The sequence below is a fragment of the Bidens hawaiensis genome, unplaced genomic scaffold (genome assembly GCF_021521415.1).
Source record: "Bidens hawaiensis isolate Kalapana, Puna unplaced genomic scaffold, B.hawaiensis_p1.1 tig00067384_1, whole genome shotgun sequence".
Lineage (NCBI taxonomy): Eukaryota > Viridiplantae > Streptophyta > Magnoliopsida > Asterales > Asteraceae > Bidens > Bidens hawaiensis.
The window spans coordinates 1-69,808 of record NW_027501947.1 but is presented as its reverse complement, the minus strand read 5'-3'; the positions used below and the strand labels follow the sequence as shown (position 1 = coordinate 69,808).

The window sequence follows — 69,808 nt, the reverse complement described above, 5'->3', positions numbered from 1 at the left end:
CTTCCGCCAACCAGAGGGCGAGAGCTTGAGGGGGTGTCAAAGTTAATCCTTGACTGCCAAATACCTTGCCGCCTCTTTTTGTTTAGCCGGCGGCTCTCACATTGTTCTCCCTTGTCCTCTGTGTGTAGAGGTTTGTATTCTGGGGGAGATCTCTTCCCAGCTGTTTCTCCGTTTCGGCAAAGCGCTTGGCTGCCGTCATTATGGCATCCCATGTGGATGGCATGCCGTCTTTACCCGTCAAAGTGCGGATAAGTTCTGGGTACTCAGCGCCCTGAATGAAAGCGGCGGCGAACGAGGTCTTCGCTGACGTTGCCCAGACTCAGCTTCTTGGAGTTGAAGCGGGTGATGAAGTCCAGTAAGGATTCATCCTCTTCTCTCACACAGTTGAGGATCGTCCACTGCTCCTCAGTGTGCTTCCTCTGTTGACTAAACTGTTGACTGAACTTGTTCTGGAAGTCTGCCCAGTCATAAATGTGGTGGACCGGTAAACGGTCAAACCATGCTCTGGCTGCTCCTACCAGAGTCATCTGGAACATGTAGCACCACGTGGGCTCCGTCCAGTTACTGACGGTTGCCCCCGCAATGAACCTGTTCAGATGGTCATCTGGGTCGGATAGACCATCGTATGTGCCAATGTTGGACATTTGTTTGGCACTCCTCGGGGCGATTGCTTCTGCAATGTCCCTAGCAAATTTTGACCTTCCTGCGTTTGTGGCAGTAGGTCTAAAGGCCTTGGAGAAGTCACGCGAGCTTTTCTCCGTGACTGGTTGGAATGCTTCCCCAAAATTCCTTTTTGGCTGGGGGTCCGTTTCCTTACGCTTCCCTTTCGCCCTATGGCGAGGGTTCGCGTCGGTGTCGGAGTCTTCCCTCTCGTCGTCTGAGTACTCGCATTCACTACTCATGTTGAGGTGCTGGCGAGTACTACCAAATTCCTCAGCTTGTTGGACTGAACGCAAGCGTTCTTCCAACTCAGCCTGAAATTCTCTTTGACGTGCCTCGGCCCATGCCTTCACTTGATCAAGTGTTTGGCGAGGGGCTCGAGTTCGTTTTTCCAGCTGGGCATCAGTGAATCCCAGTGGAATATTTACTCCACTTGCCCCTACATGAGTGACTGGGGTAGTGTTCGTAAAATGTACTTCACTTCCCCCAGCTTGGGTGGCTGGGGTAGTGTTTGTAAACATTGTGTTGCCGGTGTTTACCCCAGTGGCTGGGGTTGTGGTTACCGGAGTTTCTCTAGTCATCTTGGAAGTTTTGAAAAACTGGAGAAAGATGTAGTTCTAGCTTTTATGCACGGATGGCGCCAATGAAGAAACACTAAGTGACCCCGGGCAGATTATAAGTAATCTGGGGGCTAAGTAATGTTTCCCACGAAGGTTAGGTCCAGCAGAGTAAGTTGTACTTCAGGGAACCTGCAAAACAGACACCGTAAGCTCGTCACTGAGAAGGGGGGGGTTCCTCCTTGTGACCACCCTCCGGCGTGAGAATCAGTCTATATTGCTCTTTGAATATAAAAGTATATGAATACTATTAGAGCAGTTATCAAGTAAGTTATACGAGATAGTAGATGATGAAATGATAATACCATTTGCTGTCTTTTATAGCCGAAGGTGGGTATCCAAGGGGTTTAGCCGGCCCAACACGCTACCAACTGTAACCTATGCACGTGCCTTGCCTGTGAGTGGTGGACAGGTAGCGTCTGACATAGAGCAGGCGTGCCGTGCACTCTTCGTCTTCTACCAACTGCAGGCTAGGCACGTGCTCTGGCAGGAGTTGGTGAGCAGGCGGCGGCTATTGGTCACAGTGCAGTGGCGTGCTGTCTGCCACGCTGCTGTCAGTGAGCTGTCGCATTCTTGGTCAGATCTTTTGTCTTTACCTCGCCAGGTATCACGCAAAAGATCCTCCATCATACGGACTGGCCCATTTTGGCGGGAGTTTTCCCCCTCCCGCCTTTGCTCATTCTTTCAGGTGACACTGAATATTTGTAAGTGTTAAGCCTTATGCGTGTAGCTATGCTGTGCGGGTAGCCTTCCCTGATGGCTTGTATCCGCAACTGCGGGAACAGGCGGGTTACTTTACCATTGGGAGGCTTTTCCCTGCGTATGCAGCTTGCATACTGCGCGTAGGCTTCTCTGAGCATGGTGGGTCCTGCGGGAGTAGATGGTCTTTGCGCAGACATCCCTGTTCAAGGTGAGTCATGCGGGACCAACTGAGCCCTGCTGGGACCTACCTCTTCAGCAGGTGTTAATTGCGTACCGAATTCACACCCACATGGCGGACATACCCACTTCAGGTTATTAATATTTTCTCTGTCTTTTCTGTTTGGGTAGTTGGGTATTCTTTTTATCTGTTCTTGATTGAATGTTTACTTGTTTATGGATCAGATCTGTCTTGATTGCATGTATGAGTTTATGATCTAATTTCTTGGTTCAAAACTTAAAACTAAAAACACATTCTGTTTATTTGTTTTCAAATTTATTAAGATGAAAGTTTGTTACAGATAGATGATTGTTAATGGTTGTTTTTTGTTGTGATTTTAGTTAACAGCTTGTGTAATTCTTGTTATGATTTCGACTTTTTTTTTTTTTTTTTTTGTAACTTTTTCTAGAAAATAATATGTTTTAACTAAGTAGATCGGTAGATCCGGTTATTGATGTTTTAGTTGTAGTGTAGTAATTGTCAAGCCTAGCTAGATATGGCGATATGACAGGCTAACCGGGTTGTGAAACAGGTCAAAGTTGACTCGGGTCAAAACTAGTTATTTTTGGTATTTTGTAGTTTGTACTGGTTGGGGTGGATTGGGATGACCCGCGTCAGTTTTTGTCTAAAAAATTGTTTTTTTTTTCTTAAGTATTAAGTGTGCCAAGTAGAATGAAATGATAATGGCCTATTTCAATAAAAATGAACTTTGGTCTAGTTTTGACCCGTTGACCCGTTAGAAGTAAAATAACGAACCCAATCGACCCGTCTAAGTAAATGGGTCCAGATTTCCATTTCTTATAACATAGCCTTAATGTTTGCTTTTAGAATCAAGACTGGCCCTTTTAAGCAACTAATCAAGATGTGGCGATATGACGGGCTAAACAGATTGGGATGACCCGTGTCAGTTTTTGTCTAAAAATTAGGTTTTTTATAAATATTTAGTGTCAAATAGAATGATAATAACTATAACACTTTATAAAAATACACTTTGGTCTAGTTTTGATCTATTTGACTAGTCAACCTATTTGACCCGTTAGAAATATAAATGATGAAGCTAATTTATCCAGTCATAAGTAAACGGGTCAAAATTGGCATCTCTTTTAACATAACCTTATTGGGTCAAAATGAGTTTTTTTTTTGGGTACTATTTGGAGCGGGTTGGATGACACACATCAGTTTTTGTCAAAAATTTATTTTTTCATAGCTATTTATCATGCCAAATAAAATGACAATAAATCTATAACACTTTAATAAAAATACACTTTGGTCTAGTTTCAACCCATTTGATCCGTTAGAAATAAAATGATGACCCCATTTGACACAGCGGGTCAAAACTTTCTGCTTGTTTGTACTAATCGGGACAAACTTTCGTGCACTCAGATGGTTCAAAACACTTACCTGTGTATACAAACGGAAGCTCAGAAACCAACGGTTCACTCGTTGTATGTTTTGGGGAAATGCTAATCGATTTCGTACCTTCAGTTTCCGGGGTGTCACTTGCAGAAGCACCCGCCTTCCAAAAAGCCCCCGGTGGGGCCCCTGCTAATGTTGCTGTTGGTATTTCAAGATTAGGTGGTTCATCTGCTTTCATAGGCAAGGTATAATTACTCAAAAAAAAATAATTAAAAATTTAAAAATATTACCTTTGATTTAATATTAATATTTTTTTAGGTGGGTGATGATGAATTTGGACATATGTTAGCTGACATTTTAAAGGAAAACAAAGTCAACAACTCGGGCATGCGGTTTGACCAAAAAGCAAGAACGGCTCTTGCTTTCGTTACTCTTAGATCGGATGGTGAACGAGAATTTATGTTTTTTCGTCATCCGAGTGCTGATATGCTTCTTCACGAATCAGAACTCGATGTCAATCTTATTAAACAGGTGAACTTTTATATTTTAGTTTGATATTTAATATTTAAGATTTATACGTAAATACACAAAATTGTCATTTTTGTGAACATATTATTTGACTCCTAAATCATCTGATTTTTTTATAAATTTAATTATTTTTTAACAGGCAAGTATATTCCACTATGGTTCTATTAGTTTAATAGAAGAACCGTGCAAGTCAACACATTTAGCTGCAATGGAGATCGCAAAGAAATCGGGTAGCATTCTCTCTTACGATGTGAATTTAAGATTACCATTATGGCCCTCAGAAGATGCAGCTAGAGATGGTATAATGAGCATTTGGGATCAAGCTGATGTCATCAAGGTACCAAGGACATAAAAGTAAATTACATATTACATGCTTATCAGTCATCACCTTTTTAACTAATGTTGAAGCCATATGTTTATATAAACAGGTTAGCGAGGATGAAATTACGTTTTTGACCCGAGGTGACGATCCGTATGATGATAATGTGGTGTTGAATAAGCTTTTTCATCCCAATCTTAAGCTTTTGCTTGTAAGTGAAGGGCCCGATGGGTGTAGATATTACACACAGGTAACGATTCTTGTTTTTTTAAAAGGTTTTATTTGTATTTTGCGAGATTCGGTTTATACTAAACCGGTTTGGGTCAAACCGGTGAACCCTTTTAATTAAACGGGTTGTGTTTGTGTCAACCCGACGGGTTGATCCGTTTGACGCATTAATCATATTTTTATTAATGTGTTTGATGTCATAAGTTAAATTGGTTGGGTAACATTTTAAACGAGTTCGGGTCAGTTCAGGGTTGACCAGCGAACCTGTTTAAATAAACGGGGCATGTTCATGTCAACCCAACGGGTTCTTGGGTTGGCCCCTTTAACCCATTTATTTTATTTTTTAAATGTTTTTTGTGTCATAAGTTAAATCAAGATAAGATTTTATAATAAAAAAATAATTGGTTTATATACATTTGTAACTTTTGTTGCAAAATTGTAATATAAAGTATTAACAGGTGAAAAACACGATTTTTGGGTCGTGTCGGGTTGGACCCACCAACCTGTAAACACAACACCACCTCTAGTTATGATGGACTCGTTTAAATGGATAATATTATGTTTTGTGCAGAAATTCAAGGGAAGAGTATCGGGCGTTAAAGTAAAGCCCGTTGACACGACGGGTGCTGGTGATGCGTTTGTTGGTGGAATATTAAGCGTTTTAGCTTCGGATACAAATCTTTATAAGGTACAATATTAACTGTTTTTCGCATCCTTCTTGTTGGTTAAATGGGGCCGACAATAATGTATTTTATTATTGTAAATGTAGGATGAAACAAAACTAAGAGAAGCGCTTCTTTTTGCCAACGCGTGTGGGGCCATAACCGTGACAAAAAAGGGAGCGATTCCAGCAATGCCTACACGCGATGAAGTCTACAAAATCTTGAAATGTGACGGTTGAGGAATTAGTCAGTGTGATGTTAATAAAGCGAGCGGTAAAGAAAGGTTTTATTTGAATCAAACCGTGCAATGTACAAGTGGTATCTGCGTCGGTGGCGGTTTTAGTTGTACGTTGAAGGGGGTTTTGTTTTGGTGATTTGTATGACGTTTTTTAGACTTGTGTCGAATTTGTACTATTTTCCGATATATCAACACTGTTGGTAACGAAAAAAGATGTTTTTTTTTATGCTTTGTTTTGCTATTTGTAGGCAAGTTTTGTATGCTTGCAATAAGTTTTAAGAAATGTTAATTGGTGTTCTTGCAAATTGATGATAATATAACTTTGTGTTTATATGATTGGATTAAATCATTGTGGCTTTCATGAATGATTTTGAATGGGAGGATATTTATCATGTTATATTATTATTTGAATTGAAAAATTGGCGCTGGAAACAGAGGATCACAGGATTGGGCCCTTAATATTCATTTATTTAGTTGGACACTTGGACCATTTAGATATTATTTATTTATTTTGCGGTTTTCAGATTTGGGTTGGGTCGGGTCGGGTTAGGTGAGTTTGATACTTGGATCAGGATTAAAAATAAGTGAGTTGGAGACTCAGAAGAGAGAACTTTATAAATTTTGTAGTAAATTACACTGATTTGTCGTCTGTCGAAATTTCACTTTTCATCTTTAGGTGTAATAAGTTATGTATATCGTCTCTATTATTAAGTCATCATGTATTTGATCATTGGGTTGACCCTTGATTTTAAAATTAAAGAAAATGTTAAAATCTTCGATATTATTTTCCACTCAAATTGATGACAAAATCGGTGACCGTCTCACCCAGATTTACCGACGATGATGATTTCAGACGACCACTAACACACCCTTTTCTCAATCAAATGAGGACCACCACCACCACTTATTGTCTTATCGCTTTGATCATTTCTTAACTGATGATGAAATAGGTGACCACTCCACCCAAACCACGATAATCAAGTCGATCCCCTTTGCCTAAAAATATTGGCTTCGTGGAATTGGAGGAGAGATCGGTTTATCCAGTCCGCCTAAAATTTGCACTTAAGAAACTTTGCTTGTTTCTCACCAATTACAAACAAACATCTAATTTTACTCATAGCAAAGGTATTGGTATGGTCCCGGGAGAGTGGGATTAGAGCAAACCTTTTTTATATCTCGACGATTAGAGAGGCTGCTCCTAGATAGACTACCACTCAAAAAACCTTGTTGGCGTATGCATGCATGGACATTATAGTAATCCAAGTAATATAAAACGTGGCCAGAAGCATTAAAGCAACAACGAATCGCTAAAAGAGCACGAAGACAAGAAAATATATCACCAGCTCCTAGAAAAAAAATATATTATCTTAAAAAATCTATATGTCAAGACAACGCTAAGGCTAAGACAAACAAAGAAAAAATTCGGGTCCCAAGTATCAAACCTAAGACAATCGAAACACTCATTTAAAAGGCCATAAACTTATTCTCATATGTCCGTGGTCGTCTTATTTGCTCACTTATCTTCACAATCCGCTCATCATGAGATTATTAAAAAAAATTGCCACACTCATTAATTAGCATGTCTTAATGAATGTGATTATAATCACATGTCTTGTCTATATGACGCTTACGTAACAACACTTTTCACTCACGCTCTAGATTATAAACCTCACATGATGAAATTATGTATACATGTATTTCATTACCCACATGGGTTGTTAAAGTGTGCTTTCATCATGGGGTCACTGTCACTCTCTGAATTAGATTCTTGAGTTTTTGAATTCTTGCTGTGGTAGTGAATCAGCATATGGAATCACGCTCCTTGATGGTCATTTTTCAGGTGACATTTGGACAATATTATTATTATTATTGTTATTATTATTATTATTATTATTTGAAGGAACCCTTATATATTATATCTAAAAGTAAGTCATGAAAATTAGTAAATCCAAAACTATAAAATGAAAATTAAAACACAAAGATTTAATTTTAAACTTGTGTAAAAAAGAGAAACTGTTAAATAATATTGTTTGAAAGGTTATACCTATACCTCTATGTGTGAGTGGGTGTGTTGTTTTATTTTGGGAAAATTTAAAAGTTGAAAAAGGGCCATACTGTTTAAATTTGAAAAATAATGATCATAGCAAGTTATTTGTAATGCTATATCCACTTTCATGATCAATAGACATTAATAGGCTTCTGTTTTTGTTGAATGTATTATGTAAGGTAAAAAGGGAAGATGTCTTAAATCTAATGTGTTTAGGCTACCTCTCCGGGTTGTGGATGGGTGGTTGTGGTCGTGTTCGGTTTTGGCCGTTAGTTTAAAAGTTTCTAGTTTGAAAAAAAAATGGAAGCACCACCTCTGAAATTTAAAGTTATGTTTGACAATGAGCCTAAACTACTTGTATTGTTGATACAAATTGAATTATTCAAAATCGATATTACGTTGAGAATAACATGCATCATATAAAGACGTTTATGTGTCGATTTAGTGAAATAGATAACTTTAATACGTTTTCTTTACCATATATAACGGTTTTTTTTGATTTCATTTCCTCTTAGCTTTTTTTTTTTCTTTTTCTAAATACATATAATATGAACAAAAAAAATTGTGTAAAAAAGTTATTGAAATTCTAAGGAAATATATATAATATTAAAAGTAAGTTATAAAATTACTAAATCCAATACTATAAAAATAAAAATGAAACAAAATCATGTCATTTTTTTTCTTTCTCTATGTGTGGTGGTGCTGTATTACTTTGGGAAAATTTAGAAGTTGAAAGAGAGTCATACTATTTCAATTTGAAAAATAATAATGATGCAAGTTATTTGTAATGCTAGTAGACATCCACTTTCATCTGTAGACATTAATAGGCTTCCATTTTTGTTGAATCATGAAAGGTAAATGGAGAAGATGGCACTTATTTAAATAGGAAACACCATCACCTTTCAAGCTTTTAATTACTTTGGTGTGTTATAAATTTGAAAATACAAATCTTAGAACTATATTCATGAAAAGTAGCCTAAACTACCTTTTTTTTGTATGGTTGTGGAGACGACATGATGCGTGACATGATCAGATGTGCACCTAAATTACTTATATTGTTGAAATAAATTAACTTGTTTAATTATTCACAATCAATGTTGTATAGTGAACCACAAGTATCACCTAACCACATTTATGCAGCGCTTATTCTTAATTTCATATTGTTGTATAATTCATATTCTTTTAACTCAATATAAGTAGTTTAGGCAGATGTGCCTTGAGCATAAAGCCATAAACTACTTATATTATTGTATAATTGTTATTCTTATAACTCAAATTCACTGTTTTTCTTAATTTCATTTCCTCCTAAACTTTCTTAAATGCATATATATGCATGTAGTAGCACATGTGAATCTACACAAAATACTAATGCTATCATTTTTGTTTTAAATTTAAACATATTATATTCCACATATATCAATTAACATACACATATATTTATACAAGAAAAGATTTAACAAAAAAACTAATAATAATAACTAAATAACTATGATAATCATGTGCTAGTAGTACCCAATGTTTTTCACTTTGTCACATGATGAAAGGTGACTTTCCATACGTGCCATTTTGTGCCAAATAATTAGCATTTGATCACGTGAACACCTTAACATGTCACACCACCCGTCACAATCTCAAGCACCAAATTCTCCATGATCTCATTCTCCATCTCTTTCACTATATCCTCCGCCTCGGTCGCATACGCAGTCGCCAACAACTTACGCATACTCCTCCCCATATCTCCCTCGATCAACTATTGTAAGATTGAACCGCCTTTAGCGGCAGAGGTGGAGAAGGTGGTGGTGATGGTCAGTGGCGGACCCAGGATTTTTTGTCAATGGGGTCCCAATTTTTTCGGTTTACAAAATTTTTCGGGTCGGTCGTTATTCGGGTCGGGTCGAGGCGAGGAACATAATAAAACATGGAACTATGGTGTCATTGGAAACGAGTAAGTAGAAAGAATCTAAATTAGAAACTAGATGAAACATACACTTTTAATTCATACCCGAAAAACATGAACGTAATCTATATATATGGTCTTACATAATTGACCAAAACATGAAAAAATAACTCTAACACAAATAAATGATTAATTATAATATACATACACAAGGTAAATAATAAAATAATATGCAAAATCCATGTTAACATTATATATGTTGCATGGTGATAATGACTATATGAGAGAAACTAACAAAAAGCACAAATACCCTAACTGAATAACTAAGACTAGGATATTAAAAAAACAACAAAAAAAGGAGTATGGTGGGGCTTGAACCTACAACCTCTCACAAGTAAAACAAGGGACTTTCCATTGTACCAGTTCAATCCTAATGGTATGGGTTCCAAGTATTAATTTTTATGGGGTCCTTACAAAATTTAATATACCGTCTCTAAGTAATTTTTAAAAAACATCGGTGTCCCGGGACCCCGATCAGACCTATGTGGGTCCGCCCCTGGTGATGGTGGATGTTGTGGGCTTGTGAGTGACATCTTTGTACGATGAGTTTAGTTTACTAGGTAAGGACACCTACAAAAAAAATAATCAAATATTCCCACAAACTTCCAATAGTAACTAGAGGGCATATAACAAAAATGTCCATTTATGTAACTTGTTAAATTTTATTATATTCTCTCTAAAATTTGTTAACCGGGTCACTTTTTAATAATTACTCGACTAGTTTTTTTAACTAAGCATCTGTCACTTGTTTAAAAAATTTGGTTAGAAGCAAAAAATATCTCGTAGTCTCGTAGAAGACATAAAAATCTTGTCAGAAGCCAAAGTATGTAAATCTTGTCAGAAGCCAAATTAAATCTCTTCGGAAGTCAAAATAAATCTCGTCAGAAGTCATAATAAGCTCATCGGCTCCAAAGATACTAAAAAAAAATAGCGACCGTTGATTTTTTTGACACGCAACAAAATTTGATAGTTTAAGAATCACGTTGAGTAATTATTAAAAGGTGACAAGTAAATGAATTTTTGAACATTTAAAAATTTGGTCAAATAGATATTTTTGACACATTTTAGTCCTTATCCCAAACCCTAAAGTATTAGGAATATAATGAATGACATTAGAACTAACAGAACTAATGTACAACCAAATTAAAGTACCTTCAACTGAGATGATCTTGCGGTTGAACTAGATGACGTCATCTCTCTTTTGTAACAACCAACCTTTGTTGTGTTCTTCACATTCAAAACATGCTTTGGCAATGCCGTTGACTTCTTCTTTGTTGTGTTCTTTAACCTCAAATCATATCTAATTTCACTTGCAATTCTCTTAATCTTTTCATCTTTCACCGGTTTTGATAGTTTTACAGTTGGATCTTTCTTAGGTTTAAGCAAAACAAGATCGGAATCTCTTCTTCGATCAATACTTTTCGCCATGGACAATGTGTTTGTAATGTCCGTACCTAATCTTCGGCTGATTCTTTCCCTTACTTGGTTTGTAATCTCCTTTGCAGATTGAGTTTTCAAATGGTCAACTTGCCTGTTGACCATAATATCCGAATGACGTTGTCCCACATTATTATTATTGTTACTGTTACTGTTGTTGTAGTTCTCTTTATTGATTTGGAGAGAAAGCCTATGGTGGTGGTGGTGATCAATGTTGTCTATTGACCGCCGACTGACAGTTGACATTCTGGGAGTCGTGGGTAATGAACGAGTGCGGTGGTGGGAGGTCGCGGGAGTGGAGGATGACGATGCTCTTGGGGAGGAATATTCCGGGGGAACATCGAGTCCTATTAATCTAGCGACGAGATTAGGTGTTTTAGTACCTGGAGAGTTGCTACACTCTGATAATTCGTCGGTGAAAGTCATTTGTTTTGTCTTGATTTGGATTTTACCCATCTACATTAAGATTTTCTTGTCAAAATTATCGTAAAACTAAAACCCTCAACCACTTAAAAATAAACATTATACACCTTTATAAAACTTTATAAAAATTTAACTTTTTTGTTCTAGAAAGAATAACTTTTGAAAACAATCACATGCCAACTAATCTTACTATCATATTTATGATTTTATAGCTTTATTTATTTATTTATTTATCATGAGACTTAAATCCGCAACCACTTAAACATCACTACATACACATTCGTTTAAATTTAACTTGTTTGTTCTAAATGTGTGTTCTTTTTTAAAATGATCACATCACACACCAACTAATTAATATTACCATATCTATGATTTTACGCCTTTATCTATAATGAAGCTTAAATCCGCCACCACTTAAAAAAACATTATATACACATTTGTCTAAATATTTAACCTTTTTGTTCTACAATATTAACTTTATGAAAACGATCACACACCAACCAATCTTTTACTATAACTTGATAGTAGATCTAATATACAAAAATTTTGGAATCAACTTACCGGTAACTTTAAGTTTGTTTCTTTAACTTTTGATGACACCGAAGCTACGTCCACGGTGGATTCCGGCATGAAAGATGGATGATGAAACCGAAACTGGTGGTGTTGAACATCAAACATGTTGAAGATAACACTCATGCAACCAGAAGTGTTTTTATCTTTAATCTTTTTTCTGTTCATCGGTTTAGTAGCCGGTGCTGGCGGTGATATCTGACCACCGCCACTACCGTCTACGCCGCCGGAAGCCTTGGACAACCACTCTCCTCTTCCCATATGGATAATAATAATAATATAAGTATTAATTATGATTACACGGAAACTCACACATTGGGAATTGAGAAGATGATGAAATGTATATGCTTTTTTGCAGCTTTAATATTAATTTATCTCTTTGTTGGGATATGTAGAGAGAGAGAGAGAGATGTGGTGGTTGTTTTGGATCCGGCCACCGTAATACGAGGTGGTGGGGTCTGATTTAAATTAGTAAGTTAAATATATGGGGATCCAAACCATATATACCCGTTTTGTTTTACCCACATAATATATCTTTATTTAAAAAGTAATGATCACAACACAAACGAGCAACAATACATAATATATCTTTATTTAAAAAGTAATGATCACATTTAAATAGAACACAAACGAACAACAAGATATGTTTTTAATATCTTGAATAGGACTAGGTTTGTTATGAATATTTGTGATATATAATTTGTCAACTATACTCGTGTAGATTATCAACGACTTAAGTCTTTCAATCAGATGTGATTTACGACCTATATAAGACTAGCTAAAAGAAAACACTAACTAGTTTCTAGATCATTTTATTCAGATCTTTTCTGTAGATAGCTCACATACTTTACTAATTATTTTACCGTGTTGTATATTATGAGAGTTAGGTATTAAGCACTAGATTTATAACGGATGTCAATATAACCTAGAGATAAATAGATCGAAGCTAACTAGTATCACTTCGTTGAAAGACATATCAAATCCACACAACTCAATAGAACAAACACTAATATCATGTAATCATACACATCCACAAGATTATCATAACAAACCACTGAAATCACTATGGCGTTTAGCCCAACATACAAAATAAAAAGCGAAAAAAAAAAAGAAACAGTTCATTTGTCATTTGGATGTGCACGGGACCTTATAAGTATGAAACTTGGTCTACTTCTTCGGTTCAGCTCGATCTTTTTATTCTTGATGTCCCCGGTTTCACTCAAAGTAAAACATTACTTATCTATTTATCTTATTTACAACAACACATAGCAAAATATGAGATTAATTACTTTAAAAAACGTGTGTTGATTCCAACACATCATCCACCAAACACAATTTTTTTTTGTGTCTGGTAAAGATAGGAAGCTTTCGGGGCGCTACTATATAGAGTCACCGATCATGCAAATGAGGGTGTCATGTCCATACTCGCTTTCACTAATCATAAAACTTAATTTGAACTTGAAAACAATTAAATAAACAAAAGGAAGAAAAAAACAAAGAAGAAGTATATATGTATGTCATGTAATCATCCATTGGTTTGGTTTTCACTTTTTGACATAAGTCGACAACACATATGATAAAAAAGTTGTACGTCTTGTAGAGCGTCCACACCATGTATGCTGCAATCTAAGAGCATGAGCAACGGGGATGGCAAAAACGGTGGTTTTGAGCCATGTCCCCTTCTCTCCTCTCTATCTTCTCTTTTTTGATCTATTTACAAACGAAGCATCGGAAATGCTCTAAAAGCTCTTTTAAGACCAGTCAATGGTTAAATAAATTCAAAAGTTACTTTCGTGATTATTAAAGTTAATTTATTTATTTATTTTTTTTATTTTTTTGTGATTTCCATTCCATGATATTATTATTACATGGCCTAGTTTAAAGTGAACAGGTTGGGTCATAGGCTGCTTTGTAAGATGAATTGCGTCTGGTTATACTCTTTTGTCCTGTTGGTTCAGTAGTCCAAGTTTATAAGGAGCCTATCACATGGACTATTCCTACCTACCAATAATGCTTTCTTTCTTTAGTCTCTCCCCCTTATCATCAAATTCCAATCCATGGTCACTTCCAAATAGATAAAAATCAACTAGAGAACTTCTATCAACTTTAGTTTTGTAACTTCACAAAATAGACCCGTATTCAAATTAGTTTAATGGTTAAAACTGATTTTGTGTCATAGTCCCCGACGATGCAGTAAATCTCGGTTATCGGTCCTCATGTGAAATATCGGTCAAAATATCGGTCAGAATATTGGTACCTATAATATCGGCGATATTGACCGATATTTGGCCGATATTTCACCGATATTACCGATATCAATGTTTTAAGTCTTAATTTTAAACATTTAGTGTTTAATATTGGTTTTTGGAGTCATAATCAGTTCTTACTTGTTACAATTGTTAGTGTTTGCAAGTTACAAACGAATAATTTGTTAATAGTAGAAGAGCATACTGAATTATTAGTGTTAAAGTGATATAAATTTTGCATGATATTAAAATTACCGATATCTCACCGCGATAACCGATATCTCAAATATCGATCCTCGACCGATATCCGATATTTTTCCGCATTAACTGCTTAGGTATCGATGTACTAAAATATTTGGCAGCGAAACATTTATCGACCATGATTAGGAAAATTTTATCATAGTATAAAACACAACGATTTTTGTTTTATAAACTAAGACAAAATCTACATTAATGTGCACAAAGGTTTTATAGGGATAAACCTTAATTTTTAAACATGTTTCTTTATTCTGGTGATAAGTTACTTATTTAAGCCGGAAGGCACCTGTGCATCATTCATTTGTCTTTAGCAAGTCACCTGAAATATGTTTAAAAAATATTTGATCAGTAGGAAATACTAGTGAGTACATTTATTTGTAAATGACATAATTTTACCGCTATAACATTAACATGTTTTTACACTTGCATGCTTAAAGATTACCAAAATGTGCTTGCCACTCGACCGTATATGTGGCTGTAGTCATATTACATATTGGCTAACACTTATCCAATAAGTAACGTGTAATAGCCCATTAAGCAAACATTGTATACAAAACCTCACAATACTGGTAGTAACCATCATGCATCGCGATGGGTCATCTAAGTGCCCGTCGCTTAGTGCGATAAACACCAAATTTTTCAGATAACTATAACTCTTCGCGATACGAGGCCTATCTTCACCCGTCACGTAGCACGATGGGAATAAAATTTTGTTTTTCGCCAAAAATATTAAGGCGGCTCTCAAGCGGCTCGCGGCAATGCGGACGTGCACCATCAAAGTACCACATTGTGCCCATCGCATTTCGCCCGTTCGCACCCTCGTTAAAACCATTAAGTATGAGATCTCTTTTTTATAAAGAGCTTACAAGTTTTTTTCTTTTGACGATGTGAGACAAGTTATCTTATCTTATTTATACCCATATAGGACAACTCAACGTTTTTATTTCACGATAAATTATTGTTTACGTCCCTGTGGTTTCAGGGTGGAGGCACAATGGGTCCCCATAAGAAAATTTGAACTGGTTGAGTTCTTGTGATTTCAAAAATGAACTATTTGATTCCCTGATGTTATTTAACTATGTTAGCTTCAAGGGTAGATCCGACATTTCACTTTTATATATATACATTGTCACTCTGAGTCCTTGAACTTTCATAATTGGTCACCTTGAGTCCCTTTTACCTTTTAACAAAAATAAATAAACTTGACCAATTTTTTTAACAAAAACAAACAAACCGAACCACCTTTTCATAAAAAATTAACGAACTGAACTACTTTTTAATAAAAATAAATGGACCAAACTAATTTTTTAAGCAAACTAAACGAACCGAATGACTTTTTTTTAACAAGTAGTTCATTTCGTTTAACAAAAATAAACGAATCAAACTCTTTTTTTTAACAAAAATAAACGACCCGAACTTGTTTTTTATCAAAAATAAACTAATCAAACTATCTTTCTAACAAATATAAAAGAACCAAACTTTTTTTTTAACAAAAATATACAAACCAAACTTATTTTTTAACAAAAATAAACGTACCGAACTACTTTTTTTTCTACTATACTAAACGAACCGAGCAACTTTTTTTAACAAGTAGTTTAGTTCATTTCATTTAAAAAAAAAATAAACGAATCCAACTATATTTTAACAAAACAAAAAAAATGAATCACACTTATTTTTGAACAAAAAATAAACTAAGCGAACTACTTTTTTGACGATAATAAGCTAACATAACTACTTTTTGACAAAAATAAACTAACTGAACTACTTTTTTAACAAAAAAGAAAACACCGAAATGCTTTTTTTAATACAAATAAACAATACGAACTACTTTTTTTACTAAACTAAACGAACTTAACAATTCGCTTTAACAAAAACAAACGTAGAAGTACTATAAAAAAATAAACGAACCAGTTCAGTTCATTTATTTTCGCTAAAAAGGTGGCTCTATCGTTTATTTTTGTTAAAAAAATACTCTAGGTCTTTTATTTTATTAAAATGTAGTTCGATTCGTTTATTTAAAAAAAATAGTTTGGTTCGTATTTCTGTTAAAAAAGTATGGTTAGTCTATTTTTGTTAAAAAAAATTAGTTTAGTTCGTTTATTTTTGTTAAAAAAATGTGTGTTTTTATTTTTGTTAAAAAAAAGTTCGTTTCATTAATTTTTGGTTGATTGTGGCTTGGTTAGTTGATTATGGCTTGATTGGTTATTGTTTGGAGGTTAATTATGTAATTTGGAGGTAATTTTTAAAGAGGAACTAAAACGAGCAATCACTTAACCACAAGGACTCATATAGATCATAAAAAGGGTAAACTAGTAATTCCACATTTGGCGGGGACTCAAATGGTTCATTTTTGAAACCATAGGGATCCAACCAGTTCAAATTTTCTTTTAGGGACTCATTGTGCCTCCACCTTAAAACCACATGGACACAAACAATAATTTTCTCACGAGACTTATCTCTTTATTTCACCCATGTGGGACGAACCCACCTTCTTATTTATTTAACGTGGGATATTCTCATTTTCTTATTTCGTATTTTCCATCTTATATTTTGGAATTATTTTTGGTTCTTTATCTCAAAAGTTGTCAAATTTAAACCGAAATTTTTAAGATGTTACATTTTGTGACGCTTTGTAATTAGTTGAAAGTTAGTAAAGGTTAAAAAAATAAAAAATTCACCTCCGGTCTTTTTCTTTTTGGGTACGTATGTGCCAATTTATCAAATTTTAAACTCAAATAACATTTATGTGCTTCAATATTTCAATATACCATAAAACTGAGTATTTTTTTTCTCTTTAATATATATTGAAATTCATCATTATCATTATATATATATATATATATATATTATATATATATATATAAATTGTTTTTTTTTTCAAATCGGACATACTATGCGAACATTGTAACCGACGTATACCATTTTACATGTTTGGTTATCTCATTTAAACAATGTTTCTATATGGCTACAAATTTTACTTATGATTTTATCGAGCGAGATTCCATCGATAGCATTTAAATATCCTGTCTTCATATGGATTGTTCATTACTGAATTAGTCGGAAAAGACTAGTTTAATTTGAACAATATTATATAAGTTGTTGGTGATCTGTCAGCATGGTTTTCAGTCAATGATCCCTCAGTAGTTTTCGTCACTTATCTGTCGCAAGTGAGATTACCCTACGAGTGTCTTTAATTGACATATTTATGTCGACGCCTTTCAACAACAAATGTTATCGGTGATACTCATTTGTTTTGTAACAATATACCCTTGGTAATGAAACTGATAGGTAGGAGGGTCCTGATTATATTTAGTGCTAGATGTACTAATATTCTGCTCTTGTTTCCTTGTTGTTTGGTCAAAACATTTAACATTTTTTATGGATGGGATGGAATAAATTTGTTAGGTCAACATTTAACTTTGTAATCTTACTATGCATGCGTTGCTATTATAGGAAAATCACTATATGACTTAAATAGCTAAATGTTTTTCACCAAAATAGTCACATTTCACTTTTGAGTTATAATCGTCATTAAGCTTGGTTTAGCTGACATCTTTTAAGAATAATTTCACGCATTACTTTAGGGTAACGTCCTATCGAGACTTGTCTTTTAAGAAGAAGATCATGATCAAAATCCTGACATCGGTGTAGAATAATTTCACGCATTACTTTAGATGTAGAATGTAAATAGGTTTGAGTCGTCGGTAAAAAATATAGTTTGGTTTAGTTCTCCATATATATCATCCCAATATATATCATATTTTACTGTATTTTTTTTCTTCTTCATTTTTTCTTTTTAGAAAAAATGCATCTATATATATATGTACGTGCATGCATGTTGAATTGTTATTAATCCAATCTTTAGTAATTTAAATAGCATTTGTCAATTTATAAAAGGCAACCTTCTCTATAGTGTTAACATCTTCCGTAAATTAGGTATTAAATATCCAAAGAACTTGAAAACATAATTCTACTAATCATGTGTTCCTCATACTACTTTCAAAAATGAGAAATGTGGTTCATACCCTCAAGTCCTCAACTAAAAGAATAAGTCCGATCGACCTAGTTAGGTTTCGTGGACCGGCGTATTAACTTTTTTTTGGACATGTTATCTTAATTGGGAACGCTATGATGTTTGGCCTTTATTTAGTTGCAGCTGAGGACTGCTTATAGGGTCCCTATGTGTACTAGCTTTATACAATATATGGCTATGAAGAGGGAAATTTCGGCATCTATTCATTGCTGGATTTGGATCATCTATGGTTTGAACTCTAAGCAATCATTACATTTGTTTTTTTTTTAACAACAAGTACTCCTACCTCTCAATCGGGACTCGAAACACATGACCACCCCATGGAGGTAACCCCTTAGGGAAAACCTCCCTGACTCATTACACCATTGTTACCTTTTGATTATAAGATAACAATTGCAAGTCACGATTAACCTCACTGAAGCATGGACGAGTTCGTCCCGGGGGGGGGGGGGGTCAATTTTTAAGTCGAAAACGGGCAAATTTACACTAAGTATACAAATTTTAGGACGGAAACGAGTAAATTTACACCACTGCGTAAAAAAAGGGGGGGGGGGGGTGTTCCAGGCCCTCACTAAGCTTCGTCCTTGGTTACACTGATAATTGTTCTCACTTCTGAAACTTATAATATAAACATTCCTTCACCCAATCTTAAAAGAATGGAGCTTCCTACCAGACTGTGTAAGAAGTTAAGACTAGACGATATAATATTTCAAGTGAATGTTAACTAAGTCAAATTATACTAGTGCCTTAATTCTGATGTCATGTCTAGATTTCTAGATTAGTTTCACTTAGTTTATTATTTTCCAGCCCAGTATAACCAGTTTACATTTCTTCTATTTTGAAACCAGCCCAATTACCCCTTGTGAAAGACGGCCGACCCAAAAGGCCTAAACAACTCATGATAAGCACTGTATTTACCAGTGTGTAGTAGTGACTAATCATCAAATAAAAAAAAACTGGCCTAATTAATTGCATACCATGTATAAGAAATTAGCATCTATGTGCACATCGTTTGGTATCAATATTTTTTATTCTAAAAATGTATCACAAGCTTCACATTATTACAGTTCTATTATATGTAATATGCTGAGTTCTCAATCAATAATTTAGAACAGTAATGCAGTTTCCGTCAGGTCATTGATCAAACATAGAAAAACTTATGAACTATAAATCTCGAGCATTCTGTGAGAGGCGCAGACCGATAAACAAGTTTGTATCCACCTCCGTAATGTTTTCGCTGCGTGCGACCACCCTTGTAAACTGTAGGGATGAAATACCAACAAGCGGATATAATTACTAAAAACTATCATTTTTTTTCTTACTTTGTACTGAAAAATATATATTAGATATAATATATTTGTATCCCTATATATATTGTTGATTAATAATTAAAATTTTTCCTAATAATATTACACAATATGTCACACCTTTTTCATTAGTTCTAAATTGATATCCACTAAACCATTATGAAATTGATGGTAATTCTTAACCGTATTCACAATTCGGTGAATATTGAAGAATATAGGCAGATCTACAATGGAAGCATGTGTATTCTAGGATGCCAATCAATTTTCTTGACGAAGTATAAAATTAGTGCATTTCTTTTCTTCTCTGCTTTATGTATTTGGATACCTCGGAGCAGATATTAGGATGCTCCCAAGTCAAAAAAAATATAATAAAATTTGTATACCCGTGAATATTTCTTCTAGATTAAATAAATGAAGAACCTAAGTTGAAAAGTTGGTTTAGTTCCCAATTTTAATATGATTAATATGGCAATGTCTTGATCACCAAGTTATAGTTAGATCTACAACTATAGTGCTTTGCTAGAGGCTTTGGAAGTGTGATTATGTAAAAAATTATTGTAACGAGTTTTTGAGTTAGTTTTTTCTTGAAATAATAAAGTGTGTATCGATCTTGTCCCTTGAGAAATCCTGGTTGGTTGTCGACGATATTCCTCCCTCGTTTATGTGACAACATAACTAATATATTCTCCCTAATATATTTATCGCTATAAAAGGCAACGAAAATATCTTTGGTTATTACAGAAAAGAAGTACCTTTTGGCCTAAACTTGTTTTCTCTTGCCATAATCTGGCATTTTCTTCCAAGTGGCATCTTTCCTGAACATGAAAATGGTGTAAAAGGAAAAATATATTGATTTCTAGAGAGCTAGCACAATGCAAACCTTTGCTTTTAAGTTTTCAATTTGTTTTTAAATAAAGTAGCCTGAAATCAACAAACAAACTACGTTAATGGAACCGAAACTTATTGATGGATTGTTAACTAACATATTATACTTTATACACACCTTTTTTGCCCGAACGAATCTCAATGCATGTTCCAGCTTACTACCTAACTCGCGTATTTCGTCCAATGAACATGATACCAAGTCTTGTCCTAGAAAATTCCTATTCATGACAAGCGGTTTTAATATGATCAAAAGTTCTATAAAAAACCGATAAATTTGGTGGCAAAGAAAGTAATATAAAGTCAGGAACCGTTTTGAAGCTTCAAGTTAATCTATTTCCTGTTGAATTCTGGCTGCATCTTGGTGCTTCAGTTGCTGCAAAGTATATATAATTAGTTGTGGCTATGTAACTAGAATGTGTTTAGAATCTTAACCTGAGTGTATACTTCAGTTTCCGGATTGCAGTCATCATCAATTTTAACATATTCACGGTACTTCTGTATTATCTTCTGCATGCTGCAATCTCATAATGCGAATATGAATGTTACTTTGGTACAAGTTATCTAACTCTTGAATCAACTCCTCATTTTTGCATTTGCCCTGCTGGCGGTGCACGCATATAATGTATATATGTGTGAACTCTCGGGTGGGCAAAAGTAAAATTGCACTAATTTTGACGTTATTTTACTAATCTCGTGAAAATAACGTTAAAAGTGGGGGAAGGTTATTCAGGCATCATGTGGTGGCGTTGATAGCCGAAAGACAAGGGCACATGCACCAATCAGCCGGTGTCCCGATGATTGAGTGCTATGTGCCTTATGTCCAAGGGCACTCACGAGATTAGTAAAATGTTCTGTGAAACCAGAACAACAAATGCAAAAATGATTTGCGAAGATCAGGCACACGCACTGGTCCTGAATTTTGAAACTAGAATAAAGTTCAAATGCATGCAGAAGAAAATTTTGAATGGCGAGAATACATAATTAATAATGAAACAAGAAGTTGGTGAATGGTGATACTCTCATCAAGATTTCTCATATGCTCGATTTGCTATACATACTTCATTTCAAGCTACACGTTTCTCCAAACGTTTAGCTTGAGGTATCAAGGATCATAATCAATACAATCACACGAATCATGACTAGTCAAAGATGGAAATATTCTCTCCATAAGTTATGTCTTCCATATAATTATAATTAAATGTATTCCTAGAATTAGCTTCCAATTCTTGTATATATATATGTGTAATATTGTAATAGACAAAGTGCGTTTGATTATATTATTGTGGTTGTTTATCATCTTTCCCAGATCAGTCTATTCTTGTTATGAGGGGCATGCTAAATGAGTTTATTACATATATATTTATCGCGAACATTATTGTGTTATCTATATCATCTTTTTCATTGTTATATCTCTCGTTACAGAAGGATCTGATTTTTAGTTACTCAATACAGATAACATATAACTCAACAATATTGTTTCGAATCTTTATATTCTGTCCCCGGCCCAAACACCCTAGTTAATTTATTTAAGCCCATTTTTATTATAAAAAAATTGCCCAACCCAAATCATTTCCAATAAGCGCATTTAAAAATTTTAATTGTTTAAATCTAACAAAAGATCCTCACTTAATGCCCAAATTTTTCGCTCTTCCGGCTCTAAACATTTTAATGATTTTTGGAGACGGCCCTGAGATGAAGAGAGGACGGCCAACCCCGAATCACATATATAAACAAGTTTAATACAAAGTTGACATTGCTAGTGTATGTTGATATTAAACCCGATGAGTAAGACACCTTATACTTACTATTAATAGTAAATAAATTTAAAGATTCCGTTTGAAAGCACGTGGATTTAATTCTTGAGGTCAAGTAAGTCATCGAGATCTTTATTGAGTGCAAAAGGGAATAAAATAAAGTTTATACTGCCAGAGTTAATGAGTACCATTGAGAACAATTCACCAAAAGTTGATACATATCAATATTACTAATGGATCAAGAATGGATGCATGGTACGTACAAGAAGTAGATATTATGATCGACGAATTAACGAGTGAACATCGACTTGAGTAAATAAAAAATTTGGTCTCGTCTGTGGGAACTATTTTCCATGGACTATGCCTTGGCAATCCATCAGTAATACTAAATGTGTAAGATTTTAGATAAGATTCCTGCCGAAGCTTATCAGGTGTTTGTCGGTTGGATAATATGTGGGTTCAATGAAGATAGATTTTCGCTCCATGAGACCACATTGCGACAGGATATTACGTCGCTACTGTGCAATAATTTATCTTACATATAGCCACAGAAGATTACTATAAGTCTTAACTAATTATTGACCTCTTTCAAACCTATATATGATAACAAAAGGTGGTTCAACTCGATACCTGTAAGTACAATTGGTCTCTTTTTCAATCACATGAATTATATGAACCTCTTTGTTTCGTGATAATATGTTTTTTTCTTACTTGTGGTGTCTCATAATTAAATATCAGCAAAGGTATTCTTGGAATCCTCATCTCTCTAAGTGGCAACCTAGTGTGTTGGCCTGACTTCTACATATGCAAAACCTATGTAATACATATTTGTCCTGTTTGTGGTTGATTAAAGATGGAGATGTTGGACTCGGAGTTAAATGTGTTAAATTTGGGTTTGCAAATATGTCTAAGAACATGTGCATGCCTTTTTTTCTTTTTTCATTTCTTTTTTACCAAAATGGGTTGTGAAAAAAGTATTTATTAAAATAGATGTTTGATGGAAAACTATCATTTCTAACATCTAATTTTATTGGATAAGATTAATTGTTATTAAAATAATAAAAAAAAGTCAATGTATTACATTTATAAAACTTGATGGCTATATTTTTTGAAGTAATTTTCATTTATGGTGCACTTATTTTTATTAACATTAAAGGTTCGTAGCAACGTGCGGGTCTTATGTACTCTATATTTTTTTCCTTAAACTTAATATAGTTTTTGATAAATATTATTACATTTTCATATGCATTAAATTATTTGGATAAGTTTTAATGAAAATAGCATTAAAAATGTATTTGGGAATGTAATTTATAACCTAATGTAACTTTTTATAGACTAAAACAATTCACTAACACATGAAATTAAAAGACCAATTATTAATTCGATCATCATGTGTGGGTCTTCAACCCCAATTTCATTTCTATGATCCAATGTGACTTTTTATAACATAGAATGACAATGAGACTCATTAAGTGTAACAATAATCATAAGGGACTTGTTTTGTGACCTTATGTGACTTTGTGTATCCTAAAACAATTCACTAACAAATGACAAGGCTCATTAATTATTTATCATCACAAATGGGTCTTTAACATATGATTTAGTATGATCTAATGCGACTTTGTGTAACCTAAAGCAAATCACTAACAAATGCAAGGGCCGTTAGCGCATTTATCATCATACACGGGTCTTTAGTACTAATATAACTTGTTAATAATTGCTTAATGTGACTATGTAATCTAAATGAACTCACTAATAAATTATAAGACCCATAAAGCTAAGTAGTATATCGATCATCATACACGAGTCTTAAACAACAATCTGACTTGTTGACCTAATGTGACTTTAAGTAACCTAAAGCAACCTATTAACACAAGAAAAGGCCTATTAATAAAGCCCCATTAGTGTATTGATTATACACGGGTCTTTAACACTAAATGACTTGTTAGGACATAATATATCTTTTATCTCGGAGAATGTTTTGCATCTTATTGCAATGTTCCATGTTCTAGTGTCCAAGAAAAATGAATAGTGAATGAAAATAAAGAATAGCAATCCTAGTGATCGGAATATATATATATATATATATATATATATATATATATTGAACGACCAACTAAGTAACGCCGGGTACTTCGTACGCGACACCCATTGGCTAAAGGTAGCCCAAGCCGGCCACTAGTCCGGACGGACGAAGCCCCTAGCGGTCCACCTATTGAGGGATTCACCGGATAAAACCCGACCCCCACGCCCGCCAAATGCATGACACGACAGCGAGGAGCCGGTAAAACCGGGTGAGATCAGGACTCGAACCATGGCAAGCCATGGTCATCTCTCATATCTCCCATATAAATTGGTGATAGTGAGGTTTGAACCCCTTACCTCTCACTAGTAAAGTGAGTGCTATACCATTGAGCCGCAATGATTGGAATATATACCGAACATAAACAAAACTAATTAAAGAGAGGCAAATCTTATCAACTTAGACAGATAGGAGATAAGGCATGATAGAAAATAGTCAAATACTAATGATGTTATCTAGAAACCCTAAAGGGTAATTTGTTTTGCTTTTAGCCAACTAAGTTTGAGATAAAATATATATAATCAAAAGGGTTTTAGGATGAAGATATTATAAGGAAGAAGCTCACTAACAACTAATTATATCTAAAGTTAAAATCATTCAATATATTCCTCCCAAAAAGTATTGGTCAATGTGTTGAGTACAAAAGAAGGTGGTACGGAAGCATGGAGACTCCACTATCAAATCACAACTTTGAATATCATCCAGAAAACTTAACCACAATTCTGTAGCTTCGTTTAATGGTGCTTGATACAGGCATACCTGCTATATATTACACTATTTTTTACACAGTAGTAGTAGTACTTGTTCTAATTTTTATTTTATTTCTGACTAATCCGATAAGTTGAAGATCTATCATACAAACAATAACTTTAAAAGCCTACAGATTTACCTCAATTGTACCCACACGGGTGTGCTAGTTATTATATATACATGTGCATTAGTTACTATATATATGTGGTGTACTTCCAGATTTTTAGGTAATTTTGCGTTGATTTAGTGATTATTATTCTCATATTAGTATATGTTCGTTAGTGTTCCTTTATGTTTTGTGCCCGTTAATGCCATTAGTGTTCATTTGCATTCGTTTACCAAAATTAATGAACGGAACACGAACAAGCTCAGCTCCTTAATGAACAAACACGGACACAAAATCTGGTTCGGTAAAGTATTTATGAACCGTACACTTAACGGACGAGCACGGACAAGGTCTCGTCCGGTTCAGTTTGGTTAGCTAATATTCATACAATCAATTACATTAAAAATCTATAGATAACATTTTATTTCCCCCGAGAACGTTTTATAAAACTTTTTTGACTCCTGAAGTTGTAGTATTTACCTCAATTGTACATACATAGGTGTAATAGTTATTATATATACATGCCGTTCAAAAAAAAATATATATATATATGCACATGTGTGTGTATCATATATGTATATTATATGTGCATATGATTATATTATATGTAGGTGTGTACATATAGAGATCATGAGAGTTATAAGAGCGTACTTGGAGCTTGCAAATTGATAAAGTTTTCCTTTTTCAGAGAAAATAATCAAAGCAACATCAGCATCACAAAGAACTGAAAGCTCTTCAGCCTTCTTCAAAAGCCCATTTCTTCTCTTACTGATAGTCACTTGCCTGCTTGAAGAGTTCTCTATTCTTTTCAGCTCCACTTTACCTCTCACCATTTCCTGCTAAACATATACATATATACACACACACACACACTCACAAAGTAAAAGATGTTAACAAATCTATAAAAGAATTGTGGAAATTTACCAAGTTTGATCAAGAAAGAATTAAGTACCACAAATCCCCTAGAATGTAAATCTAGTGAAGTATTCAAGAACTAGTGAAATCCTAAAGAGGTAGTTAGAGATGAGATAGAAGAAGCATGACTAGGAAGAAATTTATAGTGGAGAATTGAAAGAGGGGTGTGTGATCTTTTTAGGTTCCGTGATGTGAAATTTCTTTACATTTAAACCACAAATTTGGTTGGGTTTCCTTATTAGTCTATTAATTGTGTACTACCTCCTCTATATGTCAAGAAAAGAAGTAAAGGCACACAAAAAGTTATTGCCAAAGGGAATTAAAAACGTGTTGGTTATAATAAAATATCCCAAAATAATATGTACCATCTAAATTTAAATTTAGATATTTTTCCGAAGAAGAGCATTGTATATAGAGAAGTCATGTTTTGAGAATGTCAGAATGATATATAAAATTTAACTACAAAATAAAGCCTTTATCTTAGAATAAACTACGATTTTAATCTATATGATTTGGGGAAAGAAAAAAAAGAAACTATTAGGTCTTTAAACGGACAGAACGATTATAAATAATGCATATTCGTGTTTGTTCGTTTAAGTTTAACAGAACAAATGTTTGATTAAGAACAAATAAATTAACATTGTTTTTTCTTCGTGTTTGCTAATTAAGAAAATGAAATGTCCGTATTCGTTGTTTGTTCGTTAATAGTATAAATAAATGGTTTATGAATGTCAACACAAACAATCATAAATGAACAAACATATATAACTGATTATAGATGAATGAATCTATGCAACCATAATTGAGCGAGGACAAATTAAAAGTAAACGTGAACATCAATTAGTTAGCGTGAAAAACCTTAAACAACTAGACTAAATTTAAATGAGCTAAAAAGTTTAAATGAAAATATAAACAAACAAACAAGTATAAATTAACGAACACAAATCAACGAAAAAAAAAAAGAGACGTAAATGAACGAAAATTCATAAACATAATTGAACGAACAAGACACATGTTTATTGTCATTATATTATTAATAAACGAACTTCATGTAAAAAAATCACGATTGGTTCTTTGAATGTTAAATTTGTTAAAATGCCTAGTTATGGTTTCATTATCGTTTCAATTAACTCTGCTCTTATAACACCATTGATCTGTGTTGCTAACTTTTTTATGAATGGACTAAAAATCACGTGATAATGTGATACAAGAACAAGAAAAGTATTTGTAAACTTCTACTGAAACCAATATACATCATGGAATAACTTCAAACAAAAGCTGAAATCATAAACAACTGCTTAATTATAGAGTAATTGAATATCCCCTTTAATAAAAACCGACGACCAAATCATTAAATCGGTTTTTAGGTTTGGTGAAGGCCTTTTGGGCCTAATTAGTTTAGGATGGAAAGCTCGTTTGGCTTTCATAAGTTGTAGACCTTAATTATCATAATTAGGTATCTATAAATATCCATATATTGTAATTGTCATCGTTGTACCACTGTGCAATAAAGAAAGAAACCCTAGTTGCAACCCGTGGACGTAGGTCGCTTTGACCGGAACACATAAATCTCGTGTTCTTGTTTACTCTTTCTTTCGTGTGTGATTGTCTATTCCGTTGCGTACTTGCTCTGATCTATACCTAACATTCTAGTGGCCAGGATGGAGATAGATAATGGTAATAGTATAGGGAAGTGGCTAATCAATTGTCGCTACAAGCCTGACGAGCTAAATATGTGTTGCCACGCGTTTGAACACACCATTAGGGAAAGGTGGATTGCTGGGATGGCTAATCGGGGGAGGTATTAGTGGTTGTCGATTGATGAGAGATAGAATATAGATTAAGAGAATGAGGAGAATATATAGTATTAGAGCTTATGTTGGTGATGACGATTATGTCGTGGTAGTGGTAATAAGGTGCGTGAGGGTGGGTGGGGGGAGGGGGAGGGGAGGGGGGGGGGGGTTGGATTTGGTAACAATTTAATATCTTCTGAAACGTCTACAAATTAGATCTTTCTTAATCCCTTATAGATTTTTAATATAGTCAAAGTGTTGATTGTGCAGTCCAATTAAAAACATCGGCATATATATATATATATATATATATTTAGACACAATTACATAATTAGTCTCAACATTTTTCTAATGTAACAAGATTGGATACTAAGTTTTAAAAGTCACAGGTATAAGCACTAAGGTTTTAATTTTATAGCAATGTTATGTACTAATTTTGACTTCCGTTAAAATTCAACAAAAATGATAGGCATGTGTAAAAAAGTTGAGGGCATTATTGTCATTACCCGCTCTCACTCAAATATGGTTGTATATAATATTCATACTATAATATCTTATTAACATAATATTTCAAAACATAAATGAAAGGACGTCACAAGAATTAAAACAATATAAGTTTTAGCTTTAAAAGCTAAAAAATTGCGTCAAGCATACATTTGCTTTTCTATTAAAAACCCCTTTTAAATAAAATATATTTTGGTTTTTCATTTTGCAATGAAAATATCTTACGTAAATAGTAATTTAGATATATTTAATTTAGCTTTTTATTTTAGAAATAAGAAAAAAAAAATTTAAAGATTTACTCTAAACAAGTAAGTTATGCCCGCACATTACGCTAGTTCAGTTTTAATTAAAATTTATATGAAAACCCAGAAAAAAATAAGTATATTCCGATTTTTATAAAACACTATATCTAAATAGAATATGCTAGTTTGATCAAAAACCATTAAAAAAATGTGGCATTGGTTCAGTAATACTGGTACCAACATTGTTCGATCAGTATCGGTTCGGCTTGATTTGTTGTCGGGGGAAATCAGTATGGTTTACGAGACAAAAAGAAGACGTTATTCTGAACACAACTCGATGGGTACGGCATCAGTACTCGGTATTGTTTACGATAAAAAAATGTTTAGTTTAAATGATTTTATCAAATAAGCATTGTCTGATGTAAGTATAAACCCTTAAAATATGTGTTTTTAATTAATCAAAAACTATAAAACGAATATTGGTATTTTTCCCGATAATAACAATGATGGCACAGTGTAGTTCGGTCAGTGCAGGTATGTCCGTCACGATACAAGTACGTTACCGTCAGTCGATATATCATAAGATAATAGAAAGTATCATATTTTGAAGACAAATGGATAAAAACCATACTTATTTTACAATAATACGTTTGCATTTAAGTTGCACGAAATGGAGAGTGGGTTCATCTTAATTGGCCTTACGTATTAGTTGGCTTCAAAGTTGAGAGGGTTCCAACTTCCAAGATGGTGCCCTCACCCTTATATTACAAATAATAGTTTTATTTTAGCGTGCTAACCTAATCAAGCTCGATACAATAAAATCGCTCTCATTCGTTAGATGAACTTTCGTTTAGACTTGGAACTCTCTTTTAGCGAGTCTCAAATAGTTCACGAACGAATTAGTTAGATGGTCTTTCACTAGCACTTGAACACATTTATCAACAACATAACTCGAGCAATTAATCATAAGACCATCCTGAAAAGTTCACAAACAGTTCACTCGTTATAAAACCGAAACACGTTTAACCCATCCCAAATCCATTTTCATAGATATCAAAACTTTACTAAAGTTATGCCAGGGAATTAAAAACGTGTTGGGTATAATAAAATATTCCAAAATAATATGTACCATCTAAACTTAAATTTAGATATTTCTCCAAAGAAGAGCATTGTATATAGAAAAGTTATGTTTTGAGAAAATAAGTCACTTTCAAGTTTAGAGAATTATATATAAAATTCAATTACAAAATAAAGCCTTTATCTTAGAATAAACTACGATTTTAATATATATGATTTTTGGGGAAAGTAAAGAAAGGAAACTATTAGTTTAAAATTTCTAATTTGGCTTTTTTTTCAGTGTGGATAGGTCTTTAAACGAACATAAATAAGGTATGTTTGCGTTTGTTCGTTTAAGTTTAACAGAACAAATGTTTGAATAAGAACAAATAAATGAACATTGTTTTTTTGTTCGTGTTTTCTAATTAAGAAAATGAAAATGTTTGTATTCGTTGTTTGTTCGCTAATAGTATAAATCAATGGTTTATAAATGTCAACACAAACAATCATAAATGAACAAGCATCAACCATAATTGAGCGAGGACAAACTGAAAGTAAACATGAACATCAATCAATTAGCGTAAAAAACTTCATGTAAAAAAAAGAATCACAATTGGCTCTTTGAATGTTCAATTCGTTAAAATGCGTAGTTGTGGTTTCATTATTGTTTCAATTAACTCTACCCTTATAACACCATTGATCTTTGTTGTTAATAGGCTAACATGCACATTTGATAATGTGATAAGAGAGAGAAGAAAAGTATTTCTTAATTTCTACTTAAACCAATATACATCATGGAACTTCAAACAAAAGCTAAAATCATAAACGACTACTTAATTATAAAGTAATCGAATATCCCCTTTAAAGACCGACGACCATATCATTAAAACCGGTCCCTTTCTTGCCGGAGTTCTGTGTTAGGGTTTGGTGAAGGCCTTTTGGGCCTAATTAGTTTAGGATGGAAAGCCCGTTTGACTTTCTTGTTCCTTAAATTGTAAACCCTAATTACCCTAATTAGGTATCTATAAATATCCATCTATTATAATTGTAATCTTTGTACCACTAATCAATAAATAACCCTAGTTGTAGCCCATGGACGTAGGTCTCTCTGACCAAATCTCATGTTCTTGTTTACTCTTTCATTCTTGTGTGTGTGATTTTCTATTCTGTTGCGTGCTTGCTCTGATCGATACATAACAAGTTAAAGATGGTAATAGGTATGGAAGTGGCTAATCAATCGTCGCTACAATCCTAACAAGTTAAAGATATGTTGTCACGCGTCTAAAGACACCATTGGGGAAAGTTTGATTGTTGGGAATGACTAATCGGGGGTGAGTTATGGATCGATGATCGATAGAATATAGATTAAGAAAGCGGGAGAATATTGAGTAATAGAGCTTATATTGGCAACGGCGATTATGACGCGGTGGTTGTAATTAGGCGTGTGTTGTGGCGGGGGGAGGGGTTGGGGATTTGGTAACCAATTAACATCTTCTGAAACCAATTAAAAACACTGGCATATATATTCATTAGACACATTAACATAGTCCCTAATGTTTTTCTAATTTAACCAGATTGTGTACTAAGATTTTAAAAGTTACAAGTATGAGTACTAAGGTTTTAAGTTTGTAGCAATGTTTGTATATAATATTATAGGCAAAAAAACTAAAGCATTATTGTCATTACACGTTCTCACTCAAATATGGTTGTATATAATATTTATAATATACAATTTATTTTGACAAAATATTTCAAAACATAAATGAAAGAACGTCAGGAGAGTTGAAACAATGAAGTTTTAGCTTTTAAAGTTAAAAAATTGCACCAAACATAGTTGTTTTTCTATTAAAAACCCTTTTTAAATAAAATATATTTGGGTTTTGTCATTTTGCAATGAAAATGACTTACGTAAATAGTAATTTAGATATATTCAATTTCGCTTTTATTTATAAATAAGAAAAAAATAATTTAAACATTTACTCTAAACGAGTAAGTTATGCTGTACATTATGCTGGTTCGGTTTTAAATAAAAACTTATATCGAAACTCAGACAAAAACAAGTATATTTTGAATTTTATAAAACACTATATCTAAAAAACAGAATATGTTTCTTTGTTCAAAAACCATTAAAACAATGTGGCCAGGGTTCGGTAATGTCGGTATCAACATTGTTCGATCAGTATCGATTCTGCTCGATTCGTTGTCGGAAGCAATCAGTATACTTTACGAGACAAAAAGAAGACATTATTCTGAACACAACTTAGTGGGTACGCTACCAGTACTCGGTATTGTTTACGATAAAAAAGGTGTTTATTTTCAACGATTTTATCAAGTAAGCATTGTCTGATGTAAGTATGAACCTATAAAAAATGTGTTTTTAATTAATCAAAAACTATAAAACGAATATTGGTATTTTTTTTTCCGATAATAACAACGATAGTACAGTGTTGTTCGGTCGGTATCAGGTATGTTCGTCACGGTACAAGTACATTACCGTCAAGCGATTAATTTAGAAGACAAACGGATAAAAACCAATAATACGTTTACATTTAAGTTCACGAAATAGGGAGTAGGTTCATCTTAATTGGCTTTATGCATCAGTTGGCTTCACAGTTGAGAGGGTTCCAAGATGGTGCCCTCACCCTTATATTTACAAATAATAGTTTTATTTTAGTGTGTTAACCTAGTCAAGCTCGATACATTAAAATCGCTCTCTTTTAGCGGGTCTTGAATAGTTTACGAACGAATTAGTTAAATGTTCTTTAACTAGCACTTGAACTCACTTATCAACAACATAATTCGAGCAATTAATCATAAGACCATCCCGAAAAAGTTCACAAACAATTCACTCGTTACAAAACCGAAACACATTTAACCCATCCCAAATCCATTTTCATAAATACCAAAACTTCACAAAACCGAAACAACATCAAATTATGTGATCCTAACACCACTAAACTAAAACTATTAAAACCTAACAACTATGGTTTTGAAGATTGATTTTCATCTTCAGCTGAAGAACCACCACCAAAGCTCGAAACCGGTCTCACCGCAACATTAAACACCGGCGTTACTCCCGCGGGTATGGCCCACAGCTGCGGCTGGTGACCCGAGATGACGTAAGCACCCGCGGCAGGTGGACCACCCATGGTCCACACAGGGACCATCCCTTGTGGTACTATTGGAGCCACAGGGGCAAAATTGGAAAACACTCCATCATTATTATTAACATTAACATTAACATTAACGCCGTTAAATTCACTCTTCATTTTCTTCCGTCCACCTTCACCGTTACTCGTAACGTCATCGTTAATCTCACCGTTACCGTTAAATTCACTTTTTAATTTTCTGCTACCATTACTAGTGGTCGTCGGGACCGTTAACGTTCCGTTAACGGTAACGGCAATAGCCGGAACCGTTCCTGAACCGGTGGCTTCAACAATCGCCGGTTCAGCATGCTCTAACAGCCACTGAACCGTTTCACCGTCGGATTTGTGACCTAATTCTCGTGTCAACTGGAACACTCTGGCGGCACACGCCGCCGGTAAGCGAATCCTCCGGCCACGGCCTTCGACTTTGGTGTGACGGTCTTTGTTCGACCTGCGTGGAAGTGAAACGACGGCGTTTGATAAGTATTCAGGTGGCTCTTGCTTGATGATTGTGTAGGTTGATGGATCGTCACCGAGTAATGGATCTGGTAAGGATAATATGTTAGCGGTGGTGGTGTTTGATTCTTCTTGTTGTTCGTTGGATTGATTATTATTATTGATTGATGTCATGGTGGAATTGAAATTGAAATTGAAATTGAAATTGAAAATTGGGGGTGAATTGAATAGGAAGAAACCCTAGATCAAAGGTGGGCCTCACTTATCCGTTCAATACCGCTATTTATCAACGGCTTGCTTGGATTGTTCTTCCGAGTATCTTCTACACACACGTGGAGGATTATTATTATTATTATTATTATTATTATAAAATAAAAAAGTACCTTTTTCAGTGGGAAAGAGTTAATTCAATTCATGTAATTAATTTTTTGGATATTGGTTTTAACTTTTAATCGCTCTTAACTATGACTCATTGATAGATAGCACTTTTAATTTACGAATCGTTCCCCAATACTCTCAATTTTTAACATATTTTCTTCTGGCACTTCTGGAGTAACGAGACGCTAACTTCTTTAGTGTTTGGGGTAGAAAATGTCATTTTTCAAAGTTCAAGGGATTAAATCAAATTTTATTTATTATATATTCCATCATATCACCCCTCTTCCCTGCCAACAACCACCAGCCACCACTGGTAGCCGTCAATCACCCCATTCTTTGGTGTTTGAAACCGAGTCGGTTGAAAACCATATAGGAAACACTCCGAATCGATCCCACCAACCGACCTTCCCGGGCCAAAATTCATCGGCGCCTCAAATTCCGCCGGAAAAACCTCTTCATCGTTAAAATAGTTTTCCCTCCAATAATATGGCTGCCAGAGAAACCCAACTCTTCATCATCGCCACCATTCTCCTCGCCGCCGCCACCACCATATTCCTCCCAGTCATAATCACCACCGTCTCCTACCCACCACACCACCACCACCGTATCCCACCCAATAACAACCACCACCCACTCGACTTCCCATCCAACGCCTCCCAATTCCTCCAATCCAATGGCTTCAACTTCATCACCAACCTCATCCACGTCTCGCCGGACATCTTCTTCTCAACCTTCGAATCCATCATCTTTGCCATCCTGGATTCCACCATGTCCAATCTCTCAAACCCTTAGTGGCCGGTGGTTGGTGGTTGTCGGCAGGGAAGATGGAAGAGAGGTAGTTGTTGGGTGGAGATGGATGATAAAATATATAATAAATAAAATTTGATTTAATCAATTGAACTTTGAAAAATGACATTTTTTACCCCAAACACTAACGAAGTTAGGCATCGGCGACAACATTCGCTTTACCGGGGTGGTAGCGAATCTCGCAATCGTAATAACTAAGTAATTCGGCCCATCGTCGTTGTCTCATGTTGAGATCTTTTTGGTCAAAAATGTGTTGAAGGCTTTTATGATCGGTAAAAACCACACATTTTGTTCCATAAAGGTAATGTCTCCAGATTTTGAGAGCGAAAACGACGGCACCAAGTTCGAGATCGTGAGTCGTATAGTTCTTCTCGTTGACCTTAAGTTGCCTTGATGCGTATGCGATTACCTGACCTCGTTGCATGAGAACACAACCAAGGCCTTGATGGGAGGCATCGCAAAATACAACAAAATCGTCGTTTCCATCGGGAAGGGTTAGAACGGGAGCATTGCAAAGCATGTCCTTGAGAGTACAAAAGGCTTCCTCTTGCTTCGAACCCCAACCGAAGGGTTGTCCCTTATGGGTGAGAGAGGTAAGAGGCAAAGAGATTTTGGAAAAATTCCGAATGAAACGACGATAATATCCGGCCAAACCGAGGAAGGATCGAATTTCCGTGGGAGTCGTTGGAGTTTTCCAATCCTTAACAGCCTCAATTTTAGCGGGATCAACATGAATACCTTTGTCGTTTATGATATGTCCCAAAAATTGAACTTCCTCGAGCCAAAATTCACATTTGGAGAATTTGGCATAGAGTTGTTCGTTTCTAAGGAGCTCGAGAATGGAACGCAAATGATGTTCATGTTCGGCTTTGGATTTAGAAAAGATAAGGATGTCATCAATAAAGACAATAACGAATTTATCAAGGAATGGTTTGCAAACGCGGTTCATGAGGTCCATAAATACCGCAGGTGCATTTGTTAACCCGAAGGGCATAACCAAAAATTCGAAATGTCCATATCGAGTACGGAAAGCGGTTTTTGGAATGTCTTCTTCGCGAACACGCAATTGATGATAACCCGATCGAATATCAATTTTGGAGAACAAGTTGCGCCTTGAAGTTGGTCGAATAAGTCGTCGATACGTGGCAATGGATAACGATTTTTAATAGTAAGCTTGTTAAGTTCACGATAATCAATGCACATACGAAACGAACCATCCTTCTTTTTCACGAAGAGAACGAGAGCGCCCCAAGGAGAAGAGCTTGGACGAATGAAGCCTTTATCGGAAAGTTCTTCGAGTTGGTTTGACAGTTCTTGCATTTCCGACGGGGCTAGACGATAAGGAGCCTTGGCCACGAGCATCGCGCCGGGCACAAGATCGATTTGGAATTCAATCGGACGAACGGGAGGAAGACCGGTAACATCATCGGGAAAGACATCAAGGAAATCACGAACAATAGGAATATCTTGAATCTTCCCTTCCTTTTTGTCTTTTGTCACCGAGAGAGCTAGAAACTGAACATACTTTTGGCGTAAGTACTTTTGCGATTGAGCACACGACATGATATTTAGCCTTCGGGGAGTTGCGTTTCCAAAGACCTTAAGAATTTTACCGTTGACGAGCGGGATGCGAATGAATTTATCAAAACAAACGACTTCGGCACGGTGCAAAGATAACCAATCCATGCCTACTATGACATCGAAGCTACCCATTTGCATCGGGATGAGATCAATGGAGAATTTATGCTTAGAAAGAATAAGAGAACAACCGCAGATGACGGAATTGATGGTAATAGAATTTCCATTGGCGACTTCAACAGAGAACGGTCGGGAAAGTTTAGTTCGAGGCATCGCAAGTTTCGACTCAAATTTCAAAGAAATAAAACTTCTATCGGCACCGGTATCAAATAAAATAGAAGCCAAATGATAGTTCACCAAAAACATACCGTTCACAGCATCGTTTGCCACTTGAGCTTGATTTGCATTCATCATAAAAGCTCGCCCTTGATTACCATGGTTGACTTGAGGTGCTTGTTGTGGAGGTGGAGGTGATGCTTGGATTGCTTGGATGGGTTGGATGAGTGGTGCATTGAGTTGGGGAATTTGGGGTTGGTAGGTTTGAACTTGGTAAGCCTGGGTTTGGTAGTAAGGTACGGTCACGGTTTGGTTAGCAAAGGTGAGGCGAGGGCAATTGTTGCGGAAATGGTTTGGATTTCCACAATTGTAACAAGCTCGGGGTGGTTGGGGTTGGTTTGGTGGGTAGGGTGCATATCGGTTTTGGGAATTTTGGAGAAAAGTTCTTGGTTGGTTTGGTTGGTTAGGTTGGTTGGGTTGGGTTTGTAGTGGGGATCGACATGTGGTGTTGAGATGGCCAAGTCGGTTACAAATGGTACATTGGCGACAAAGCGAGTTTGTTGGGTGGTGAAGTTGGCAAGTGTTACATAGCGGGGAGTTCCCAACATAAGGTTTTCGGTTTTCAGGGAGGGTTTGGGTTTGTTGTTGTGGTTGAGGTTGGGTGACAACATAATTTCGGTAGTTGGTTTTGGGTTTCTTTTTGTTGTTGTTGTTGTTGTTGTTGTTGTGTCGGGAAGAGTTTGAGTCATTTTTAAAGAGTTTTAAGGACCAAAAAGAATGTTTTCAAGACCCAACAAGTGTAAAACAATATTGTAACATAAAATCCATCATTTTGATTATATCATAAGCTTTGGTTTACAAAATGGGTCGGTTTACATGATAAACGAATACAAACGAGACCCGAAATTGACGAATGTCACAGTTATTTCTTACACTCACAAACATATCCACAAAATATTAAAAAAATATACGGTGTGAACATTGTAATTCTGAATTTAACTTTCTAATATAACATTATTTCTCTTCTACTCACAACTATTCATAGTCATACCATTTAATTAACAAAACTTACTCGCATAACTATTGGGAACATGTTGAGAATGTTATTTTAGAGGTAGATGCAGTGAGGGGATCAACACAATGATTCACGAATTTAGATAGTTATGTATGATGGTAATGTCGGACCTAATATGACGAGTAGTGTGGTGTCGACTGTTGAGTAAAGCTATGGCTAGACCTTAGGAGTATTAAGGGTGCAAAGACTTTGTAATCCTATTGGTTATCATCCTAGCTTAATTAATTTTGCTAATAAGAATTTCGTGTGGTGAAAATTTTGCGCTGGGAGGTAATGGGATACCAATAGTCTCATGTAGTACATCGTTGTAGAAATTTTAAGGTTATCAGTCAGGTAACAGTAGTGTGGTCAAGTTTTGATTTGTTGAGTTCAAATTGTCACACCCCCATTTCGGGCCTAGGGGTATGATCCATAGTTGGTACCATATTTGTAAATAAATCAGAGTTACGGGTTTTAGCGGAAGACTTTATGAAAAATAAAGGATCGATAATATAAAATATTTACATTTCAAAATACGAGACAAAAGTCTCGTTTAATATTTACTTGTTTATATGTTTTACAAAACTATCATATTTTAATATTTACACAAAATTATCCGAGCCATCGGATTCTTGAGCTTCTTCGTCTTGCAAGCTCTAACCTTGGTTACCTGCAAAATGTTATTAAAATACGTCAGCAACGAATGCTGGTGAATATGCTGACGCTAAAATATTTTCTTTACTTAATTAACCCTCAAGACCACGTAAGTCTCGGCCCGTCTTGGCTTAGGAATAATCAAGTTAAAACAATCATCATAAACTCGAGTCTCTGCACTAGGTCACCACAGCAAAACACCGCAGCGTTTATGACATAACTTAGGTACCATAAATATACACATGGTCATTCCCCACTCGGACGTAACTTAGGTCCGGCCCATCGTGGATGGAGGTCGTGACCAAGCGTGGTGCGATGTGCCCACCGCATTCCACATATGTAAGGATCCAGACAAACGTATACCATAGCCTGAGGGCTGGCTTATACACTTATTTATAATGTTTTTAGAGACACGTAGCCTCATGTAAAGTTTTACACATAACACGTTTGTTTGTTTGAAAACAAGTTCGTAAAAGTGGGGCGTATTCACCTTTCAATGGGATCGGCTTCCAACACCGTCCGTATGTCTTTCCTTCGCTATCTCGCACCTATAGTACGAGTATAACATTCATTAGTCGGATACACGATTCGGCTTTAAGACCTCTAGTCTTAATTATCTCGATGAACCTTTAGTTCATAATCCCTTTTTACTTTAAAACCTTTAGTTGAAAAGTAATATTAATAAACCATTAGTTTATTTATAAAAATCCGACATTTCTTATTCATTAAGAAACGTATTTCTTTCTTTATTATTTAAGTATACTCATTACACGTAAATAATATATTTTATAACAAAGAATATTTATACATATATACTCATATATAAATATTTTATTTCTTTTCTTTCTTTTCTTTGTTATATCTTTCTTTATTTATCGAGAATAACTTTGACTTGGGTATTAAGCCGTTATAATATTTTATTATTAGTTTGGTCGGGCATTATGCCTACCTTGCTCAGCTTAGAAATACCCTTAACACTCGGGCAGCACTTCGATTCTACTTGATCTTTTTCACCTTCTCTTGATCAATACTTCTCTTCGGCAAGCAAATCGAGACATCAACACATCTTGGCACGTACTTCGAGGTATTCGTCGGGACGTCTGGGCAGCACCTCCTCTTTATATGGAACGTCGTCGGGAAGTGGCACGTTTATCGAGGTGTATGGCACGGAAAACGAGGTAGCGGAATACGGTTTTCAAGTCGGATCGAGGGCACGCTTTACGAGGTGTAGAGAGAGAGTAGTGAGAGAGTAAATGTGTGAAAATTGGTGTGAGATTATGAAGATCCGGAGGCTGCTATTTGTTGGGCTGAAATCGGACCCCATCGCGGTACGCGATGGGTCCCCTGGCTGGCCCGTCGCGTACCGCGACGTAGGCCTGCGCAGTCATCCCCTAGACCTGCCATGTGTCAACACGTGGTAGGCGCCGAGCCACGTGGCGACATGTGGCGGACGTGTTGCCACGTGGCGACACGTGGGGGCAGGTGTTGCCACCGTGTGCCACGTGGCACATATGTCACGCGTGTCAGACCACCCTATCGCGATACGCGATGGGTGTCTCCTCTGGCCCATCGCGTACCGCGATAGGTCAGGAAATCGGAATTTACACTTTTAGTCCTTGTAGGTTAAAAATTGGCAGAATTGGTCCATTGACTTTGGAAATTGACATTTTTGGCCCGAAATTTACGTGATGTTACATCCTCCCCACCTTGAAATAAATCTCGTCCTCGAGATTATTTACAAGAACAAGTGGGGGTATTTCTTTCTCATCTCAGACTCGAGTTCCCGATTATACTCAGGCCCTCTTCGGGAATCCCATCTTACTTTCACGATTTTTTACGTTCGTTTTTTAAGTTTCTTTAATTTTGAATCTTCGATTTGAATGGGACGTTCTACGAATTTTAAATTCTCATTGATTTCTACGTCTTTTAAGGGCATTGAAAGAGATTCATCGGCTAGACATTTTCGTAGGTTTGAAACATGGAATACGTCATGTATTCCTTGCATTTCCTCGGGTAATCGCAAACGGTATGCGACGGTACCGATTCGTTCGAGTACCTCGAAGGGTCCAACGAATCGAGGACTTAGTTTGCCTTTCTTGCCGAAACGGACTACGCCCTTCCATAGCGAGACTTTTAAAAGAACTTTGTCACCGACGCTAAACTCTAACGGCTTACGACGGACATCGGCGTAACTCTTTTGGCGATCACGTGCCGTCTTCAGTCGTTTGCGGATTTGCAAAACTTTGTCGGTGGTTTCTTGGACTATTTCGGGTCACAATTGATTATCTCCGGTTTCAGACCAGCACACGGGCGTTCTACATTTTCGATCATATAACTCCTCAAATGGTGCGGCTTGAAAGCTCGAGTGATAACTATTGTTATATGAGAATTCCATTAGGGATAAGTGGTCATCCCAACTTCCACCTAAGTCTATCACATAAGCGCGGAGCATATCTTCCAACATTTGAATTGTCCTTTCGCTTTGCCCATCGGTTTGTGGATGATAGGCGTTGCTAAGGTTTAGCTTTGTGCCAAGTGCTTGTTGGAAGCTTTTCCAAAAGTGAGACGTAAAACGACTGTCTCGATCGGAAATTATAAATAGCGGTACTCCATGCAAAGCAACGATGTTGTTCACATAGATACGTGCTAATCTATCCATTGAGTACGACTCATTGATAGGAATAAAGTGTGCGGACTTTGTTAAACGGTCCACAATTACCCAAATAGCGTTATGTTGACGAGTCGTTTTTGGGAGTTTGGTTATGAAATCCATGATTATTAACTCCCACTTCCACACGGGAAGTTCGGGTTGCTGAAGCAATCCCGAAGGCTTTTGATGTTCAGCCTTGACTTTCAGACATGTTAGACATTTCGCAACATGCGAAGCGATGTCCTTCTTCATTCCGTTCCACCAGTAGTTTGACTTAAGATTTTGATACATTTTGTCACTACCGGGGTGCATCATGTACTTGGTTTTATGTGCTTCATTCATGATTTTCTCACGCAAGTCCCCAATGATTGGTACCCAAATCCGGTTTCCCATTCTAAGGATACCATCATTACCTTTGATATGCAAGTCAATGGTGTCGTTACGTTTTTCATCGGAGATTTGGTTTTCATTAATGGCTTGAATTTGAGCGGATTTGATTTGATTATTAAGATCGATTTGAAGTTCTAGCCTTAACGCTCGGACTCTTTTTGGCTTTTCGTGCTCTTTACGACTTAAGGCATCAGCCACAACGTTGGCTTTACCTTCGTGATAAACGATTTCACAGTCGTAATAATTAAGAGTTTCCATCCAGCGTCGTTGGCGCATTTTAAGCTCTTTTTGCTCAAAGATATGTTTCAAGCTTTTATGATTAGTGTACACGATAAATCTTACTCCATAGAGATAGTGCCTCCAAATCTTAAGTGCAAAGATTATGACGCCTAACTCTAGATCGTGAGTTGTGTAGTTCTTCCCGTGCACCTTGAGTTGACGAGAGGCGTAAGCGATAACTTTCTTTCGTTGCATTAGTACACATCCCAAGCCGGAATGAGATGCATCACTAAAGACAACGAAATCTTCGGTACCTTCTGGCAAGGCCAGTATAGGTGCTTGGGTAAGCTTTTGTTTAAGTATATCGAATGCCTCTTGTTGCTTTGCTCCCCATTCATACTTGACGTTTTTGCGAGTTAAAGAAGTTAAGGGAACAACGATTCGAGAGAAGTTTTCAATAAACCTTTGATAATAGCCGACAAATCTCAAGAAACTTCGAATCTCGGTTGGCGACTTTGGGATCTCCCACTTAGAGATGGCTTCAATCTAAGCGGGGTCCACTTGAATTCCATTGATATTAATAACATGACCAAGAAATTGCACTTCGTGCAACCAGAATTCGCATTTTGAGAACTTGGCGTACAACTTCTCGGTTCGAAGAATTTCAAGTAAAGTTCGTAAATGAACTTCGTGATCGTCCTTGGACTTAGAATAAATGAGTATGTCATCGATGAAAACGATCACAAATTTATCTAAGTAAGGCTTACAGATTCGGTTCATCATGTCCATAAATGCAGCTGGCGCATTAGTAAGTCCGAATGGCATAACGGTGAACTCATAATGGCCATACCTTGTTCAAAAGGCTGTTTTCGGAATATCTTCGAATTGAACTTTAAGTTGGTGATAGCCGGAACGAAGATCGATTTTTGAAAAGAAGCTAGCACCTTGAAGTTGATCGAAAAGGTCATCAATTCGGGGAAGTGGATATCGATTTTTGATTGTAACTTTGTTGAGAGCTCGGTAGTCGATGCACATACGCATGGACCCATCTTTCTTCTTGACGAATAGTATCGGCGCTCCCCACGGTGATGAACTTGCTCGTATAAATCCTTTCTCCAAAAGTTCGTCCCATTGTTTCTTCAATTCCTTCATCTCAGTTGGCGCGAGGCGATACGGAGCCTTGGGCGATCGGAGCAGTACCAGGAATGAGATCGATTCTAAACTCTACTTCACGATCGAGAGGAATGCCGGGGAGTTCGTCGGGAAATACATCGGCATATTCGGAAACAATGGGAACGTCTTTAAGTTCTTTGGGCTTTGATTCTTCGGTGACGTAGGCCATGAATGCTAAGCATCCTTGATTTAAACATTTGTTAGCCCTTATCATGGAGATTAGGGTAACTCGGCCAGCATCCTTATCCCCTTCAATTCGAATAGTTCGTTTATCCGGGGCTTGAAGTTCAACAGTCTTGCTATTGCAAAGGATACGAGCATGGTTGTCGGATAACCAATCCATACCCAATACAACATCAAAACCGGCAAGAATCATGGGTAATAATTGAATAGGCAAAACATAACCGGCTAATAAGATTTTTCCATTTTCTAAAGCTTCGGTAATTTTAACAGTTTCGCCATTAGCGGTTTTGACGCTTAGAGTTTTATTAAGTTTGATTAAAGGTTCGTTTAATAGACTACAAAACTTATAATCTATAAAACTTAAGTTGGCACCTGAATCAAACAAGACTCTAGCATATGCGTTGTTAACAAGGAACGTACCGGTGATAGTTTCCGGCATGTCGGCCACTTTCTTCGTATCAAGGACGAAGACTCTTGCATTGACCTTCTTGGGCTCATTCTTTTGACCGCTACCTCATGCACCACCAGTCGCGGGATTATTCTTGGGACACTCGAAGCTAAGATGCCCCATCTCCTTACAATTATAGCAGGTCATCTTCTTCTTCCAACAGTCGGCCGTAGCGTGGCCGGGTCGGTTACATGATTCACAGACTCGTGAAGCAAGGTTGCATCTACCTCTATGATATTTCTTGCCAATTTTGCATTGAAGGATGTCGAGGTTGGAGCTAGAACTTCTTTGATCTTTACCCTTGAAACGGGTATCTCCACCCTTTCTTGAGTCATGTGTCGGTACAACCTTTCTATCTTCCTCCTTGTTGCGGATCATTCCGCCCATCAAGTACCCAGCCAACTCCATCGCGGAGTCAGCGGTTTGTGGCAAGTGCGATCTCACCATATCACGAATTTCACGAGGTCGTCCCCATATATAACGTGTAACTTTGCTGGACTCGGGGGTAACCAGCTACTAATCGGCAATACTCGTGAAATTTCGTGTTATACTCACGAAGGTTTGTTCCGACAACCTTGTGAGCTAAGAACTTAGTTTGAATTTGATCTGTCTCATGCATCGGACAGAACTTGGACATCAATAACTCCTTGAACTCATTCCACGTCAAACCATACATTACCTCCCTTCCTCGACTCATGATCAATGTGTTCCACCACTCCAGTGCTTCACCTTTGAACATCAAGGCCGAATATTGTATCTTCTCCTCTTCCGTACATTTGCTCGTGATAACAATCGTCTCCATCTCTTCAAACCACCTTACGGCATTGATGGCTCCCTTGTCACCGTGAAATTCTTTCGGTCCGTAGTACTTAAAGTCTTTAAATGAACATCCTCCTATCTTGAGTTTCTTAAGTTCTTTACGAACCCCTATATCAGCGTTTGATTCATGTTCGCTCTCTTTCTCTCGTGAAGGTCGAGTACGAGGTTTAATTTCGTGAAGGATTAGATTGAGTATTTATTGTTTGTCTAGTTCGTGATCTATTTTCAGATTCTTCTTGAACAGCTTTTCTGATCATTTGTTGGATTTGGTTCATATACTTGTCGGGAATCGGTTCCTCTCGTTCTTTTTCAGGACCTTTCCCTTTTACTTCGCGTCTTTCGGCTTCCTTTCGGGAAACCTCTCGATTATCACTTTGTCGAGACATATTTTATTCTTTTTCTTTTATATGAAATTTAACACATTTCTTTTCTTATTATTCAAGTTTTATTTATCTCACATTCATATACATATCATAAATGATATGTATATTATTTTATAACTTACTTATATATCGTTTCAACGATATATAAGGTCCTATCCTTATTACATATGTTACATACTTCACACATATCATACAAACTATTTTATACACATAACTTCATCTTTTAAACACATCATCTTCACCATCCACTTAGTCCTTTATAAACTTCTTCACAACTTTGTGAGCTTGTTACATTTGCGAAGAAGTTTGTCTCCCATTTTTTTCTTCTTCTTTCCTTCAGCATCTATCTTTTTCCTCAATTCATCTGTTTCTTGCAAGGCTCGATCCAAATGCTCCTCCTGGGACTGTGGTATGTCCGTAGGATACCCGTATCTTGGAGGTGGGTCGTGGTAACCCATCATCACAATGTCGTAGTGGTTTTTCGGGTTCGGATACGGAGACGTCGTCACATCGAAGGGATAGTTGAAAAATGCATCGGCAGCTTCATTCTGTTCATGAATTTCATTGGCTTGTTCTTCAATAGATGGAATCTCGCCTTTATATGGTGGGAAACTTGACGATGCCTGTCCCTTGAGTTCATGGAGAAACTTTATATATGGATCTACGGAGCCATAGCTTGGAGTTGAGTATTGTTCCTCTTCTGGTGTAATCACTTCATTTGGATTGTCATGATACTCCTCTTCAGGATCAGTTTCCTCTTCCGGTTCTTCTTCCGATTCTTCTTCTGGTTCCTCTTCTATTTCCTCTTGGGTCATTGTTGGAATATGGATCTTCTCATGTGGCATTATTACCCTCATCTTGGGCTTGCGAGAGGGTTCTTCATTGTTGTGTTGTGAGCTAGCGGAATCCATGGTTGAATTGTCGGTATGCCACCTTCGCTAATCGGAGTGGCATTGCATCCAGTCGGATGAAGAAGATTTTGGTTCCTCCTTTATTGGTAAGTTTGAGAGGAAAGCATACGAAGGATGCGGATTTGGTGGTACATATCTGGTCGGGAATTGTTGTGGTATTTCCGAAGGTTGATAAGTTGGAATCTCCGATGGGTAATATGTCGGAACTTCCGATGGTTGGTACATAGGTAGACTTGACGGATGATAGCTTGAATGCCTTGGTGGTTGATGTACTTCGTGTGGAGTGTTGTCAAGGTGGTAGATTGGACTTGGATTGGGATTTTGATTGTGTTCCTCGTTGGAGTTGAAAAATGACTCGAAGTAGTCTTTACTCATGATGCCTTGTGGAAATTTGTAATACTTCCTTGCTCTTCTTGCTTCCTTGTCATAATATTTCATTAACTTCTCATAAGACATCTTTGATAGGTGGTTTAGATTGAGGAGATGGAAAGAAAGGGTTACCAACCAATCTTATCCCTATTCACATTAACAAGTAAATATTTCCTACGCTTGAATCGAAGCTTGGGTATTGTTTTATGACACCCAATTCGCTAAGATCGATGGCTCTGATACCAACCTGTCACACCCCCATTTCGGGCCTAGGGGTTTTAGCGGAAGACTTTATGAAAAACAAAAGATCGATAATATAAAATATTTACATTTCAAAATACGAGACAAAAGTCTCGTTTAATATTTACTTGTGTATATGTTTTACAAAACTATCATATTTTAATATTTACACAAAATTATCCGAGCCATCGAATTCTTGAGCTTCTTTGTCTTGCAAGCTCTAAGCTTGGTTACATGCAAAATGTTATTAAAATACGTCAGCAACGAATGCTGGTGAATACGCTGACGCTAAAATATTTTCTTTACTTAATTACCCCTCAAAACCACGTAAGTCTCGGCCCATCTTGGCTTAGGAATAATCAAGTTAAAACAATCATCATAAACTCGAGTCTCTGCACTAGGTCACCTCAGCGAAACACCGCAGCGTTTATGATATAACATAGGTACCATAAATATACACATGGCCATTCCCCACTCGGACGTAACTTAGGTCCGGCCCATCGTGGATGGAGGTCGTGACCAAGCGTGGTGCGATGTGCCCACCGCATTCCACATATGTAAAGATTCAGACAAACGTATACCATAGTGATATACATGTATTTATACATCTCAAATCCCGTGTAAAGTTATGTTTCCTTAATGTTTTAAGTTCGTTTAAGTTTGAGTTTTGTTTATCTTTTATTAATTTAGGTTTTGAGTCAAGTTTTATATATTTATCGTGTTTTAACTCTTTTGGTGTCTTGCATGTTTTACTTAATTCTTTCTATCTTTTCATGCGAAGTTTAAGTACGTTTTGCTCGTTAATGATTACATGATTGTTCCACTTAGCGTTTCGATTTGTTTTCATGTTGATGTGATGTAAAACACACATGTTTTCCTAATAGTTTTATGTTATTTTGTGCTTAAACGTTAAAGATTATTTTGTTATTCTTGCATTAAATTACATGTTTGTGTATGTGATAGGTCCCATGTTGAAGAGAGCGAGAAAACGAGTCAAATGGAAAAAGAATCAGCTAAAACGGAGCTCGGATGAAGCCGGTACGCAAAAACGAAGACAAATGAGCTGAAAGTCGAAAAACGTCAGAAAATGTCATGTTCGAGCTACGCGACCAGGTCATACCATTCAAGAAGCATGTGGTAGATTCCAACATGTCCCAAGGCTGCCAAGAATGTTCAAGAATCAGCTACCATGTCTATTTTGTCTTCTAGTGGGCCTAGTGGGCTTGTTTTAACATATTTTATATTAAGGAGGTGTTTAAACATATATATAAACCCTAAAACCCTATGAACGAAATTATTCAAGTTTCCAGACATCCCACACATGCTCTAGAGGAGAAACCAAGGAGGATCAAGAGTTCTTTCATCCGGGTGTTCAAGGATCAATCGCAAAGGGTTTTATCGCTCTAACTTTCGTTCCTTATTCATTATTTGTCATGGCTTTCCTCTTTGTTTTTAATACTTGTTTAGGATTGTTTTTAATAATGTTTCTAGGCTAGACTTCATGTCTACCTAGGTTTGATGAACATGTTTGACGCTTGATTCTTGCTTTGGATAATTGTTTGATTATGGATTTCGTTATTTAATAGTAAAGACTTAATTTTGTTTTCATGATGCATATAAGTATTTATTATCTTGATTGATTGTTAACTATTGCTTCATATAGATCTTTTATCTTTTGATTGTGTTATTTAGATTTAGGGTTTATGTTTAAATCATTACTTGGTGTTTTGATTATTGTGATTAAATGGGCCCATTAGATCATAGAAGCTTGTTGATAGTTGGTTAAGGTTTTAAATGTTTTGCTAAATTCCAATAGTTGTAAGGTGAGGAGTTGTTCATGTGTCTTGGTCAATTGCATGCTAGGATAGTTAGTGACAATATTCTTGCTTATTGTGTTGATCCATGTTCATGATGTCATGTTAGCTTATCAAGTTATCTGGGGTTTAGTGTTTCGTAAGATTGCTTGCTGTAGATACTATTAATTAACCCTAATTGATGACTTTGCGGAAATCAATAATACTGATTGCTTAACAATCTAATAATTGTTCTTTGGGATTTCATTTGATTCAGTCAAAGGTCCGTAGGGTTTGTTAGATGAATACGTTTAGAAATCAGTTTCCACAATCATGTTATTTGTCCATTGCTTGATGATTGTTGATGCATGGGATTCTTACCTAGGTAGATTCCTTCTCTATTTGATTATGATCTTGTGTTTGGTTGCTTGTTTATCGTTTACTTGCTTATTTGTTTTCTTATTTTAATATTAGTTTAATATTAGTTTTAATATCCCCCTTAAAACATTAATAATAAATAGTCGTTTCGTAAGTCGAGTCTAATTAGTTAATTAACGTAATTTATAGAGTCCTGTGGGTTCGATATTCCGGACTTACTTAGCTTAGTACAATTGACCGGTTCACTTGCGGGTGTTTTGTTTAGTTGAGTCTTAGGTCTAGTTTTTATTACTTGTTTAATTTAGTTAATATTTATTGACTGTTTTGAGCACATCACATAGCCTGAGGGCTGGCTTATACTCTTATTTATAATGTTTTAAAGACACGTAGCCTCATGTAAAGTTTTACACATAACACGTTTGTTTGTTTGAAAACAAGTTCGTAAAAGTGGGGCGTATTCACCTTTCAATGGGATCGGCTTCCAACACCGTCCGTATGTCTTTCCTTCACTATCTCGCACCTATAGTACGAGTATAACATTCATTAGTCGGATACACGATCCGGCTTTAAGACCTCTAGTCTTAATTATCTCGATGAACCTTTAGTTCATAATCCCTTTTTACTTTAAAACCTTTAGTTGAAAAGTAATATTAATAAACCTTTAGTTTATTTATAAAAACCCGACGTTTCTTATTCATTAAGAAACGTATTTCTTTCTTTATTATTTAAGTATACTCATTACACTTAAATAATATATTTTATAACAAAGAATATTTATACATATATATACTCATATATATATATATATTTTATTTCTTTTCTTTTCTTTCTTTTCTTTGTTATATCTTTCTTTATTTATCGAGAACAACTTTGACTTGGGTATTAAGCCGTTATAATATTTTATTATAATTTTGGTCGGGCATTATGCCTACCTTGCTCGGCTTAGAAATACCCTCAACACTCGGGCAGCACTTCGATTCTACTTGATCTTTTTCACCTTCTCTTGATCAATACTTCTCTTCGGTACGCAAATCGAGACATCAACACTTCTTGGCACATACTTCAAGGTATTCGTCGGGACGTCTGAGCAGCACCTCCTCTTTATATGGAACGTCGTCAGGAAGTGGCACATTTATCGAGGTATAGGGCACTGAAAACGAGGTAGCGGAACACGGTTTTCAAGTCGGATCGAGGGCACGCTTTACGAGGTGTAGAGAGAGAGAGTAGTGAGAGAGTAAATGTGTGAAAATTGGTGTGAGATTATGAAGATCCGGAGGATGCTATTTGTAGGGCTGAAATCGAACCCCATCGCGGTATGCGATGGGTCCCCTAGCTAGCCCGTCGCGTACCGCGACGTAGGCCTGCACAGTCATCCCCTAGACCTGCGACGTGTCAACACGTGGCAGGCGCCGAGCCACGTGGCGACACGTGGCGGACGTGTTGCCACGTGGTGACACGTGGCGGCAGGTGTTACCACCGTGTGCCACGTGGCAAACGTGTCACGCGTGTCAGACCACCCTATCGCGGTACGCGATGGGTGTCTCCTCTGGCCCATCGCGTACCGCGATAGGTCAGGAAATCAGAATTTACACTTTTAGTCCTTGTAGGTTAAAAATTGGCAGAATTGGTCCATTGACTTTGGAAATTGACATTTTTGGCCCGAAATTTACGTGATGTTACATCCTCCCCACCTTGAAATAAATCTCGTCCTCGAGATTGTTTACAAGAACAAGTGGGGTATTTCTTTCTCATCTCAGACTCGAGTTCCCAATTATAGCGATATTAGATAAAACATTAGTCTAATAATCAAGTTAACTCTAGATGGTGAGAATTTATGATATTATAAACTAGTATAATAAATAACTTAATCTTATATAATGACATAAATTCAGGATTCACATCTATACCAATAGTTAGAAATGAGGAAAAAAAACTTGGTTTTGGACATGACCTGCATGTACGAACAAGGTTTCAATTTATTTGAAAAACCATACCCGGAATCATTTTCACCTCTACCCTGCCAAAACCTGTTAAAGGCCCACCAAAACAGTTCACACCCAACCATACCCGGAACCGATTCCTTGAAGAAAGAAAAAACCAATTTGCGCACCTATATCAAGTTACCAACTGTCCAACAGTCATGACTTGTGTCTATGTTATACTTGGGCCGGCCCGTACCTCCAAAGTCCAGTCTTCTACCATGTTTACGATAAGGTTCATTTTTTAAGGCTAAAAATAATAATAAAACCAAACACCATCACAACCACAAGTTAATAAAATATCCCAAAAACACATCATCTCTCCTTTCATAGTTTCATTCCTACACAACTTCCAAAATGGGTTACCAAGTTCACTCTTCACACCCTCAAATCCTCTTCAAAATCCCCATAACCAAACCAAAACATCCCATATTCCAAACAAAAACATTAGTTCCAACATCCTCGTACAATCAAGACCAACAATCCACCACCATTTCAACTATAAAACCAGACACATACAACGTTGAGTTCAACACATTGGGAGCACGCAAACTTGGTATATCAAGATATCCTGATTTTGAATATAATGCTCAAGGTGGTGAGGGTAACGGGGTTGGTAAGAAGATGGTGGGAGTTGACTTTAATGGTGAGACTTCCGTTGACTTTGATGTTAAAACACTTTATATTCCACCGTTAACGACCACGACAACGAAGTTCCTCGGCTTGCCATTGCCGCCGTTTTTGAAGATTGCGATTGTTCCCGAGATATTTAGAGGGATCATCAATCTAGAATCCGGGAAGGTAGAGTTTGTTTCGATATATAACCATTGTATTTGGTGTTAGTTGAACGGGTTAATTTGAAATGAGCTGGCTCATTTAACTTTAAGCTCGGGCCCACACTGGCTCGGGCTTGTCAAGCCCTAAGTCATACTAGTTGTACACTTGTACCCATTTAAAAAAAACTCGATGGTGTCAATGTGTCATAAATAATATAAACTTTGAAAATATATATCGTCTTTTGGTATACTAGTTGGACCGATTGTGCTGGTTTAAAAACATTATAATATCGTATCTAACTTAAAACAAAATATGAAGCATTTTACATTTCATTAAGATTTTATAAGTTTAATTAAGTTTAAATATTAAAGGAATAAACTAGGGCGGGGAGGGTTAGTTCGGTTTTGTTATTGCCTTAAACCGAACTATATATGGAAGGGAAAATTCACAAAATAGTCTATTTTGAACAACTTTTTCCAAAAATAGCCTAGATTTTCATAAATAGCCTAGGCTAAATGAAAAGAGGGCGGAAAATCAACAAATAGACGAAACGAGTGTGAGATAACTTACTTGCAAATTATCAAATAATAAGACCAAACATGAATTGATTGATTAAGGAGATAATTGTTGGTTAGGTTATTTACAAGAACATTTGTTGTTAACATAGGTGGATCTTAAATTCAAGGCCAAATTCTGGTTTTCAATGGGGAGCATCTACAAAGCTCCACCATTGTTGGTGGAAACATTATTAACATCCGAAGAATCGAAAGGAAGCATTCGGAGTGGGAGTGGAGAGAGACTTGATGAACAAGGAAGGTGCAAGTTAGTTGGAGTCGCAACTGTCGAACCCATTGATGATTTTTTGATGAATTCTTTCCTTGATCTTCCAACTGAATGTCTTGCAATCTTAAATGCCACAATTACTTTCTCTAAAGATGAAGAACTTTAAGTAAAGTCATGACCAATTTGTAATTATTATCATTGTTCATAATACACTAGTTAAGATTACGAAACAATGTTCCTTTGTTTTTCCTTAAGGTTGTATATTGTTCAAGATTAGGGATGAGAATGGGACCGGAATTGTAAACCCCAGTCTTGTACATGATTGTGATATTGCGTTTTATACTCAGCTCAATACCCGTCGAGTGTGTTGCTAATAGAAATATTCTGCATATTTGGGCTTAAAATTTAAGGTATATAAACTACTTGGGCTAATTTAATTCTAAGTTTCTTACCTAAATCTAAATTCTTAATAGTTAATACTATAGATCGAACAGCCCATCAATTGAACTTGTGTTAATATTCTGGGTTGAAGCCTAGCTCTTTTTGTCTGATAGGCTTGACAATTTTTTCTACAAAAAGCCCAACTAGCCCACAAAAGTTTATGAATCTATGAAGGATGGACTATGGAGTATGAACTAATAAACTATGATAAAAAAGCTTGGTGTATAATTGGTTTAAATGCTACCTGAGTAATTACAATCAAAGCTGTACAAAAAGCTTATCGTGTTTTATTGTATTAAGTTGTGATGGCATATAAATTTATCGTGTCGAACAATCGACTAAAACTCTCTAGTTTCTTGTAAAGAATCATAGAAAATTTTCTATGGTGAATGTACGGGGTTTAATAACCGACACGAGCGCAAGAAAAAAAAAAGTTAAATAATCATGAATGCGTAAGATATTGTTTGTAAAAGCTAGCTATATACCAAATATTCTATGTTTTTTTAGTTTTTATTTTAAATTAAATACAAGCCAACCTAATATGATTCATGTTGGTTGAAGGAGTTATTAATTGTGTTTTGTGAGATGCTAATGTAGCATCTACCGTTTATATTAGTGTTGTAATGCTATGACGATTATGCCAAGATGAACATATGCGTGAAATTCAATATAAATGACTAAGGCCCGCCACTCTGAACTCTAAACTTATAGGACACAAAGCATTTTACAGGACTTATCTATCGGTAAAAGAAGAAAATAAATATTAAGAAGTAAACTAGTGGAACGATAAGCACCGTGATGTGATGTGATGTGATGTGATCTATAAAGATATGGGCTGCAACAACGAAAGTGACATCACATTATATGCATTTATGCACAACCATCAATGGTCCTATACCAATCATGATTCAAGGTACACATGAAATATATTTGCTTTGTTTATGTCTAGATGTGGATGGTCATATTCTTAGTTGAGTGTAAGTTTTTACCTGTAAAGTTTACCCTTACACAGGTTTAATCATGCAAATATTTTGATGGCCCAATACTATAGAATAAGATTTAAAAGAATTGTCAAGAAAAAGACTAAAACCACATGATTAAGGTGTAAACATAAACAAAATATATAATGTTAAAGATTATCAAATCCTAGGTAAAGAACTAAAGATGATAAATAACACCAACTAAAATGATATAATAAACGTCCAAGAGCTTTAGCTCAACTGACATTGGATAGGAAGTGAAAATTTGAGTTGCATAATAAGCTCGGTGCTAGTATTGAGCATATCTATACCACAAATCACTAAAAATGGATACAAATACCGGTACCGAAAATGTTTTGAACATACCCATTGAAGGTAAAAATTTGGTTAAATACAGTACCAAATCATACTGTACCGATCTCCAAACCTCAAAAAAGTTAACACTGGCATTACCCGGGTACTATTTGTTTATCCTTATGTATAACAATAAAACACTTTTAAACACTAAAATTAAAACATTAAACCCATAAATAAAAAATAAATATGAAAGAAAACAAAAAAGTCTATAAAAACATTCACTTTCAATCCATCAAAAAATTCATAAAAAATGTGAGTGAAGTTTTTATAGTGTGGAAAGTGGTTTAGGGTGTTATGAATGAATGAGAGAGAAATGTAGTGATTTTCCTGTATATTTGAAACTTATTGTTCACGCCATATAATTTATTAATATATTTTGAAAGTGGTTGTAGATGAAAAAAAAAAGAGAAATGATAATAAAGTTATAAAAATATTATTTAATTAAAAACAATAAAAAATATAATAATTTTAAGGTATAATGTAATTTTTAATTTGAAGATAAATGAGAGTAAAAAATACTTTTAATATTATATTTTTTGATCATATAACTAAAAACTCTTGTGATTTTGGTCCCGTGGTTGGTTGGCTTGCCTATCACCATGGAGATACAATACATGTTCAGTTCCCACTTGGGTTATTTCCACGGACATCCGGGTGAAAAGACGAATCAAAGTTTTATCTCGAGTTCGAACCTAACATGGCGCGAAGGTTTACAAATTTAATCCGGTTCCCACGCATCAAGAAGGGTATGGTCTCACAGCGATCGATGAATCCACCTTGAATATAGCCCCGATTTACACGTAGGATTCTCTGTCATTCAAGAAAATATAATTAAAAACTATATTATGCCTTGTTTGTCTTTTAAATGAAAAAATTAGACTACAAAAAAGATTGACAATATCGAAATCTGACTTATAATTATTATTAAACTATTGGTGTCACAACTCACAAGTCACACAACTCACAATCACAAGCAAGCAATTGTAAACCAACCAAACAAACTTATCACGCGCTGACAGATAACTCACCGCCACGTGTCCCTCTTATTTTCATTATTATTATTTCTTCAATTCATTCATTCATCAATCAATCGAATCAATAATCTTCTCCACACACCAACTGTTATTCAAATCAATCCAATCCAATCAGTTATTATTATTATTAATCATTGATTACGTCATCCGCTACTTTCTCATCTTCTCCGTTGCTCTGTAATTCATCCGATGGCGATATTGCTGTTATTGTGGCTTGTTGCTGCTGGTGTTAGTGCCACTGATGGCGGTCATGATCCGATTTATATGTAAGTTTTACTGACTTCTCATTAATTTCACGTTATTTGTATATGTTGTAGGTTATTTCATTAGATTTAAACCCTAGCTTTAGTGATTCAGCCGATTGAGGTGTTAGTGTGTAGTTTTGGAAGTATTTAGAAACTGTTAGGGCTGTAAATGAACCGAATGCTTTAGTGATGTGTCTTGCAGGAAGTTCGTTTGATAAATGTTCGATTAACTAAATGAACGAACACGGACATATGAATAAGAAATTTTGTTTGGTTAACTAGACGGATGGACATGAACGAGGCTATGCTCGTTCAGTTGTGTTCGTGAACATTCGATAATGTGTTCGTTTGTGTTTACTTTCATTGTTAATCATCATCATCATCATCATCATCATCATCATCATCATCATCATCATCATCATCGTACTCGGTATATCCCACCAATAGCAAAGCTATGGTAGGGTCTGAGGAGGGTAAGATGTAGACAGCCTTACCTCTACCCCCTAGGAATAAAGAGGCTGCTTCCGGTGATTGCATCAAGCCTTGGACATAAGGCACATAACACTCAACCATTGGGACACCGCCGATTGGTGCATGTACCCTTGTCTTTCGGCTATCAACACCACCACATGATGCCTGATTAACCTTCCGCCACTTTTAACGTTATTTTCACGAGATTAGTAAAATAATGTCAAAATTAGTGCAATTTCACTTTTGCCCACCCGAGGGTTTACTTTCATTGTTAATTTTTTTTATTTGCGTTTTAAACTCTTAATTTTTGTACTTCAGGCGATCTCAGTATTATGTAGATTTTAAGGCTGTTTAGGTATAAGTGTATAGTTTTAGAAATATTTAGGTGTTCTTACGGCTGTAAATGGACCGGATGTTTGACGAACTGTTAGTGATGTGTCTCGCAAGAAGTTCATTTATGCTCGTTTGATAAATTAAGGAACGTGAATAAGAAATTTCGTTCGATTAACTAAATGAACGAACACGAACAGAGGCTATGCTCGTTCAGATATGTCTGTGAACATTCGATATGTGTGTGTTTATGTTTACTTTTTAAACTCTGTTGTACTTCAGCCGAACATCATTTTTATGTAGATTCTAAGTTTACTGAGGTTAAGTGTATAATTTTAGGAATATTTAGCAACTGTTAGGTATTCTTAGGAAGTTCCTTTATGAATAAGATTTTTGTTTGATTAACTAAATGAACGAACACGAAAAGAGGCTATGTTTGTTCAATTGTGTTTGTGAACATTTGATAATGTGTTCGTTTACCTCCGTTTAAGTTCGCTTTTATATACTTTCATTCTTTAGTTTATTTTATTTTATATTTTATATTTTTTTAATTTTTTATGTGTTTTTAAACTCTAACTTTTGTACTTCAGCCGATCTCATTTTTGTGTAGATTTTAGGTTTATTGAGGTTAAGTGTATAATTTTAGCAATACTTTTGCAAGGTGTTAGGTATTCTAGAAATATTTTTGTAGCTATGAAAAGGTCAATGGGGGTCCTATTATTAAAGATTTGACATGACCACATGGTGATGATAAACCTAGACCATAAGTTATGCTAGAATGCATGTGCAAATTCTATGGTTCATGAAGCATAGAAATGATAGGCTATTAAGCTATGGATTATAAATGATTGAAATCAACTGGTAAATAGAATTCAAAACACGTGTAGCTGTTTGAAGTTAAGATTTATTTATTTTTTTGAAATTCTTTTGTGTATTTGTCTTATTTTTTGTGGTTTTTGTGTTGCATAGTGCCACAATTTTTACATTTGAGAATTGAGATGCGAAAAACTCACACAAGCATCAACATCCTGTTATTAATATCTCTAATGATTATGAAAATCAGATGTTAAGTTTATTGAGGTAGAAAGTGTATAATGTTAAATCAATACGAAGACACTACTGGTATTTCACATGTTGCAATTGCCAGTTATTCTAGAAATATTTTGGCCGATTGAGCTGCTATTGAAGATTTGACATGACGACATGGTGATGATAAATCTAGACCATATGAAATGTCATAGGCAGGACAAAAGGCAACTGCCAGATTCATGTGTATGTTAAGCTTTGAATTAGAATTGTGTGAAATTACCTAGTATGCAGAACTCAAAAAGTCAAAACGCATGTAGTCATGCTTTAGTTGTTTGAAGTTAAGATTTATGAAATTCTTTTGTGAATTTGTCTTGCTGTTTGTGGTCATTTGTGGTTTTTTGGTTGCACAAAGAGACAATCCTCCATGGTTGTGAATTGTGATGCAAATAATATCCTTAATTATTATGAAATCACTAATCAGAATAAGAAAAGGGAAGCTATAAAGATAATGTGAAACAGACAAATAAGGTAAAGTTATCTGAAATGTTAGTCAACCAGTCTCTTTTCATTACTTGACTTTCTGTAGATTCTTCAGACTTCCAAAGAAGCTGCACTCATGATGTGAACACATATAGTAAGGTAACATTACTTGGTTAGCTTCGTAAATTACTAATATTTTCTTCACTTGAACTTTCTGGTTTAATAGAGATTGTGTTGCGCAATGTGAGAAGACTGGATGTGCCGGGGATATATGCTTCCAACACTGCAATAATGTGACATCTGAGGGACAATCTGTTGGTGACCCGTGGTACCTACAAGAACCGCTTTATTTAAAATGGAAAAAATGGGAGTGTCTTAGTGGCTGCAGATATGAATGTATGCTTGTTAGAGAGGAAAAAAGAGAGAAAGCCGGGACAAACCTGTCAAATATCATGGAAAATGGCCACTCAAACGCGCGTTTGGGATCGAGGTGTTACAAATTGTTGTGCTTTATGTTGATTTTCGAATACTATATGTTTATTTTTGAGAAGTATTATTGGTGTATGCAGGAACCTGTGGCTGTAGCACTCTCTGCACTTAATCTTGCTGTGCAGTTTCATGGGTGGGTTTCGTTTTTCATCCTTGTGAACTACAAGTTGCCTTTAAGCCCAACTAGACAGACATATTACGAATACACTGGGCTGTGGCATGTATATGGGACGTTATCAATGAACTTCTTATTTTGGAGTGCTGTTTATCACAGCAGGTAACTGGCAATCCTCTCTTCAACACCCCCCCCCCCCCCAACACACACACACACACAAATAAAAAAGGAACTTGTTCATCAGTTGTGGGATAGATATTGAAGGGTGTTAGAACTTGATTTTCAATTTTTACAAACAAGGATCCCAAAATTGGTGAATGTACACAAAATTTACTGTCAGAAAAGAGTAAAAGTTATATTTTTGACAGAAGCGGGAGTGAAAGTTAAGTTTTTGACAATGTTAGGAGTGAACATTCAACTTTTGACATAGTTAAGAGTAAAAACTCTTTTTGGGGGGTGAAAAATTAGTTTTTCACATAGTTAGGAGTGGAAATTCAATTTTAATTGAAAATCCAGTTTTTGACAAAGTTAGGTATGAAAATTCAGTTTTTGACTGAGTCAGGACTTAAGGGTGAGAATTCAGTTTTTGACAAAGTTTAGAGTGAAAATTCCATTTTATTAGTGAAAGTTCAGTTTTTGACAAAGTTAGGCACTTAGACGTGACAATTCAGTTTTTGACATAGTTAGGAGTTAAAAACTTATTATAAAATTTTTGACAAAGTTAGGAGTTAAAAACTTATTATAAAATTTTTGACAAAGTTAGGAGTGAAGGTTTATCTTTTTGACAAAGATAGGGAACCAGACTGGTTATCTTTTAGGCAATATCAGTTTTTTTTTTTAAATAGAAAACATCATCATCATCGTACTCAGTATATCCCACCAATAGCAAAGCTATGGTAGGGTCTGAGGAGGGTAAGATGTAGACAGCCTTACCTCTACCCCATAGGGATAGAGAGTCTGCTTCCGGTGAGACCCCCGGCTCGATAGTAGTTTTGCATCAAGCCTTGGACATAAGGCACATAGCACTCAATCATCGGGACACCGGCTGATCGGTGCATGTACCCTTGTCTTTCGGCTATCAACGCCACCCACATGATGCCTGATTAACCGTCCGTCACTTTTAACGTTATTTTCACGAGATTAGTAAAATAACGTCAAAATTAGTGCAATTTCACTTTTGCCCACCCGAGGGTTCACACATATATACATCATATGTGCGCACCGCAAGCAGGGCTAAATAAAAAACCAACTTTCACACCCAATTTTAAAAATTGAACTTTTAGTTCTTTCGATAAAAGAAGAAATTTCATATGCACCACATTGTCATATTTAAGATCTTTGGTTACATTTCTTGGCAATTTTCTTTTATATCATTAGATAGTGTGATACAGTGTATGTTTCTGAACAATAAGCAGTTTTACAAGTTGTACCTAAAACTTACTTTTGCGTGTCACATAATTAAAGACCAACCTTTTTTATTAATTACTTCCACAAAAAGTGATTAGTGCTACTTACTAATCATTTAGTTATACAAAAATAAGAAGCAGCCTTTTAATAAATAAGCAAATGTTTACATCCTTTCATGCTGGATGCAACCGGTTAATAACTTAATATTTTTCAGGGATGTGGAAATGACGGAAAAGTTAAACTATTCATCTGCTGCTGCCTTACTCGGGTTTTCTCTTATAGTAGCTATACTAAGAGCTTTAAATATTAGAAGTGAAGCTGCTCGTGTGATGGTTTCTGCCCCATTAATCGCCTTTGTAACAACCCATATCTTGTATTTAAACTGCTATAATTTCGACCATGGTAAGATACTGTTTTGAACATATTTGGTTATCATCTTGCAAACCAAACATCACCCAGATAGGGCTGTAAACGAGTGGCGCGAGCTCAAACTTAAAAAACCGGCTGAGCTCGTTTATTTTAATAAGCTGAAATGCCGTGTTCCAGCTTGGCTCGTAAAAGCTCGAGCCAGCGCGTGGCTCGTTTAGCCAGTTCATTCATTTTGATTTTTTTTTACGCATATTGATATATAAAAAACAAAAAAGTGATTTTTTAACATACACATCATACAAAATGTATAAACTAGAGAGTTTATAACTATATATGTATTATTTATGTTATTTTCTAAAATTGTTTAAGAGTAATTTACACGAATGGTCCTCTTTTTTTATAACATAACTTTTATTTTGTTTTTAATTTTATATTTTTATTGAATTTTAATATTAAGGGGCATTTTAGTCATTTCAAACCACTTAAATGAAAAGGCTAACTGTTCATTCCATGCCATAGACCATTTGTGTTACGTTTATTATAAGTTTGGACTTGTAGTGTACTTTCCCATACTTAGGGACCGAAAATAAAATATGAACATACCATAAGGACCATTCATTCAATTTACTCTTTTTTAAAGACCGAGAAGCAGATTCAGAATTTTATATGTATTACTTTTGTTTGTTTTTCAATATTTTATATGTTATTATAGTTGCTGTTACATGTATTAAAATTTGGATTTTATTTAAACTAGCCAATCGAGCGAGCTAACGAGCAAGTTATTGAGCGATCCATGAGCCGATCCAACCTTAGCTCGGGCTAGGCTCGTATACAAACTGTTTAAACATATGAAACCTAATCTTAAACTTATTTCAGGTTTAAATATGAAGGTTTGTCTTATATTGGCGGTAGCACAACTACTCGTGTGGGTAGTTTGGTCCGGTGTCTCTAACCACCCATCTCGTTGGAAGATTCGGTTGGTGGCAGTTGGAGAATGTTTGATTATTTTCTTTCAAATATATGACCTCCCACCCTTTTGGGGGTGTTTGGATGCTCATGCTGTTTCACATGCCATTGCAATTCCTATATCATACATTTGGTGGGGTTTCATTCATGATGACAGTAGATACAGGACAACAATACTCCTCAAAAAAACAAAGTAGGACAACAACATTGTCCCATTGTCCAACATGTTTGTTGATTAAGGTACAACACTGCTAATTTGTTATTGCCTTTTTGCTTGCATACTGGTTATTGCGAGTTTTTTGTATCAAAAACTTGTGTCGATGTGGGGTTTTTTTTTTTTTTTTTGAAAGCTCCGGGCCGTTGGTTTTTACCGATTTAGAAGTCGGTATGTGTACCGCTTAGTGTGGGATTCCTTTTGCTTGTTTGTTATGGAGCTTTTGTATGCGCTTGTATTCGGTTTGGATAATAATTTATTTCATGCTGTTGTGCTTATTAACAAGTTATCTTGGTTCAATTGAGAAATTGGGAATTTTTGTATTTCATTTTTCTTATTGCCATGATTGTAAACTAGTGTGAAGAAGATGAAGTTAATAAAAGATTCAAGAAATAAGCTCGTTAAAAACTCGAGCTCGTGTAAATATTCGAGTCACGTTTCAGTGACTGTTAGGACTTGATATGACTGGCTCGTATAAAAGTTAACAAAATTATATTGCTGTTAGCTTATCATTTGAGGCATTCATAAAAGTTAAAACAAAATTATCAAGACTATGAAAATCTGTCAAACCACGAGCTGGTTGTGTCTGGAGACGAGTTCTGTTTCTGGCGAGCTTGAAAGTATTGAGTATGTCTGGCTTGATTCGTATTGTTATTGGCTCGAGGTAGGCGTTTGAATTTGTGCCGCTACGGGTTCTAACGTTCATAGACTAATTTCAAAATATTTATTTGTGCTCCAAAGCTTCAAACAAATACGGTCTTGCACTTATGAAATTCTATTTCAAATTCATCTGTTTTAATCATAAAAAAATTATTTTTGAGATTACTTATTAATAAATTCTCTCAAAGTTACATATTAAATAATTATAAATTCATAAGATCACATGTTAATTTTTGAAAAGCTTTTCTTATGGTAAGGTGACACGTTTTGAGAATTTTCCAACTTTTTATACAACAAAATAATTTTTTTATTGCTTTTTTTTAGACTTTTATTATTTAATATATAAATATTATAGTTAAACCGTGTGAACCATGTTTTTCTTTTTCACTTTAAATAACTGACATGTTTTTAGTATAGATACACACTAGATGTCACAAAACAAAGAAGTTGTCGGCTAATAATTGATATGAAAAACCGTATTTGCCAATAATAATTGTTAAAATTATGGTCTTATGTATGATAAAAGGCCTCTTAACTATAAATAAGGTTATATGAACACATTTAACACGAGAATTAACACAAAAATCTTTATAGAAGCATCCCTACTCACTTGGTCCATGCACAATTGCCCATCACTCACTCTAGAAGGTTGACTGTCTATCCTAGATCTTCCCATTTCAAATAAGGTCCCAGACTCGATCTAGTATCAAGGTGATTCTTTTCACGCTCCTATATATATATGGGTCGAATTGATGACCATTGCATTACAAATGCGATGCTCTTACCTCTGATGGGTTGAATTCGATTTTAGCTCAAAAATCTTGTTGTCATATGGTTGTCACTTGTCAATGATCACATAACAACATTTAACACGAGAAACATTTAAGATAAAAATCTTTACAAAATTATGAAATTATGTTTCTCACTAATAAAATAATAAAAATAACTATAAAATATTTAACATGAAAAACATTTAACACGAAAATCTTTATTGCACTATATGGTGTGAATAAGAATTAAGAGCCCTGTGACCCTAAGGTCGCAAGTTTGACTTCCGCTTCAACACAAAATCTTGATGTCATTAACAAGGGTCGCTAATGAGCTCTCCACGCACAGACAAATCAGGGAATTCTAGTCGATTTCATCCTAAAACAAGTTAATGTCATCCTCAAACGTCAAGCTAACGATAAACTATTGAAATCCTAGCAACATAAATGAATATTAAAGCAGCATATGAACACTAATAAAGTATAATAAGATATTTTGTTGAAGTATGCTTTTCAATTTCTTTCTGGAACGTTTACAAAAGCACCACCGTCCTCTTTTGAAAATAACATATTAACTAATCAACTATAACCTCTACGTTTTAAAAAGTGTCACGTGTATAACCGTTTTTTAATTCTAACAACCAAATATATTATCTTAAAAACAATCATATTTTCATTCTCCACCTCAATCCACACACTTTTACAAAAAATTTAATATTAACAATATACATAATAATATTTCAAAAATAAAAAATCAATAGCTCCATAATGACATGTCACCACCATACTCCACGTCATCACCACCATACGCCGGTGGTGGTGGCACCATTAACCCCTCCGCCATATTAACCAACAATCCAGGCATCCCAAACTCTTCCTCTTCATCCACAAACCCCACATTCCCTCCAAAATCCACAGCGGGTATCCCCGAAACACCACCGCTCCCATCTTCGCCTTCCCGGAACCCCTCGGCCGCCTCCACGGCCGCCTTCCGAATATCTTTCGGGTCCAACGAGGCCGGAACCGGGAGCCGCCAACACGAGTCCGCAAAATTCAAACACGCGGACCGCCCCCGAAACGCCAACGCGGCCCACGTCATGTGCTCGGGCCGCCATTTCCGCGGTCGGGAACGTCCCTAGCCATATCCGCGACTGCTTATACGGCTCTCGCACTTCGCAAACCCACTTCCCGGAGCTCCGCTGCCTCACGCCACGGTACACCGGATGCCGCGTCTCTTGAAACTTCTTCCGCCCCGCTCGCTTCTTCGGGTGGCTCGACGCCAACATAACCGCCTCCTCTGACGTTTCTGATGTCGCCGCCCCCAAAAAATTCTCTCTCATCCACATCAGCGTAACAGCTACCAGACCCATATTCAAATTGGTCATAGTAATCATTATAACCATTATTATTATTATTATTATTATTATTCATATTATTCATCTCCATATGAAAATAATATGAAAGTGGCTAAGCAAGTCAAAGTAACCTCAAAAACTGTTGTTGACTGAATCTTTGTTAAAAGTTGAGTAAGTTATAACTGACACAAGTGTATCAACATATTCACATATATAACATATATAGTTATGGTTAGATATATACATGTAAATAAAGAACATGTGTGTCTAAGGGGGGTGGGGTATACGGTTAAGACACGGAGAAGTTATTGTAATAAGTGAAAAGTAGCACACAGAAAAGGGAAGGTAGGGAGTAAGTGAAAAGTGGCATAGTTGTGAGTCCAAAAGTGGATAAGGTTTTAATGTACAGCTGTTATCTAACTGGGTCCTATGTTGTTGTATGGGGTGGAACACGTGTTAGTTTTGTGTCTTTTGAAAGTTACTTAGGCTAAGGGGTGTGGGGGGCTCTAATGGGGGCGCGAGTGGGGGCTCCAGCCAATAATATTGTGACGTGTGGCAGAGAGAGAAACTGGATAAGATGGGTGTTGGAGCCCCCGTTGGAGCCCCTGGCCCTGGTGTGGAGGGGCGCGAGCAGGGGCTCCAGCGGATTTTTTTTTTATTATTTTACAAATTTAATCTAATAATAATATTAAATAATAATAATAATCGTCAACGGCCCTCTTTTGTCGTTTCCTTCCTTACACACACGCACGACCACCTCATCTCCGTACCACTCTCTATAACCACCCATTCACCACCTTCTTCTTCATCTTCATCTTCACTCATCCCAATTCTCATACTCATTAATGGCAACTCCTACATTCATCGATTCCAACTCTCACATGGACAAACTCACCTCAGAAATCTTCTCCATCCTCGAAAACAAATTCTTATTCGGCTACTAAAGACACAGTTGCTGTTCCGATGGAAGAACTGAAGTCCGGCAGACACGTCACCGGAAAAGTCAGAATCCTTATTGGTTAAATAAGAGCCCAACGGCTCATTTTAAATGTCCAACGGCTAGATCACACATTCCCATGCATCTTTACGCCCATCCTCAGCCGCTAAGGGGCTTGCGCCTGCTTTGAATTCCGTGCTCGCGCCCCTCTCGCGCCCCCTCTCGCGCCTCGGTGGTGTGGTGCTCGCGCCTGGGGGCGCGAGCGGAGGGGCTCTCGCGCCCCCCGCTGAAGCCCCACACACCCCTCAGCCTTATGAAGCTACTTACGTTTCGGCTTTTTTTAATAAGGGGACAACTACATGCCATCCTTGTCTCCTCACACGATGAAATTGTATAATATTGTATAAACTAGTATAAAGTAATATCATGTATATACTTTATCGTTACAAGTCAGCCAATCAGGACTGTCTCTAAAAATTGTTAAATTTTTTAAGTTGATAACGAGAAAATTTGAAGCTTAAATGAAAAGAGTTATTTTTTTAGTTTAAACAATTTAATTTTTAAATATGATTACTTTGACTGATTTTAAAACTTTTTGTATAAAATATTATATGATATTTAGTACAAAACTAACTTAAGACTATGGATAGTGAGTTCACGGGTTGACAGCCCATTAAACACGCACTCCGATGAAAACCATGCAGTTTTTCTAATTTTCTAATGCCAGCTGAAGAGATAGGTCCCAGCAGAGCCCAGTTGGACCCGCAAGACTCACCTTGAAGAGGGACGTCTGCGCAAGGACCAACTGGTTCCGCAGGACCCACCATGCTCAGAGATGAAGACCTTACGCGCAGTACGTCAGCTGTTCCCCGCAGGAAAAGCCTCCCAATGGTGAAGTACTCCGCCTGTTCCCGCAGCTGCGGATACAAGCCATCAGGGAAGGCTACCCGCACTAATAGCAAGGCTACACGCACAAGGCACTAACTCTCAATAATTCAGTGTCCACCTGAAGGAATGAGCAAGGCGGGAATACTCCCGCCCAAATGAGCCAGTCCGTACGCTTCTGGAAGATCTTTTGTACTATACCTGCCAAGGTATGGACAAAATAGACAAGATCTGACCAAAGCAGCCCATGAACCAATCACAGGGTGACAGCTCACCGACAACAGTACAAGGAGGAGCACGCTCTAATACTGTTTGTCACTATTAGCTGCTGCCTACTCACCAACCCTTGTCGTGGCACGCACATAGCCTGCAGTTGGTGGAAAAGGAATAGTACACAGCCGGCGGAAAAGGAACAGTACACACTATCAGCCGCTGCCTACCCACCAACCACTGGCATGGCACGTGCGTAGCCCACAGTTGGTAGAACAGGAATATTATACAGCTGGCTGTACCTGCTTGGAAACCTACCTTCGCTATAAATACTCCAACACCTTGGAACGGTATTATTATCTTGTATCTTACCTTCACTAGCTATTTCTCTCAATATACACATATTCAGAGCAATCTAGTCTGATTCTCACGCCGGAGGGTGGTCACAAGGAGGAACCCCCCCTTCTCAGTGACGAGCTCACGGTGTCTGTTTTGCAGGTCATCTGAAGAACATCCTTCTTTGCCGGACCTAACCCTCGTGGGAAACATTACTTAATCCCCAGATTATCCATAATCTGCCCCGGGGTCACTTAGTGTTTCTTCATTGGCGCCATCCGTGCATAAAAAGCTAGAACTAATTTTCTCAGTTTTTTCAAAACCTCTGAAGAGATGGTTAACGTTACTCCAGTCCCAAGGCCAGTGAGTAACCAGGAAACCCCGGTAATCACAACCCCAGCTACTGGGGGGAACACCGGCGGTCACACAAATTTTACGAACACTACCCCGGCTACCCAAGCCGGGGCAAGTGCAGTAAACAATCTTTCACTGGGATTCACCGATGCCCAGTTGGAGAAACAGACGAGGCTCCCCCGCCAAACACTCGATCAAGTTAAAGCGTGGGCCGAAGCACGTCAGAAGGAATTCCAAGCCGAGTTGGATGAACGCTTGCGTTCACTCCAACAGGCTGACGAATTCGGAAGCACTCGACAACAGCTCAACATGAGCAGTGAGTGCGAATACTCAGACGATGATCGGGAGGAATCCGACACCGGCGCAAACCCTCGCCATAGGGCGAAAGGGAAGCGTAAGGAAACGGACTTCCAACCGAGAAGGAATTTCGGAGAAACCTTCAAACCAAGGAGCGCGGGGGGGAAACCCACGTGACTTCTCCAAAACCTTTAGACCAACTGCTGCAAATGCGGGAACATCCAAGTTTGCAAGGGACATTGCGGAAGCAATCGCCCCGAGAAGTGCCAAACAGATGTCCAACATCGGCACTTATGATGGTATATCCGACCCAGACGATCATTTGAACAGATTCATAGCGGGGGCAACCGTCAGCAACTGGACGGAACCCACGTGGTGTTATATGTTCCAGATGACGCTGGTTGGAGCGGCCAGGGCGTGGTTTGATCGTTTACCCGGTCCACCACGTCTATGATTGGGCGGACTTTCAACACAAGTTCAGCCAACACTTCAGTCAGCAGAGGAAATATACTGAAGAGCAGTGGACGATCCTCAACTGCGTGAGAGAGGAAGATGAATCTTTACTAGACTTCATCACTCGCTTCAATTCCAAGAAGCTGAGTCTGGGCACCATAAGCGAAGATCTTGTTCGCCGCCGCTTTTATCCAGGGCGCAGAGTATCCAGAGCTTATCCGCACGTTGACGGGTAAGGACGGCATGCCATCCACATGGGATGCCATCATGACGGCGGCCAAGCGCTTTGCCGAAACAGAGAAGCAACTGGGTAGGGATCTTCCCCAGAACACAAACCTCTACATGCAGAGGACCAGAGAAAACAATGTTCGGAACCGCCCGGCAGAACAAAAAGAGGAAGCTAGGTATTTGGCAGTCAAGGGTAAACTTTGACACCTTATCCAGCTCTCACCCTCTTGTTGGCGGAAGGGATAACACGCACCCTTCAAGCCGAAAACACCGGTGGACGCCACTCACCAAAAGCGTCACGGAGATATTTGCCACCGAAAAGCTCCCATGGCCAAAAGCTCCAATAATCCGGCAGCCACCTAATGCGGATCAGAGCAAATCCTGTGACTTCCACGGGACAAAGGGTCACAGCACTGAGGAGTGTACATCCTTGAAGGATATTGTTGAAACATTCGTCAAGGATGGAAGACTTGCACACCTTGTGGCATCAATCAAGAATGGAGGGAGGAATGATAACCGGTACAAAGGCAACGGACGAAAGCCCGTTGACATCAGCATCCACATGGGTTCATAGTAACATCAGAGGAAGAAAAAGACGAACGACAGAACCATGCGCGTGGAAGGAAGCTGAGGTGCGCTTCCCGCGAGTGCCAGGAGGACCCAGCAAAGAAGGCCCTATCGTCATCAAAAGCCAGCTGGGGCACTACATCACTTCCCGCACTCGTGCTGACAACGGCGCCTCGTCAACGGTTATGTACAGGCAGTTCTTCGACAAGCTAGACGACAAAGACAAGGAACGCCTGGAAACGGTCTACGCCTCAATGGAAGTGTTCAACGGCAGCACAAACACCCCCCTAGGTATCCTATCTTTCCCCGTCATTCTCACGAACGGGAAACACTCCCGCACAGAAGACATGGACTTTGTCGTGATGAAGAAGCCACACCACACATACGACATTCTCTTCGGGATAGACGGGATGGCAAGATTCAATGCTGTGGTATCTTCAGTCCACGGCATGATGGGATGGCCAACAGCTGAGGGTGTAGCGATTTTCACCGGTATTCCCCAGGTATGCATCGCATCTGTCTCATCTAAACCCAAACCAAAGATGGCTAAACCAACCATCACCGAACCAGAAAAATGGGCCCTCAATGGCAAATACCCTGACCAGGCTGTTACCATTGGCCCAACAATCACTGATCCTACGCGCACCTTACTCAAACGCTTACTACAGAAAAACGCTGACATCTTCGCATGGACACCAGCTGACATGACTGGTGTACCTCGAAGTAAAGCAGAGCATAAGCTCAAGTGTGACCCGGCTTTTACGCCAGTCATACAAAAGCGCAGAGTAATGGGGGTGGAACAAGCTAACGCGTGTAGAACCCAAGTCAAGGAACTCCTTGACGCGGGCATCGTACGCGTTTGTAGATATCAAACATGGGTTGCAAATCCCGTTATGGTACCGAAGGCTAACAAACAATGGCGCATGTGCATAGATTTCAAAGATTTAAACAAAGCATGCCCCAAAGATTGTTACCCCGTTACCCGAAATTGACCTCAAAGTGGATTCATTAGCACCGTTTCGCCTTAAATGCTTCCTTGACGCATATAAGGGGTACCATCAAATCCACATGGCCGTAGATGATCAGGTTAAAACCGCATTTCGGACGCCCGATGACACATTTTGTTATCAAATGATGCCATTCGGACTTAAGAATGCAGGGTCCACATACCAACGCCTGATGGACAAAGAGTTTCATGCCCAAATTGGGAGAAACTTGGAAGTCTACATGGATGATTTGGTCATCAAAAGCCCTGAGCCAGAAGCGATGTTGAAAGACATCGAAGAAACTTTCAACACGCTCAGAAAGATAAACATGAAGCTCAACCCGAGCAAGTGTTCTTTTGGGATGGAAGAAGGGAAGTTCTTAGGAGTCATTGTTACTAAAGATGGCTTCAGAGCGAACCCTGAAAAGGTCGAAGCCATTATCAAAATGGAATCACCTACTACCATCAAGCAAGCTCAGATACTGAATGGACGCCTAGTCGCACTTAACCGCTTTTTGTCAAACCATGCGGATAGGTCGTTCCCATTCGTGTCAACATTGAGAAACTGTTCACATTCCGCTGGACACCAGAAGCGGAAGCAGCTTTTCAGGAAATTCGGTCACGCTTGATCGAACTCCCAACGCTCACAGCACCAGAAGCGGGGGAGGAATTAATCATATACCTTTCCGCCACAGATAGAGCAACCGGGGCAATCCTGCTAGTAGAACGAAAAGGTATCCAGATGCCTATTTACTATGTCAGCCGAGTCCTAACAGACGTAGAAACCCGGTATTCTACCCTGGAAAAATTGGTCTTAGCACTCGTACAGGCTTCACGCAGGCTAAGACGGTATTTCCAAGGTCACCCAATCACCATTCTCACCAACTTCAAACTTGCAAACGTTTTAGGCAAACCGAGTTATCGGGACGTCTAGCCAAATGGGCAATTGAGTTGGGGGAATATGCGATAAAGTACAAGCCAAGACCAGCCATAAAAGGCCAGGTCTTGGCCGACTTTATTGCAGAAGTCCCCGCTTCGCGGGAGAAAGAGTGCCAGGAGGAGGCTCAACCCTCCCCAGCACAGGACATCAATGATGTTCTGGCGACT

The 69,808-nt window shown here is 36.9% G+C and overlaps 3 protein-coding genes and 3 pseudogenes across 7 annotated transcripts; 3 read left to right on the top strand and 3 right to left on the bottom strand.

Moving 5' to 3' along the window:
* The first annotated feature begins 2,243 nt into the window (after window positions 1-2,243).
* Window positions 2,244-5,847, top strand: LOC143604948 (putative fructokinase-7). The gene is made up of 7 exons (XM_077081260.1): window positions 2,244-2,290; window positions 3,580-3,797; window positions 3,871-4,083; window positions 4,220-4,417; window positions 4,509-4,649; window positions 5,199-5,315; window positions 5,397-5,847. The coding sequence occupies exons 1-7, from the start codon at window positions 2,269-2,271 to the stop codon at window positions 5,526-5,528; spliced, it is 1,041 nt and encodes a 346-aa protein (XP_076937375.1). The 5' UTR covers window positions 2,244-2,268; the 3' UTR covers window positions 5,529-5,847.
* A 14,939-nt stretch (window positions 5,848-20,786) lies between these two features.
* On the bottom strand, window positions 20,787-26,568 carry LOC143604946 (MADS-box protein AGL42-like). Of its 2 annotated transcripts, XM_077081258.1 has the most exons (5): window positions 26,336-26,568; window positions 26,035-26,219; window positions 21,123-21,204; window positions 20,999-21,063; window positions 20,787-20,908 (listed from the first exon to the last, which is right to left on the bottom strand). In XM_077081258.1, the coding sequence occupies exons 2-4, from the start codon at window positions 26,214-26,216 to the stop codon at window positions 21,016-21,018; spliced, it is 312 nt and encodes a 103-aa protein (XP_076937373.1). In that variant the 5' UTR covers window positions 26,217-26,219; window positions 26,336-26,568; the 3' UTR covers window positions 20,787-20,908; window positions 20,999-21,015. The 2 variants fall into 2 exon arrangements, with proteins under 2 accessions (XP_076937373.1, XP_076937372.1); XM_077081257.1 differs by having other exon boundaries at window positions 20,790-21,063; window positions 26,336-26,565.
* A 3,260-nt stretch (window positions 26,569-29,828) lies between these two features.
* LOC143604944 (transcription factor TCP19 pseudogene) lies at window positions 29,829-33,682 on the bottom strand (annotated as a pseudogene). Of its 2 annotated transcripts, XR_013148397.1 has the most exons (2): window positions 32,808-33,682; window positions 29,829-29,901 (listed from the first exon to the last, which is right to left on the bottom strand). The product of XR_013148397.1 is annotated as a transcription factor TCP19 pseudogene, transcript variant X2 (transcript). The 2 variants fall into 2 exon arrangements; XR_013148396.1 differs by lacking the exon at window positions 29,829-29,901 and having other exon boundaries at window positions 32,727-33,682.
* Window positions 33,683-50,340: 16,658 nt separating this feature from the next.
* Window positions 50,341-52,173, top strand: LOC143604947 (uncharacterized). The gene is made up of 2 exons (XM_077081259.1): window positions 50,341-50,981; window positions 51,625-52,173. The coding sequence occupies exons 1-2, from the start codon at window positions 50,538-50,540 to the stop codon at window positions 51,904-51,906; spliced, it is 726 nt and encodes a 241-aa protein (XP_076937374.1). The 5' UTR covers window positions 50,341-50,537; the 3' UTR covers window positions 51,907-52,173.
* Window positions 52,174-54,600: 2,427 nt separating this feature from the next.
* LOC143604943 (uncharacterized) lies at window positions 54,601-61,054 on the top strand (annotated as a pseudogene). The gene is made up of 5 exons (XR_013148395.1): window positions 54,601-54,818; window positions 57,334-57,597; window positions 57,677-57,873; window positions 59,333-59,520; window positions 60,364-61,054. The product of XR_013148395.1 is annotated as an uncharacterized LOC143604943 (transcript).
* A 1,564-nt stretch (window positions 61,055-62,618) lies between these two features.
* Window positions 62,619-63,642, bottom strand: LOC143604942 (dehydration-responsive element-binding protein 1E pseudogene; annotated as a pseudogene).
* Between the last annotated feature and the right edge of the window lie 6,166 nt (window positions 63,643-69,808).

What these genes read in the sequence shown, in the direction of transcription:
- LOC143604948 (XM_077081260.1), top strand. Translation starts at nt 2,269, where the DNA reads ATGGCGGACATACCCACTTCAG. An exon ending in GGCGGACATACCCACTTCAG is followed by an intron (nt 2,291 to 3,579) that starts GTTATTAATATT and finishes TCGTGCACTCAG; the next exon opens with ATGGTTCAAAACACTTACCT. An exon ending in CATCTGCTTTCATAGGCAAG is followed by an intron (nt 3,798 to 3,870) that starts GTATAATTACTC and finishes ATATTTTTTTAG; the next exon opens with GTGGGTGATGATGAATTTGG.
- LOC143604946 (XM_077081258.1), bottom strand. Translation starts at nt 26,216, where the DNA reads ATGGTGAGAGGTAAAGTGGAGCTGAAAAGAATAGAGAACTCTTCAAGC. An exon ending in TATCAATTTGCAAGCTCCAA is followed by an intron (nt 21,205 to 26,034) that starts GTACGCTCTTAT and finishes ATGAGATTGCAG; the next exon opens with CATGCAGAAGATAATACAGA. An exon ending in AAACTGAAGTATACACTCAG is followed by an intron (nt 21,064 to 21,122) that starts GTTAAGATTCTA and finishes TATACTTTGCAG; the next exon opens with CAACTGAAGCACCAAGATGC.
- LOC143604947 (XM_077081259.1), top strand. Translation starts at nt 50,538, where the DNA reads ATGGGTTACCAAGTTCACTCTTCACACCCTCAAATCCTCTTCAAAATC. An exon ending in TCAATCTAGAATCCGGGAAG is followed by an intron (nt 50,982 to 51,624) that starts GTAGAGTTTGTT and finishes TTGTTAACATAG; the next exon opens with GTGGATCTTAAATTCAAGGC.